The sequence below is a fragment of the Thamnophis elegans genome, chromosome 3 (genome assembly GCF_009769535.1).
Source record: "Thamnophis elegans isolate rThaEle1 chromosome 3, rThaEle1.pri, whole genome shotgun sequence".
In the NCBI taxonomy this organism is placed as follows: Eukaryota; Metazoa; Chordata; class Lepidosauria; order Squamata; family Colubridae; genus Thamnophis; species Thamnophis elegans.
In genome coordinates, this window is record NC_045543.1 from 145928241 (window position 1) to 146000329 (window position 72089).

A 72089-nucleotide genomic window follows, 5' to 3' on the forward strand; every position below is an offset into this window, starting at 1 on the left:
CAGCACCATAGTTCAAAGGCCTCAATTCCTTGGCGCTCAGCCTTTCTTATGGTCCAACTTTCACAGCCATACATTGCAACTGGGAAAACCATAGCACTTTTGTTGGCAGGGCAATGTCTCTCCTTTTCATTAAACTTGACATATCCAAATCCTGCAAACTTTCTTCTTATGTTTTAGTCTCCAGGCCTTTAGCTATTCTATAGAATAGAATAGAAACAAATAGAAATGAATAGAATAGAATAGAGTTCACTGACAAAAGGGCGAACGACAAAACCATGCCCGACTAAACTGCGGTGACAAAACCGCGTGTTCTAAAGCGCTCCGATGAATGAGTGCTGAATTGCGCCGACAACAGCGCGGCGACAGAAGCGCACTGTAAAACTAACTCTAACTCTAAACCCTAACCCTAAGCCTAACCCTAAATCTAACCCTAACCCTAACCTTAACCCTAAATCTAACCCTAACCCTAACCCTAACCCTAACCCTAACCCTAACCCTAACCCTAACCCTAACCCTAACCCTAACCCTAACCCTAACCCTAACCCTAACCCTAACCCTAACCCAACCCTAAACCTAACCCTAACCCTAACCCTAAACCTAAACCTAACCCTTACCTTAAGTTAAATCGGCTTTCTGTCGCCGCACTGTTGTAAAGCGCCCTTCTGTCTGCGCGCTGTTGTCGCCGCGCTGTTGTCGGCATGTTGATGACGTTGCGGTTTTAGCGACACGGTTTTGTCAGCACGCTTTTGTTGGGTCACGATAGAATAGTATAGTATATTATAGTATAGTGTAGTGTAGTGTAGTGTAGTGTAGCATAGCATAGAATAGAATAGAATAGAATAGAATAGAATTCTTTATTGGCCAAGTGTGATTGGACACACAAGGAATTTGTCCTTGGTGCAGATGCTCTTAGTGTACATAAAAAGACCAAATACATCCGTCAAGAATCATAAGGCACAACACTTAATGATAGTCATAGGGTACAAATAAGCAATCAAGAAACAATCAATATCAGTGTAAATCGTAAGGATACAAGCAACAAAGTTACAGTCCTGCAGTCATAAGTGGGAGGAGATGGGTGATAGGAACAATGATAAGATTAATAGTCATAGTAATGCAGTCTTAGTGAATGGTTTGACAGTGGTGAGGGAATTATTTGTTTAGCAGAGTGATGGCATTCCGGAAAAAAACTGTCCTTGTTTCTAGTTGTCTGGGTGTGCAGTGCTCTATAGCGTCGTTTTGAGGGTAGGAGTTATAACGATTTATGTCTAGGATGCTGTAAGTATTTTCACATCCCTCTTTTTGACTCCTGCAGTGTGCAGGTCCTCAATGGAAGGCAGGTTGGCAGCCATTGTTTTTTTCTGCAGCTCTGATTAAGCTCTGGAGTCCGTGTCTGTCTTGTGGGGTTGAAGAGCCAAACCAGACAGTTATGGAGGTGCAGATGACAGACTCCATCATTCCTCTGTAGAACAGAATCAGCAGCTCTTTGGGAAGTTTGAGTTTCCTGAGTTGGCTCAGAAAGAACATTCTTTGTTGTCCTTTTTTGATGGTGTTCTCTGCACCCAGAACCTCTGAAGCAGTGGGTGGGTGTACTGCAGCCACTTCAGCTGACTGACATCTGCAGTTCGTCGGTTCAAATCTCACCGGCTCAGGGTTGACTCAGCCTTCCATCCTTCCGAGGTGGGTGAAATGAGGACCCAGACTGTGGGGGCGATATGCTGACTCTGTAAACCGCTTAGAGAGGGCTGAAAGCCCTATGAAGCGGTATATAAGTCTAACTGCTATTGCTATCGGCATTACTGCTGGTTCGGCATGCAAAAAAAAAAGATTGTGCTCTGCGCCCGTGCACATTGGCACCTAAAACCCGTCTGTGCATGCACACAATGTTTAAAAAAAAGGGAAAAATAAAATTTTTGCAATAAAGATTGTACTGCGCATGCGCAGAACTGAAAATCAAGATTGGCCCCTCTGCTGCTAGAACCGATTCGGGGGCGTGGCAAGCCGAATTACTTCCTACTCAGCCAAACCTGTCCATACCGGTAGGGACCCACCTCTGCTCTGAAGGCAAGTTGTGCCAAAAAGAATGTAAGGACGTCTTCTGGGTTCTAGAACTGTAGCAGAGACAGGACTGGCGAGTTTTAGCTAGCCTCTTGATTTGTTCTCCCCCTCCCAAAAAGCCCCCGACACTAAATAGCGGTTAAGTCTTGTTTCCATCTCTTTATTTTCTCCCAATTATGGGATCCAGCCTATTATAGAAAATGGAACATGATGGTGCTGTTTAGCAAAGGCTTTTGATGTGCTAATAACATTCTTGTTTATTGCTCAGAACATGTTGCTCGGACTTCTGTTAGGCCTGGTGGTTGTTTTTTCCCCCCCAGTTAATCCCCCGTAATGCTTTGAGATCTGTCTCTGTTTCCGTTCTTTGCCCTCCCAGTAGAATACAATTTCAGGCAGTGGACTAAGTGAAGTTTTCTGGATTCTAAACACGTTAATAAGAAGCTGAGCAGGAGATTCTCCGTTAGGTGAAACAGCCAATTTATGTCTCCTTGATTTTCCTTATTGTGTACAGGAAGAAAGCAGTGGTGGGATACAATTTTTTTTTACTACTGGTTCTGTGGGTGTGGCCTTGTGGGCATGGTGTGGATTTGTGGCATGGCAGGAGAAGGATACTGCAAAATCCCCATTCCCTCCCCACTCCTAGGGGAAGGTTACTGCAAAATCCCCATTCCTTCCCCACCCCACTAACCTGCTTTCCAGCTCCGTTCTCCTGTTCAGGGCAACAAAAGAAGATCAGCTGGGAGGCAGCAAGGGCGGGGCCAGCCTATTTGCCAGTTCTCCAAACTACACAAAATTTCTGCTACCGGTTCTCTAGAACTTGTCAGAAATGGCTGAATGCCACCTCTGGAAGCAAAAGAACTAAACCGCTACATGCTGAAAGCTTCAGATATTCATCTTAATAGTATAACAGAATAACAGAGTGGGAAGGGACCTTGGAGGTCTTCTAGTCCACTCCACCCTACCCCTGTCAACCAGGAAACCCTATACCATTTCAGGCAAGTGTTGGCCCCCTTAAAGGTCTTCTTAAAGACCTCCAGTGTTAGAGCACCCACAATTTTGGAGGGTCACATGGTCACATCCGGTCACATGGGTGGCAAGCCACTCCCACAAAGGAAGCCACACCCACAGAGTAGGTTCGAACTATTTTTGAAACCCACAACTGTACCAGGCCTACCAGAAGTTTGGAAATGGAGCATTTCCAGCTTCCGGAGGGCCTCTGGGGGGGTCAGGGGAAGTCATTTTCATCCTTCCCAGGCTTCAGGTACGCAGGAGGTCATGCGCACATGCACAGGAGTTGAGGACGCCAGGGGTTGTGCACACATGTTCAGGGGGCATGCAAGGGGATTGAATTATGGGTGTGGGCACACGCACGCACACTATCGCGCATTTGTGCACACTTTCGGCACCCGAGCCAGAAAAGGTTACCCATCACTGGTCTAGGGTCTCCTGCTTGGGTGGGGTGGATTAGATGACCTAGAAGGTCCCTTCCAACTCTGTTATTCTGTTATAATCGCCATTTCCAGATTGATCAACCCACAGAGCCCAGGCGTTCTGGACAAAGCAATTCGAAACTTCTTCACCACATTGGATAAGGGCGTTATTATTAGCGATATTTTTTCCCCCAGCTCCCACTGAGGTTATTAAGAGATTTCTGTCGAGGAATGTTCTCTTTTTTTTTTGTCTCCAACTATCCTGGAGGAAGTAAACACTTAGCGAGTTTCTTTGCAAACCTTCCTCGCTGGAACTGCCTCTGACTCAGTTTTCCACTGTTTGCAAAGTACATGAATTTGAATGCAGGAGGATCTGATTCCAGCTGGTTTTGCATTTCAAAGAGCTGGAGCCTTTTAATTATTCAAGAAAGCTCTCTCATCTTCCCTTCCAGCTCCTACCACTCTTAATGCCGACTATATAAATCCTCAATCCCATCCTGGTGCGAGCAACAATTTGGGATTATTTAATTCAATTCATGTGTGATTTAATTCATTTTAAAAAGCACACATTTACGTTCTGGTAAATAAACTTAGCTATTCAGCACAGGAGCCGCACTGAATGTAACACGGGCCCTGATAACGAAGCTTATTTACCAAACTTGCCACCGAGCGCAGCGCCGTATTTGCAATTACTAATGTAACTCCATTTATCTGCGTAGTAATTCTCGCCTAGGCTCTAGGTTTTGTTGGCCGTTTGTAGGTTGATATAGTTCCGTGGTGTGCACAGATGTTAAATTAGCTTGGCGCAAGACCTAGAAACAATGGTCGAGGCAAATGGCTCGGAAGGAATAGGCACGTATCGTAACAATCCGATTACAACGATGGGTGCTCATTTTATGGGCCGACGCAAAGGCAAAGTAGAATAGAATACAATAGAAGCAAGGTAGAAAATGGATCACATTAAGATAATGCCTTAATAAATGCGCTCTGTGTTGTGTTAATAATGCAGGGGTTTTGCACTGCAAAGGGGACTCAAGATTCCTTAATACTCCGCATGCATAGCTTTGCAAGATTGTTCTCAATCAATCAATCAATCAATCAGAATAGAGCTTGGAGGTCTTCTACTCTCTGCTCAAGCAGGAGACCCGAGACAATTTCAATCAATCAATCAATCAGAAAAGAGCTGGAAGGGGACGTTGGAGGTCTTCTAGTCCAACTCTCTGCTCAAGCAGGAGACCCTATACCATATCAATTAATCAATCAATCAATCAATCTGAATAGAGCTGGAAGGGGACGTTGGAGGTCTTCTAGTCCAACTCTCTGCTCAAGCAGGAGACCCTATACCATATCAATCAATCAATCAATCAATCAATCAATCAGAAAAGAGCTGGAAGGGGACGTTGGAGGTCTTCTAGTCCAACTCTCTGCTCAAGCAGGAGAACCTATACCATATCAATCAATCAATCAATCAATCAATCAGAAAAGAGCTGGAAGGAGTTGTTGGAGGTCTTCTAGTCCAACTCTCTGCTCAAGCAGGAGACCCTATACCATATCAATCAATCAATCAATCAATCTGAATAGAGCTGGAAGGGGACGTTGGAGGTCTTCTAGTCCAACTCTCTGCTCAAGCAGGAGACCCTAGACAATTTCAATCAATCAATCAATCAATCAATCAGAAAAGAGCTGGAAGGGGACATTGGAGGTCTTCTAGTCCAACTCTCTGCTCAAGCAGGAGATCCTATACCATATCAATCAATCAATCAATCAATCAATCAATCTGAATAGAGCTGGAAGGGGACCTTGGAGATCTTCTAGTCCAACTCTCTGCTCAAGCAGGAGACCCTATACCATATCAATCAATCAATCAATCAATCAATCAATCAATCAATCTGAATAGAGCTGGAAGGGGACGTTGGAGATCTTCTAGTCCAACTCTCTGCTCAAGCAGGAGACCCTATACCATATCAATCAATCAATCAATCAATCAATCAATCAATCAATCTGAATAGAGCTGGAAGGGACGTTGGAGATCTTCTAGTCCAACTCTCTGCTCAAGCAGAGGACCCTATACCATTTCAATCCATCAATCCATCAATCAATCAATCAATCTGAATAGAGCTGGAAGGGAACCTTCCACCTTCAAAACCATTGATCATCTTCTCCTGTAACCTTGGAAAGGGGCCCTTACGAGGTGCTACCAGCCGGGCCAGCTGGACCAAGGTTTTTTAAGGAGGTGTTACTCCTCCATCACTCACCCTTTGTCCTGGCTTGTGACAGGCAGCGCCTGGCTTCCCAAACGTTGGGCCCATGATGGGGGCTTAAGTAGCTGTTTGTTAACTGAGCAAGTTTTTCTATGAACACCTGTATTCAGGGCACACAGCCGCTTTGGTTAAAATCATTTAATTTAATGTTTTATGGAATCACAAGGTTGATTCAGAGAATCATAGAGTTGGAAAGGACCTGTGAGATCTTCTAGTCCAGGCCACCGAAGAACATGGTGGATGGACACAATCAGAGCTGATACCAGCCAGAGCATAGATAAATGCAAAGAAGTAGTGGAAGATCATGAGCCATGGTGGCGCAGTGGTTAGAGTGCACTACTGCAGGCTACTTCTGCTGCCTGCTTGCAATTTTTACAGTTCAAATCTCACCAGGCTGAAGATTGACAGCCTTCCATTGTTCCGAGGTGGTTCAAACGAGGACCCAGATTGTTGGGAGCTATAGACTGGTTCTGTAAACTGCACTGTCAAACATTGTAAATTTGGTATATAAGTCTAAATGCTAAGTGCTAGTTCTATCAGAAGATGTGGAGAGTGTCAGGGTTCCAAATAGCATCCAAAAGTAAATCAGAGTCCAAGGCAAAGTATTGCTCAAAGTTCCAATTTATTAAGAGAGCCCTGTTGGCACATCTGGGAAAATCCGAATCTGAAAGCTTCCTGGTTTTCCCCACCTAGTTGAAAGTTCAACATCCTGCCCCCACAGCCACAAGCCCATCACATAGTCCAATCTCCCACTGCCATGCTGGCAATTCCACCCATCCAGTTCCGGTCAAGTGCAGAGGTTCAAAGACAAAGGATGACCTTGGCTTTCTAGAAAGAATGTTGTTATGGCTACATATCATCTAACTCCATACAATCCCCCCTCCCATTTTCCCACAATAGAAAATCCATAGTAGAATAATAGAAAGTGTGGCAGGCCAAAGATCCAAAAGAAAAGATGGCTGCGGGCCTAACGGAGAGACGTGTCCCATAGAATCGCCAAGAATTGGGCATGACTGAATGGATTACATCATCATCATCACTGGGCATGGTTGTTCAACCATCTAAAGAATCCATCTGATATTGGGACCGTCCTTTGAAGAGCCAAGGTGGCGCAGTGGTTAGGGTGCAGTACTGCAGCCACTTCAGCTGACTGCTAGTTCTGCAGTTCGGCGGTTCAAATCTCACTGGCTCAGGGTTGACTCAGCCTTCCATCCTTGCAAGGTGGGTAAAATGAGGACCCAGATTGTGGGGGCGATATGCTGACTCTGTAAACCGCTTAGAGAGGCCTGAAAGGCCTATGAAGCGGTATATAAGTCTACTGTTATTGCTATTATTGCTATTATAAAAGAATGATGTTAAGAGTACAGAATGCAAATAATCTTCAAGTTAAGACCACAGATGAGGCCAACTATATAAGTCTAACTGCTATTGCTATTGCTTTCCACATTGTCCCATTGTATCAAGAAAGGAAGTTACGGTCAACTTTTAAAAACTTTTTTTTTAAAAAAAGTTATTGAGAACAATCGCGTCCATCTCTCTCTGTTTAGCTCAGGAGCTTTGCAATTATAGTATCCCTTGGAGAGCATGTGCCTTCAGCTTAAATTACTGTAGTGAAGGGATGTCCACACCAGAAATAGTCTGTTGGACAATCAAAGGGGTTTTATCACCAGGCAGTGTCTTCTAATATGTCATTGAAAACTTCCTTGCAATTTCTAGCCCATTCATTCTTGGTCTGGGCTCGGCAGCAGAAGAGAACAATCTTCAATGATTTTTTTTTTCTTTTGGATCATAATCCTTCTGGCAGAGAAAATATCATGTTATACCAGACCAGTGATGAGTAATCAGCATGAAGCAGTTGGCGTTCCTGGATAGATTCTATAATATTAGGGCACACTGTCCTTCTGTAAGCAATGCAGCCAAACAATCTCAAATCGGAGATGTACGTTTTTTGCAATTTAGATTTAGATTTAGATATTCCGCCCTTTTCTGGGAGGGACTCAGGGCGTCGAACAACTCAAAAGGGGAAAAGGGGAACATAGAACACAATACAAGTAGTTAAAATAGCCAAGAATCACACAACCACACGGTCGAGAGTGGAGGGTAACTCATCAACCCCAGGCCTGCCGGCAAAGCCAGGTTTTGATGGCTTTTCGGAAGGCCTGGAGAGAGGTGAGGGTCCGAATCTCTGCGGGGAGTTCGTTCCAGAGGGCCGGAGCTGCCACAGAGAAGGCCCTCCCCCGGGTAGTAGCCAGATGGCATTGGCTGGTAGACGGAACCTGGAGGAGGCCGACCCAAATGCATGGAAACTGATGATTGCATTTTTATTTCTTTTATTTTTTATTTATTTAGTTTGTCAAAACATGTGCAGGTAACAGGTATAAGTATAATCATGGACATGAGCACATGGAAAGAGTGTAAATAGATGATTACAAATAAGTATATGCATGCACATGAGCACATAAAACGAATACAAATCAATGGGGACGGTAGGCACATTGATGCGCTTATGCAGACCCCCTTTGTTTAATTACCTCCCAAAGACCCATTAGATCACACAGGGTCGGCCTCCTCCGGGTTCCATCCAATGCCATCTGGCTACGACCCGGGGGAGGGCCTTCTCTGTTGCAGCTCTGGCCCTTTGGAACGAACTCCCCGTGGAGATTCGGACCCTCACCTCTCTCCTGGCTTTCCGAAAAGCCGTTAAAACCTGGCTGTGTCGGCAGGCCTGGGGTTGATGAGCTCCCTTCCCTTCTCGACAGGTGTGGTTGTTGGTTATTTTAAATGTTTATTTTGTATTTCCCTTCCCTTTGGAGTTGTTCACCGCCCTGAGTCCCTTTTAGGGAATAGGGCGGCATATAAATAAAATAAAACTTCAAACTTCAAACTTTATGGACCTCTTAGGAATGGGGAGAAGTCCACAATAGATAGTTTGAGGTTGAAGCTGTGGAGGTTTGAGGATGTAACAACGGAGTCAGGTAGATCATTCCAGGCATTGACCACGCTGTTGCTGAAGTCGTATTTTCTGCAATCGCGTTTGAAGCAGTTTACCTTGAGTTTGTATCGATTGTTTGCCTGTGTATTATTGTGGTTGAAGTTGAAGTAGTCGGTAGGACGTTGTAGCAGATAAGTTTGTGTACTACGCTTAGGTTGGATCGAACATGCTGAAGTTCTAAGTTGTTCAAGCCCAAAATTTCAAGACTGGTGGCCTAAGGGATTCTATTGCGAGCAGAGGAGCGGAGGACTCTTCTCGTAAAATATCTCTGGGTCCTCTCAATTGTATTAATAATTGTGTTGTTAATTTAGCAAAGAAAGACATCACTGTTTCAATGTGCAAGTTTATTGCCATTAGGTTTTGTATGCTTGCCCTCTTCCTCCTATTCTCTCTCCATTTTTTTTTCTCTCTCTCTCCTCCTGCTGCTTTCTCTTCTACCTCCTATCTCTTTTCTCCTCTTCTCTCTCTTTCTCTTCCTTCTTCTACCTTTCTCTCTTTCTCCTCCTCCTCCTCTTCTCTCTTTCTGTCTCTTCCTCCTCTTTCTCCTCCTCCATTTTTTTCTCTCTCTTTATCTCCTCCTCCCTCCCTCTCTTCCTCTTTTTCTCCTCCTGCTCTTTCTCCTACTCCCTCTCTCTTCTCCCCCTCTTCCTCCCTCTCTCTTCCCCTCCTTTTCTTTCTCTTCTCCTCCCTCTCTGCCTCCTCCTCCCCCCTCTCCCCCACTCTTTTTCTTCCACCACCTTTATCTCTCTTCTTCCTTTTCCTCCTCCTCCTCCTCTCACTCTCTGCCCTTCTCTCTGTCTTTCTCTTTCTCTGTCTGTCTGTCTGTCTCTCTATCTCTCTGTGTGTGTGTTTGTCTCTGTGTCTGTGTCTGTGTCTGTCTGTGTCTGTGTCTGTCTCTGTCTGTCTGTCTGTCTGTCTGTCTCTCTCTCTCTCTCACACACACACACACACACTCACACACACACACACACAGATTACACGTGTGTATGGACGAAGGCCCATGTGAGCCCCTATCCTGTCCTCCCCTTCCCCCATCTCCCCCTCTATCTGCACTAGATCAATGTGCTTGACGGAAATGTCAGAGACTCCATTGAAGGTAATAGGTTTTGATCACCATTACACTTTCTCTTCAATGAACTGAGACTGTCGGGGCGATTTCGGTTGGGAAATTCACCTGTTTGAAAAGATTCATTTTCTTCAGTGCAGCAGAACGTAACGGCGGAGCAACAGGGCTTGCAAGAGGCTGGGAGGCTGGCATTTCCCTGCCTCTCTTCCACGTTGTTGTTGTCCGCAATTCGGGAGCCCAGTTGAAAGATTAAATGAGTACACAGATTTAAAGAGCAAAGGCTGCACTTAGGATGAGGTCTAGAGGACGACCCTTTTCCTGCTTGCCATCCTTAATTATTGAGAGTATTTGAAACCATCAGCTGAAAGTCTCTATCTTTGATCCCTCCTCCCTCTCTCCCTTCCTTCTCCCCTCCCTTCTTCCTTCCTTCCTTCTATCCATCCTTCCTTCTTTCTTTCCACCCTCCCTCTTTCCCTCTGCTTTCTTCCTTCTTATCTTCCTCCCTCCCTCCCTTTTTCCCTCCCTCCCTTCTCTCCATCTCTCCTTCCTTCTTTCCTTCCTTCTTTTCTCCCCATCCTCTTTTCCTTCTCTCCTTCCTTTCTTCCTTCTTTCCTTCCTCCCTCCCTCATTCCCTCTCTCCCTTCCTTCTTTCCATCTCTACTCCCTTCCTTCCTTCCTTCCTTCCTTCTTATCTTCTTCCCTCCCTCCCTTGTTCCCTCCCCCTTCCTTTTCTCATCTCTCCTTCCTTCTCTCCTTCCTTCTTTCCTTCCTTCTTTTCTCCCCCCCTCTTTCCCTCCCTCTGCTTCCTTCTTTCTCTCCTTCCTTTCTCCCTTCTTTCCTTCCTCCCTCCCTCCCTTGCTCCCTCCCTTCCCTCTCTGCTTCCTTCCTTCTTTCCATCCATCCATCCTTCTTTCCTCCCTCCCTCTGCTTTCTTCCTTCTCTGCTTCCTTCCTTTCTTCCTTCTTTCCTCCTTCCCTCCCTTGCTCCCTCCCTTCCCTCTCTGCTTCCTTCCTTCTTTCCATCCATCTTTTTTCTCCCTCCCTCTGTTTCCTTCCTTCCTTCTTTCCTTCCTCCCTTCCTCCATCACTTCCTTCTCTCCTCCCTCCATTCCTTCCATCCATTCTTCCTTCTTTCCTTCATCCTTCCCTCTTTCCCCCATTCTGCTTCCTTCCTTCTTATATTCCTCCCTCCCTCCCTCCCTTGTTCCCTCACTCCCTTCTCTCCTTCGCTCCTTCCTTCTTTCCTCCCTCCTCCTCCCTCTTTTCCTCCCACTGCTTCCTTCCTTCCTTCCTTCCTTTTTTTCCTTCCTTGTTCCCTTCCTTCCTTCCTTCTGTCCTTTTCTTCCTCTCTTTCTTGATGTAAATGCTCACATTGGCTCATATACCTGCAATTATTCATTCCTGTGTCAGTGTTCATTAGGACGGCAAATCTCACCCCATTATATTGCCTAAAGGAAAATGTGAAGTTAACCGAGGTGAAATATCAGAGGTGTATCATGAGGGACAATTGAATTTTAAAAAAAAAAAAAAAAAGGGGGATCTCCACTCAACCTGCTATTGTGCCTGAAGATAATCTAACCTGACATTCAGTGTACATTTGAAAACCTCTGAAATGGCTAGCAGAGATTACCAAAGCTCTTCATCTATCCCTATGTGAGGAAGGAAGGAAAGAAAGAAGGGAGGGCGGAAGGAAGTTAATTCCGGAATAGGTTTCTGGGTGGCATACAGATTTGGGTTGACAATGTCGGCTTAAAAGAATCGCATTCACAAATTTACAAAGTCTCCCAAACTGAACCAAATTGTCAGCATGACATTCAAATTACTTTTCCTGATAAGCTTGGCTATTTACAAATCATCAGGCAATTACACCTTCCAAAAAACTATTTAACATCAATTCACTCTGCCTTTTCAGAGGTGCACTTGGCTAATTCCAAATAAATTGGGGAAAAAAATTACCTTTGCAGATTGCAAGAAGCTGACCAAGAAAAAAATAAAATAAAAACAAAATAGAACAATGAAAACGATGGAAAACATTTAAGCTTACACCACATAACAGATTCCTCATTTGCAATGCTCATTTCCCCCCTCCCCGTAACTCCGGAAAATATTTAACCCCTAGATCCATAATGGGGAACCTATGCCACATGTGCTGGAAGTGGTACACAGATTCATCTCTCCGGGCATGCCAGCTGTTGCCCGTTGCTCTTCCGGGTTACATCACATGCATGTTAGGTCAGGTTAGGTTTATTGGATTTATATGCCGCCCTTCTCCCAAGGACTCAGGGCGGTGTACAACATAAAAGAAAACATATAAGGAGGGAAGGAAGGAGGGAAGGAAGGAGGGAAGGAGAGAAGAAAGGAGGGAAGGAAGGAGGGAAGGAAGGAGGGAAGGAGAGAAGAAAGGAGGGAAGGAAGGAGGGAAGGAAGGAGAGAAGGAGAAAAGAAAGGAGGGAAGGAAGGAGGGAATGTAGGAGAGAAGGAAGGGGGGAAGGAAGGAGGGAAGGAAGGAGAGAAGGAGAAAAGAAAGGAGGGAAGGAAGGAAGGAGGGAAGGAGAGAAGGAGGGAAGGGGAAGGAGGGAGGGAAGGAAGGGGAGTAGGAGAGAAGAAACGAGGGAAGGAAAGAGGGAGGGAGGGAAGAAGAAGTAGGACCGTTGTAAGATAAGATGGATCTATGGGATGTTAAGAAAGCAATCTTCAAGTATATTGTCAACTGTAGGGAAAAATTGTTATAAAAACATATTATGAATAACAGTTATGAGATCATATAATTGTGAATGTATATATGAAATTGATAAAATTAAAAAAAAATGAAAAGAAAACATATATTACAAACATTAAAAGGGACTTTAAATAAAGTATCCAAAAAACCCAATTGATATTTACAATAAACATTTAAAAATTAAATTAAAATTAATCCTATATTTTATTCTATTCAAGCCAGGCTGGCTTGTGTGCCATCCAGCTGTTCTTGAAACCGGAAGCTCAGCTCCCTGGGGCGCATGCACACGCTGGGAAGCTGAGCTTCCGGTTTCTGGTGCATGCATGTGCACCGGCCAGCTGGTTTTCACATGTGCATGCTTGCCAGGGAGCTGCTCTTCCAATTTTCAGTGCTCCTGCGCTCACACTCCTCATTTGGGAACTCAGTGGCGAAAAGATTCACCAACGCTGCTCTAGATGAATGGCAAAAATCAGAAAGATGTACGGAGTTAGGATATTCTGTAGAAAGTTAGCACCTACCCACCTCTCTGCTGGAAGAATGAAATAGTCCAGGAAATGTTAAAAAGGCAGAATATTATATATTTTTGTTTATGCAGCCTAGAACTACATATGAGCCGAGGTGGCACAGTGGTTAAATGCAGCACTGCAGGCTACTTCAGCTGACTGCAGTTCTGCAGTTCGGCTGTTCAAATCTCACCGGCTCAGGGTTGACTCAGCCTTCCATCCTTCCGAGGTGGGTAAAATGAGGACCCGGATTGTTGTTGGGGGCGATATGCTGACTCTGTAAACCGTTTAGAGAGGGCTGAAAGCCCCATGAAGCGGTATATAAGTCTAACTGCTATTGCTATTGCTAACTGTGTTGGGTTTTTTGGCAGCTACCGGCTGGCCCATATTTAAGGGATTGTCCAGTAAGATTCCAAGTTCCCTTTCACAGTGACTAAATATTAAACCAGGTACATCAATCCTAGGGGTGAATAGGTGGGTAAGATGACCTAGTTTCATCTGTCAGAGCAATGGGTTTATGGGTATATATTTAGTGTTGTTAGCAACCACTCCTCTTCTAGAAAAATGGAATATTTTAGGAATATATTAAAAGGGCAGAATATTTCCTCTAAAAGGGAGACAGAAACTCAGACACCCCCAATCTTTGTCAATGGGCTATTAAGGCCTGAGCCAGCCTACTCTACATAACAAAGATCTGCCTCCTTCAGGCAGATAATAGGAATCCCAAAGCCTTTTCATTACAACATCACCCAGCAAGGCTCAACCAAGCCTGGGACTCAGGACAGCCTACAGAGTTGCCGCTGCATGACCCCATGGGAGTCTGACAACCAATCAGAACACAAGCTCAAATTCAAAAGTCCAGAGAAGGCATAAAACCAGGGCATTCTCAGCATCTCTTCCCTTTTCCCCCCTGGACTTCAAACCACGTGGTCCTGTCCATCAGCAATAAACCTTCTTTCCAAGCACTTCCATGAATCCAGTGTTCTTTTTCCTCACTTGGAACTGAACCCAGATGGACATTCCTTCCAACAGTGCCAGAGAAGGCAAGGATTAAGAGCCTTCAAGCTATGTTGCAATATTAAAGAAAGAGGTTTGCAAGCCATTTGGAATCTTCGAATAGCACTTCAAAATTACCAATCTGAGTCCTTGGGTTTTTTTTTTAAAGACATTCAGAGGTGAAATCCTCCCGGTTCGGACTGGTTCGGCTGATGTGGTAGGGACAATTGTCCTTGGTTCTGAGAACCGTAGTAAAAAAAAAAAAAAAAAAAAAAAAAAACAACCCAAACTTCTGAAGATAGCACGGCTCAGCTGTGAACCATGCGATTGTCAGAAGCTTCCCCCCACCCTCCCGCCCAGCTTTTTAAAGCATTTTTTTTCCTGCTAGTTCAGGCAGGTAGGTAGATTAAAAAATGCTTTACAAAGTGGTGGTGTGAAAGAAAGAAAGAAAGAAAGAAAGAAGAAGAAAGAAAGAAAGAAAGAAAGAAAGAAAGAAAGAAAGAAAGAAGAGGGAGGGAGGGAGGGAGGGAGGGAGGGAAGGAAGGAGAGAAGGAGAAAAGAAAGGAGGGAAGGGGAAGGAGGGAGGGAAGGAAGGGGAGTAGGAGAGAAGAAACGAGGGAAGGAAAGAGGGAGGGAGGGAAGAAGAAGTAGGAATGTTGTAAGATAAGATGGATCTATGGGATGTTAAGAAAGCAATCTTCAAGTATATTGTCAACTGTAGGGAAAAATTGTTATAAAAACATATTATGAATAACAGTTATGAGATCATATAATTGTGAATGTATATATGAAATTGATAAAATTAAAAAAAAATGAAAAGAAAACATATATTACAAACATTAAAAGGGACTTTAAATAAAGTATCCAAAAAAACCCAATTGATATTTACAATAAACATTTAAAAATTAAATTAAAATTAATCCTATATTTTATTCTATTCAAGCCAGGCTGGCTTGTGTGCCATCCAGCTGTTCTTGAAACCGGAAGCTCAGCTCCCTGGGGCGCATGCACACGCTGGGAAGCTGAGCTTCCGGTTTCTGGTGCATGCATGTGCACCGGCCAGCTGGTTTTCACATGTGCATGCTTGCCAGGGAGCTGCTCTTCCAATTTTCAGTGCTCCTGCGCTCACACTCCTCATTTGGGAACTCAGTGGCGAAAAGATTCACCAACGCTGCTCTAGATGAATGGCAAAAATCAGAAAGATGTACGGAGTTAGGATATTCTGTAGAAAGTTAGCACCTACCCACCTCTCTGCTGGAAGAATGAAATAGTCCAGGAAATGTTAAAAAGGCAGAATATTATATATTTTTTGTTTATGCAGCCTAGAACTACATATGAGCCGAGGTGGCACAGTGGTTAAATGCAGCACTGCAGGCTACTTCAGCTGACTGCAGTTCTGCAGTTCGGCTGTTCAAATCTCACCGGCTCAGGGTTGACTCAGCCTTCCATCCTTCCGAGGTGGGTAAAATGAGGACCCGGATTGTTGTTGGGGGCGATATGCTGACTCTGTAAACCGTTTAGAGAGGGCTGAAAGCCCATGAAGCGGTATATAAGTCTAACTGCTATTGCTATTGCTAACTGTGTTGGGTTTTTTTGGCAGCTACCGGCTGGCCCATATTTAAGGGATTGTCCAGTAAGATTCCAAGTTCCCTTTCACAGTGACTAAATATTAAACCAGGTACATCAATCCTAGGGGTGAATAGGTGGGTAAGATGACCTAGTTTCATCTGTCAGAGCAATGGGTTTATGGGTATATATTTAGTGTTGTTAGCAACCACTCCTCTTCTAGAAAAATGGAATATTTAGGAATATATTAAAGGGCAGAATATTTCCTCTAAAAGGGAGACAGAAACTCAGACACCCCCAATCTTTGTCAATGGGCTATTAAGGCCTGAGCCAGCCTACTCTACATAACAAAGATCTGCCTCCTTCAGGCAGATAATAGGAATCCCAAAGCCTTTTCATTACAACATCACCCAGCAAGGCTCAACCAAGCCTGGGACTCAGGACAGCCTACAGAGTTGCCGCTGCATGACCCCATGGGAGTCTGACAACCAATCAGAACACAAGCTCAAATTCAAAAGTCCAGAGAAGGCATAAAACCAGGGCATTCTCAGCATCTCTTCCCTTTCCCCCCTGGACTTCAAACCACGTTGGTCCTGTCCATCAGCAATAAACCTTCTTTCCAAGCAACTTCCATGAATCCAGTGTTCTTTTCCTCACTTGGAACTGAACCCAGATGGACATTCCTTCCAACAGTGCCAGAGAAGGCAAGGATTAAGAGCCTTCAAGCTATGTTGCAATATTAAAGAAAGAGGTTTGCAAGCCATTTGGAATCTTCGAATAGCACTTCAAAATTACCAATCTGAGTCCTTGGGTTTTTTTTTTAAAGACATTCAGAGGTGAAATCCTCCCGGTTCGGACTGTTCGGCTGATGTGGTAGGGACAATTGTCCTTGGTTCTGAGAACCGGTAGTAAAAAAAAAAAAAAAAAAAAAAAAAACAACCCAAACTTCTGAAGATAGCACGGCTCAGCTGTGAACCATGCGATTGTCAGAAGCTTCCCCCCACCTCCCGCCCAGCTTTTTAAAGCATTTTTTTTCCTGCTAGTTCAGGCAGGTAGGTAGATTAAAAAATGCTTTACAAAGTGGTGGTGTGAAAGAAAGAAAGAAAGAAAGAAAGAAGAAAGAAAGAAAGAAAGAAAGAAAGAAAAGAAAGAAAGAAAGAAAGAAAGAGGGAGGGAAGGAAGGAAGATGGAGAGGGAGGGAAGGAAGGAGAGAAGGAGAAAAGAAAGGAGGGAAGGGGAAGGAGGGAGGGAAGGAAGGGGAGTAGGAGAGAAGAAACGAGGGAAGGAAAGAGGGAGGGAGGGAAGAAGAAGTAGGAATGTTGTAAGATAAGATGGATCTATGGGATGTTAAGAAAGCAATCTTCAAGTATATTGTCAACTGTAGGGAAAAATTGTTATAAAAACATATTATGAATAACAGTTATGAGATCATATAATTGTGAATGTATATATGAAATTGATAAAATTAAAAAAAAAATGAAAAGAAAACATATATTACAAACATTAAAAGGGACTTTAAATAAAGTATCCAAAAAAACCCAATTGATATTTACAATAAACATTTAAAAATTAAATTAAAATTAATCCTATATTTTATTCTATTCAAGCCAGGCTGGCTTGTGTGCCATCCAGCTGTTCTTGAAACCGGAAGCTCAGCTCCCTGGGGCGCATGCACACGCTGGGAAGCTGAGCTTCCGGTTTCTGGTGCATGCATGTGCACCGGCCAGCTGGTTTTCACATGTGCATGCTTGCCAGGGAGCTGCTCTTCCAATTTTCAGTGCTCCTGCGCTCACACTCCTCATTTGGGAACTCAGTGGCGAAAAGATTCACCAACGCTGCTCTAGATGAATGGCAAAAATCAGAAAGATGTACGGAGTTAGGATATTCTGTAGAAAGTTAGCACCTACCCACCTCTCTGCTGGAAGAATGAAATAGTCCAGGAAATGTTAAAAAGGCAGAATATTATATATTTTTTGTTTATGCAGCCTAGAACTACATATGAGCCGAGGTGGCACAGTGGTTAAATGCAGCACTGCAGGCTACTTCAGCTGACTGCAGTTCTGCAGTTCGGCTGTTCAAATCTCACCGGCTCAGGGTTGACTCAGCCTTCCATCCTTCCGAGGTGGGTAAAATGAGGACCCGGATTGTTGTTGGGGGCGATATGCTGACTCTGTAAACCGTTTAGAGAGGGCTGAAAGCCCCATGAAGCGGTATATAAGTCTAACTGCTATTGCTATTGCTAACTGTGTTGGGTTTTTTTGGCAGCTACCGGCTGGCCCATATTTAAGGGATTGTCCAGTAAGATTCCAAGTTCCCTTTCACAGTGACTAAATATTAAACCAGGTACATCAATCCTAGGGGTGAATAGGTGGGTAAGATGACCTAGTTTCATCTGTCAGAGCAATGGGTTTATGGTATATATTTAGTGTTGTTAGCAACCACTCCTCTTCTAGAAAAATGGAATATTTTAGGAATATATTAAAAGGGCAGAATATTTCCTCTAAAAGGGAGACAGAAACTCAGACACCCCCAATCTTTGTCAATGGGCTATTAAGGCCTGAGCCAGCCTACTCTACATAACAAAGATCTGCCTCCTTCAGGCAGATAATAGGAATCCCAAAGCCTTTTCATTACAACATCACCCAGCAAGGCTCAACCAAGCCTGGGACTCAGGACAGCCTACAGAGTTGCCGCTGCATGACCCCATGGGAGTCTGACAACCAATCAGAACACAAGCTCAAATTCAAAAGTCCAGAGAAGGCATAAAACCAGGGCATTCTCAGCATCTCTTCCCTTTTCCCCCCTGGACTTCAAACCACGTGGTCCTGTCCATCAGCAATAAACCTTCTTTCCAAGCAACTTCCATGAATCCAGTGTTCTTTTTCCCCACTTGGAACTGAACCCAGATGGACATTCCTTCCAACAGTGCCAGAGAAGGCAAGGATTAAGAGCCTTCAAGCTATGTTGCAATATTAAAGAAAGAGGTTTGCAAGCCATTTGGAATCTTCGAATAGCACCTTCAAAATTACCAATCTGAGTCCTTGGGTTTTTTTTTTAAAGACATTCAGAGGTGAAATCCTCCCGGTTCGGACTGGTTCGGCTGATGTGGTAGGGACAATTGTCCTTGGTTCTGAGAACCGGTAGTAAAAAAAAAAAAAAAAAAAAAAACAACCCAAACTTCTGAAGATAGCACGGCTCAGCTGTGAACCATGCGATTGTCAGAAGCTTCCCCCCACCTCCCGCCCAGCTTTTAAAGCATTTTTTTCCCTGCTAGTTCAGGCAGGTAGTAGATTAAAAAATGCTTTACAAAGTGGTGGTGTGAAAGAAAGCAAGAAAGAAAGAAAGAGAAAAGAAAAGAAAGAAAGAAAGAGGGAGGGAGGGAGGGAGGGAAGGAGGGAAGGAAGGAGAGAAGGAGAAAAGAAAGGAGGGAAGGGGGAAGGAGGGAGGGAAGGAAGGGGAGTAGGAGAGAAGAAACGAGGGAAGGAAAGAGGGAGGGAGGGAAGAAGAAGTAGGAATGTTGTAAGATAAGATGGATCTATGGGATGTTAAGAAAGCAATCTTCAAGTATATTGTCAACTGTAGGGAAAAATTGTTATAAAAACATATTATGAATAACAGTTATGAGATCATATAATTGTGAATGTATATATGAAATTGATAAAATTAAAAAAACAATGAAAAGAAAACATATATTACAAACATTAAAAGGGACTTTAAATAAAGTATCCAAAAAAACCCAATTGATATTTACAATAAACATTTAAAAATTAATTAAATTAATCCTATATTTTATTCTATTCAAGCCAGGCTGGCTTGTGTGCCATCCAGCTGTTCTTGAAAACCGGAAGCTCAGCTCCCTGGGGCGCATGCACACGCTGGGAAGCTGAGCTTCCGGTTTCTGGTGCATGCATGTGCACCGGCCAGCTGGTTTCACATGTGCATGCTTGCCAGGGAGCTGCTCTTTCCATTTCAGTGCTCCTGCGCTCACACTCCTCATTTGGGAACTCAGTGGCGAAAAGATTCACCAACGCTGCTCTAGATGAATGGCAAAAATCAGAAAGATTACGGAGTTAGGATATTCTGTAGAAAGTTAGCACCTACCCACCTCTCTGCTGGAAGAATGAAATAGTTCCAGGAAATGTTAAAAAGGCAGAATATTATATATTTTTTGTTTATGCAGCCTAGAACTACATATGAGCCGAGGTGGCACAGTGGTTAAATGCAGCACTGCAGGCTACTTCAGCTGACTGCAGTTCTGCAGTTCGGCTGTTCAAATCTCACCGGCTCAGGGTTGACTCAGCCTTCCATCCTTCCGAGGTGGGTAAATGAGGACCCGGATTGTTGTTGGGGGCGATATGCTGACTCTGTAAACCGTTTAGAGAGGGCTGAAAGCCCCATGAAGCGGTATATAAGTCTAACTGCTATTGCTATTGCTAACTGTGTTGGTTTTTTTGGCAGCTACCGGCTGGCCCATATTTAAGGGATTGTCCAGTAAGATTCCAAGTTCCCTTTCACAGTGACTAAATATTAAACCAGGTACATCAATCCTAGGGTGATAGGTGGGTAGATGACCTAGTTTCATCTGTCAGAGCAATGGGTTTATGGGTATATATTTAGTGTTGTTAGCAACCACTCCTCTTCTAGAAAAATGGAATATTTTAGGAATATATTAAAGTGCAGAATATTTCCTCTAAAAAGGGAGACAGAAACTCAGACACCCCCAATCTTTGTCAATGGGCTATTAAGGCCTGAGCCAGCCTACTCTACATAACAAAGATCTGCCTCCTTCAGGCAGATAATAGGAATCCCAAAGCCTTTTCATTACACATCACCCAGCAAGGCTCAACCAAGCCTGGGACTCAGGACAGCCTACAGAGTTGCCGCTGCATGACCCCATGGGAGTCTGACAACCAATCAGAACACAAGCTCAAATTCAAAAGTCCAGAGAAGGCATAAAACCAGGGCATTCTCAGCATCTCTTCCCTTTTCCCCCCTGGACTTCAAACCACGTGGTCCTGTCCATCAGCAATAAACCTTCTTTCCAAGCAACTTCCATGAATCCAGTGTTCTTTTTCCCCACTTGGAACTGAACCCAGATGGACATTCCTTCCAACAGTGCCAGAGAAGGCAAGGATTAAGAGCCTTCAAGCTATGTTGCAATATTAAAGAAAGAGGTTTGCAAGCCATTTGGAATCTTCAAATAGCACTTCAAAATTACCAATCTGAGTCCTTGGGTTTTTTTTTTTAAAGACATTCAGAGGTGAAATCCTCCCGGTTCGGACTGGTTCGGCTGATGTGGTAGGGACAATTGTCCTTGGTTCTGAGAACCGGTAGTAAAAAAAAACAAAAAAAAAAAACCCAAACTTCTGAAGATAGCCACGGCTCAGCTGTGAACCATGCGATTGTCAGAAGCTTCCCCCACCTCCCGCCCAGCTTTTTAAAGCATTTTTTTTCCTGCTAGTTCAGGCAGGTAGGTAGATTAAAAAATGCTTTACAAAGTGGTGGTGTGAAAGAAAGAAAGAAAGAAAGAAGAAAGAAAGAAAGAAAGAAAGAAAGAAAGAAGAGGGAGGGAGGGAGGGAGGGAGGGAAGGAAGAAGGGAGGGAGGAGAGGGAGGAAGGACCACAAATCTGGCACTAGATGCAGCTTCAGAGGACAGCAATCCAGAACTGGAATGGACCTGGAGATCATCTAGTCCAACCCCTTGCTCCAGCAGGACATTGTTAAAGTGAGTTTGTCTTTTGACAACCCCCAGTCACATGACTACATAGCCACGCCCACCCAGTCACTGACCACCACCACCACCTAGCCACGCCCACAGAACCGGTAAGGGGGAAAAATATATTTCACCACTGAAAACATTGACCAAGCAATTTTGCTCTTCCTATTCCTCCATAAAGTCACGTTATTTCCATAGTATACATCCAGAGAAAGAGGGAAAGAGAAAGGGGAGGAGAGAGAAAGAGGAAACAAACACATTTCCAAAGGAGGAAAGCATTGCTGGTAGCTGTGAAAACCATATATCCTTTAGAGAGATGGCTGAGTTAATGGGATTACACTTTAATTTTGGAAAGGGAAAAAAAAAAGAAGGAAGAATAAAAACAAGGATCCCCACAGCAGAGAAAATGTGCGACAGGCCCCATGGCATTGTTGCAATAAATAAGAGATTGGGCCCTTATTGGCTTGCTTTGCCACAAACCAACTTTCTCTTCAGTGGTTTAATTAAAATAATCTTTTTAAAGGGGCAAGGAGGGCAGCCGGCCTGTTGAGAATGGAAGAAAGTATCTGGTGGCACGTCGGTACTCATAAGCATTAGGAAGCCTGTTCTTAAGTTAGGTTTACTTTAGTTTAATTTAGTTTACTTTATGAGAAGAGATTAAGTTAGGGTTAGGTTTAGGATTAGAGCTAGGGTGAGGGTAGGGTTGAGTAGAGTCAGGGTTAGGGTTAGGGTTAGGGTTAGGGTTAGGGTTAGGGTTAGGGTTAGGGTTAGGGTTAGCGTTAGCGTTAGTGTTAGCGTTAGTGTTAGCGTTAGTGTTAGCGTTAGTGTTAGCGTTAGCATTAGGGTTGACTTGCCTTAGGGTTAGGGTTGGGTTAGTATTAGGGTTAGGATTGGAGTGGGATTAGGGTTAGGATTAGAGCTAGGATGACGATTGGGTTAGGGTTGGGTAGGGTTAGTGTTAGGGTTAGTGTTAGGGTTAGTGTTAGGGTTAGTGTTAGGGTTAGTGTTAGCATTAGCATTAGGGTTGAGTTGGCTTAGGGTTAGGTTAAGGTTAGGGTTAGGATTGTAGGAGGGTTAGGGTTAGGATTAGAGCTAGGGTGAGGGTAGGGTTAGGGTTGAGTAGAGTTAGGGTTAGGGTTAGGGTTAGGGTTAGGGTTAAGGTTAGGGTTAGCGTTAGCATTAGGGTTAGCGTTAGTGTTAGGGTTGACTTGGTTTAGTGTTAGGGTTGACTTGGTTTAGGGTTAGGGTTGGGTTAGGGTTAGGATTGTAGGAGGGTTAGGGTTAGGATTAGAGCTAGGGTGAGGGCAGGGTTAGGGTTGGGTAGTGTTAGGGTTAGGTTTAGCGTTAGTGTTAGTGTTAGCATTAGGGTTGACTTGGCTTAGGGTTAGGTTAGGGTTAGGTTGGAGTAGGGTTAGGGGTAGGATTAGAGCTAAGGTGAGGGTATGGTTAGGGTTGGGTAGGGTTAGTGTTAGGGTTAGTGTTAGCATTAGCGTTAGCATTAGCACTGGGGTTGACTTGGCTTAGGGTTAGGGTTGGGTTAGGATTAGGGTTAGGATTGGAGTATGGGTTAGGATTAGAGCTAGGGTGAGGGTAGGGTTAGGGTTAGGGGTTGAGTAGAGTTAGGGTTCGGGTTAGGGTTAGCGTTAGCATTAGCATTAGCATTAGGGTTGACTTGGCTTAGGGTGAGGGTTAGGTTAGGGTTAGGGTTAGGATGGAGTAGGGTTAAGGTTAGGATTAGAGCTAGGGTGAGGGTAGGGTTGGGGTTGAGTAGAGTTAGGGTTAGGGTTAGGGTTAGGGTTAGGGTTAGGGTTAGGGTTAGGGTTAGGGTTAGGGTTAGGGTTAGGGTTAGGGTTAATGTTAGGGTTAGGGTTAGGGTTAGAGTTAATGTTAGGGTTAGCGTTAGGGTTAGCGTTAGCGTTAGCATTAGGGTTGACTTGGCTTAGGGTTAGGGTTAGGGTTGGGTTAGGGTTAGGATTGTAGGAGGGTTAGGGTTAGGATTAGAGCTAGGGTGAGGGCAGGGTTAGGGTTGGGTAATGTTAGGGTTAGGTTTAGCATTAGTGTTAGAGTTAGCATTAGCATTAGGGTTGACTTGGTTTAGGGTTAGAGTTGGGTTAGGGTTAGGATTGTAGGAGGGTTGGGGTTAGGATTAGAGCTAGGGTGAGGGCAGGGTTAGGGTTGGGTAGCGTTAGGGTTAGGTTTAGCGTTAGAGTTAGCATTAGCATTAGGGTTGACTTGGTTTAGGGTTAGGGTTGGGTTACGGTTAGGATTGTAGGAGGGTTAGGGTTAGGATTAGAGTTAGGGTGAGGGCAGGGTTAGGGTTGGGTAGGGTTAGGGTTACCATTAGCATTACCATTATGGTTGGCTTGGCTTAGGTTAGGGTTAGGGCTAGGGTTAAGGACCCTCATCAAGGGACCAACAACTCAGACAAACAATATAACAGCCTAATCATCAAGAAAACTCCCACTAACATTGACAGGGCAAGTCACTGTATATAAAAAGAGAGCAAACCCCGCTCCCTTCTAGCACTGGTGATGTTACTTTCGATGGGTAATAAAACATCTGCAAGAAAACAACCAAGCTCAGAAAGCACTAAGGACCCCAACATTCTCCTCCTCCTTCCCCTTCTAGCACTGATGATGTTAACTAGCTAGATAATAAAACATCTGCAAGAAAACAAGCAAGCTCAGGAAGCACTAAGGATCCTGCAATTTTCCTCTTCCTTTTCCCCCTCCCTCCCTCTTCTCTTCTCTATAAACCCCCTCCCTTCTAGCACTGATGATGTTACCTAGGTGGGTAATGAAACGTCTGCAGGAAAACACCAAGAAAGCACTAACGACCGTGCAATTCTCCCCCCGCTGAAAACTCCCTTCTAGACCTATATATTTATTCTAGAATAAATACACAGATAATCCACGACTACCAACAGTTCATTCAAAAATATCCAGATTTTTTGTCGTAAGCCGAGGACTACCAATAATAATTTTGAGAGGTTGGGTCTGTTTATAGCTTTTTTTTTCATGCAGAGGATTTTCCTCTTTCCTTGGCTCCCCAAAACCCGGCTCTCCTCTAAACCAGGCCTGGTATGTCACTCGCAGCCATCAAAGCTCCCCATCTCACACGAGGCATTTGATACACAACGTGGCAAATAACACTCCAGTTCCGTAACCGTCTCTTAGCTACGGGAGCTTACAAGGGAAACACGGAGTCATCTTTCAAGTTTTGAATGCACAAGTAAGCAAAGACACTAATTAAACTTCAATTGGTATTTTATTTTTAATTCGGCTGCAAAGAGCAGCAGCTCGTCTTCAGATTAATTAACAGCCTGTGCCCTGGCTTTCTCACAATCCCCCCTCCTTCCCTCTCCTCCTCCTCCCCTCCACCCAGAGATGCAATTACCCATATATTAAGGGGGGAACAAATCCTATTCCTGGTTTCAGGGGCGCCCCGCACGAAATCGGGGATCAAATTAGAGGGGAGGAGGGAGGATGGATTGAGTCTGCTTTCCTCTGGTGGCAGCGGCTGTTAAAAAAAACAAAAAACCTCATGTTCCAGAGGGAGCATTTTATTTATTCTTTCCTTCCTTCCTTCCTTCCTTCCTTCCTTCCTTCCTTCCTTCCTTCTTTCTTTCTTTCTTTCTTTCTTCTAATCTGCTTTTTTATTATTTTCATGAGTAGCCCAAGGTGGGAAAACACACGAGACACTCCTTCCTCCTCCTCTTTTCCCCCGACAGTGGTCCTCCAATGTGAGTTGGGCGGAGAGAGAGAGAGAATATGAGTGGCTCAAAGTCACCCAGTTGGCTTTCACACCTAAGGTGGGACTAGAACTCACAGTCTCCTGGTGATTGGCCCAAAAGTCACGTGGTCAGCTTTCATGCTCAAGGCAGGAGTAGAATCCATAATCTCAATAGATGTTGGTTAAAGTTTTTGTGCTGATCTCTGAATCTTTATTTTTGCAATCCTCTCCCTTCCTCTTTACTTTTGTCTCTCTCTCCTCTCCTTCGATTTCCTGCCTTCTCTCCTCTTTGCCCCTCTCCTCCCCTGTGACCCCTTCCTCCCCTCTATCTCCCCTCCCCAGTTCCTCTCCTGCTCTCCTTTCCTGCTCCTCTTCCCTGCCCTCCCCTCCCCTGTAGCTTCCTTCCTTTGACCCTCCACTGCTCTCCTCCCCCCTCCCGTCCTCACCTGCTCTTTCCCTCTCTTCCCCTGTCCTCCCCTTCCCTCTCTCATCTCCTCTCCTTCCCTCCACTGTCATCACCTACTCTATGCTTCTCTCCCCTGCCCTCTCTCCTCCCCTGTCTCCCCTTCCCCTCCCCTGTAGCTTCCTTCCTTTGTCCTCCACTGTCTACCCTCCCCTCCCCTTCCTCTATCCCAAACTGCTCTCCCCTTCCCTCCTCTCCCTTCTCCTCTCCTTTCCTCCCTTCCCCTGTAACTCCCCTCCCCTGTTTCTTCCCCTGCTCTCTGCTTCCCTTTCTATGGGGCCAGCCTGGAAACAGTGTGTGGCCCCCTGAGCCCTGTTTTCACTGGCAGAGGGCTGCAGGAGGTTGCCTGAGCCAAAAACAGGGCATAGAAGAGGTCTGCGTGTTTCCTCCCCATTGGGCTCAGTTTTCACTGGCAGAGCAAACTAAAAAGAAAACAAAAGGAGAAAATGTTTCCCCTTTTGCATTTAGGTATGCAAGAAGGGACAGGAAAGGAAGAAGGGAAAGAGGAAAGAGAAAGAAGGAAAGAGAGCAAGGAAGGAAGATTAAGGAAAGAGGGGAAGGAAGAAGAAAGGAGAATGAAGAGGAAATGAAAAAGAAGATGAAGGGAGGGAGGGAGGAAGAAGGAGAAATGAAAAGAGGAAGGAAGGAAGGTTATTGTCAGCGTTCCAAGTATCATGTAGAATTAAATCAGAGTCCAAGGCAAAACGATCCTTAAAGTTCCAATTTAATAAAGCAGACATCTTAGCACATCTGTGTTAATTTCCAATTCTGGAAATGACATCAGAATTCCACCCAGTTAAAAGTTCATGACCTGGTCCCCACACCACAATCCATCACATGGTCCAATCTTCTTCTTCCACGCAGGCATCCACACCCAGCTGCTTCCGATCAGGTGTAAAAGTGCGGAGACAAAATCTGACCTTGGCTTCTGGTAAAGAATGAAAACAACACATTCCACAATCCTACTCCTTTCTATTCCCCCCTCCCATCAACTATACTAATGAAACAGCATAATGGAATTAGAGAAAGTGTGGCAGGCCAAATTCTAAAAGGAATATAATTGCAGGCCCTGACAGTTATAATGAGAGTGAGGGAGGGTCTCAGAGAATTTGGCACTAGAGGTGCCCCCCAACATGAGTCCCATGTCACACCCACCATGGATATGCACCCTAGCCATTCCCCCCCGCCATGTCAAACACAACCCTGATGCAGCCCTCAATGAATTGAGTTTGACACCCCTAGGCTAGAAGAATCCCAAGGTCCCTTCCAATTCTGTTATTCTGTATTCTACTGGTTTTGCAATGCTGCCAACTAGTTGGTGTTTTGATGAAAAGAATAGTTTCTCTTCTCCCTTGAAGACCTCAGGAAATATATCCTTCTAACTTTATCTGACACAGTGGCTCAGTGGCTAAGATGCTGAGCTGGTCGATCAGAAAGGTCGTTGATGTTAGGGATGTAACCCTAGTCTTGGCTTGACAATGTATATGAGCCATAATTGTAGCAATGTATCTGTTACTTTAAACGTAAGAGAGAGGTAATTGGATGCTATTGCTTTAAGCAGCCATATAAGGAAGTAGTAACTAGTAAGGAACTCTCTGATGCTCTCTGTTGCTCCTGATTGTTCCTGATAGTTTACTGACTGTTACTGTATGAGCTTAGTATTTGGAGAGAAGACCGTGTATTGGATGGTGGCTAGTCTGTATGTTAGTTACCTGTCTACATGGTGAATTGTGAGTTGAGCAACTGTAACTTCAACATATTGTAAATACACTATGTATATACTTCAAGACTGTGTGGGAATTTATCATCCAGCCCTCTCCCAGAAAAATGAAATATCCTAGGAAATATTGAAAAGGCAGAATATTTCTCTGAAAAAGAGAAAAGAGACATGTTTTAAAAGACAGAATAGTTGCCTGTAGCTTCCTGCCCATCCCCACTGCTAATGGGCCATTAAGAAGGCCAAGCTAGTCCCTTTTACATAATAAAGACTTCTCCATTGCAGCCCCAGGGGGGATGGGAGTAAAGGCATGATAATATTGGCCCTTTACTCAACTGACCACATGGCATCTGAGAACTCAACTAAACCTGGATTCAAAACACAGCCTAGAGAGTTGCCCCTGCATGGCTCTATGGGAGTCTGACAACCAATCAGAATACATTTCTTACACAGGAACAGGAAACAGAGAGGTGGGACTGAACAGGTTATAAAAAGCCTAGCAAGCCCCTCCCTCGGCCCTTCTCTTCTTCTCCACCAACATGAAGCATGTGATCACCTTTTCTGTTCAGGGCTCAAGCCACGTGGTCCTGTCAACAATAAACCATCTTTCCAAGCAGCCTCCATGTCTCCAGTGTCTTTTTCCCCACTTGGAGCTGAACCCAGAAGGACATTTCTTTCATCAACTGCTTATAATCTGTTTGGAGACTATTTATCCTATTTTTGTAGGTAAAGCTATTATTTGTTTTTACCTTCAGTAGCTGTGAGTGACTATTCAGCAGCTTATTCATTACTAACTTATGCTGCTAGTCTCCTAACGGGGATAGCCTTAACAAGCAGTTCAGCAGGTTCAAATCCCTAGCGCCACATAGTGGAGTGAGCTCCTGTGACTTGTCCCAGCTTCTGCCACCTAGCAGTCTGAAAGCATGTAAAAATGCAAGTAGAAGAATAGGAACCACCTTTGGTGGGAAGGGAGCAGCATTTCGTGCGCTTTTGGCATTTAGTCATGCCGGCCACATGACCACAGAGACATCTTCGGACAGCGCTGGCTCTTTGGCTTTGAAACGGAGATGGGCACCGCCCCCTAGAGTTGGAACGACTAGCACTGGACAAAGCCGTACAAAGAAACATACTGGGCTCTGTCACGAACACCCACCAATAGTAGTAATCTTTCATGAAGATGCAAATAGAAACAGTGCTCCGAGTATGGTTTTCCGTTCAGCAGTCAAGAATGAATGAACTCTGAGTCAGACCCAGCCAAATCTTAAGTCAGGTAGGAAATAAATCATCCTCAGAGTTTCATAACATGGAATACAAATAACATCAAATAGAGTAACAAAAACTAGGACGAATGACAGCTGAAACCAATAAAAGGAAGCAATTGATGTTGAAGGAATTGATTGAACGGATAGATGGAGTATTCCTTTGTGGCTGCTTTATTCTCCTAGGTTCATGATTTAGGCAATCCTTTTTGTCTTTCTGTAAAACTTAAGTTCGTGATTTGTCCCCCCCCCCCCCTTTCTGTAATCTTCTCTGTCAAGGACAGGTCTCTGCGACCAAGTCATGTACATTTTGATAAGACAAAGACTCAAACAGACACCAAGAGTCAACTAGACACAAAGTTTCCCCCCCCTTGTGCCATCCTTTCCGGCAGCGTAATTACCAGTCCTCCCCTCCATCTCCCTTCGCACGAAACTACTATGTTTATTAGTATTGAGATCTTGTTCATCTTTCACAACTGCTGTACGAGGTTGGTGAGATATATGGATTTCCTAAGCAGCCTCCCTTCCTGGAATTAACCTGATCAAAATCAGTTTTAAAGTGATTATCGTAGGATTGGGTTGCCCTAGGCATTTCAGATGATCCATTTACCCATGAACCAGGCCTGGGACTCCAAAATGTGTGACTTCTTGTTTGCCAAGTTCCATTGTGGCAATTCTTCGTTCTCCTTCACAAAAGATGAGACAAACAAATTAAACAAAGGTGAAGCAAATTAAGGCAAATTATACAAACAGAAGCTCAGTGAAGGCAAGTTAAATTAATTAAGAGGAATTAATCTATTCCAAATCTGAGGAGAGATTGTCGCCAGATAGGAATACAAATTCAAACACTCATTAAAGGCACCGAATGTTGATATCTGATTCAAAATGGGACAACAGAATCACAGTCGTTTCCAGACGATTGATTGCTTTGCATGGTATTTGATGAGGAAATTTTGAGAGCCAGTTTGGTCTAGTGGTTAAGGCAACAGGCTACAAAGCAGGAGACCACAAGTTTCTAGTCCTGCCTTAGGCATGAAAGCCGGCTGGGTAACTTTGAGCCAATCACTAAGAGGCTGTGAGTTCTAGTCCTGCCTTAGGCATGAAAGCCGGCTGGGTGACTTTGAGCCAATCACCAGGAGACTCTGAGTTCTAGTCCTGTCTTAGGCATGAAAGATGGCTGGATGACTTTGAGCCAATCACCAGGAGACTGTGAGTTCTAGTCCTGCCTTAGGCATGAAAGCCGGCTGGGTGATTTCAAGCCAATCACCAGGAGATGGTGAGTTCTAGTCCTGCCTTAGGCGTGAAAGCCAGCTGGGTGACTTTGGGCCAATCACCAGGAGACTGTGAGTTCTAATCCTGCCTTAGGCATGAAAACTAGCTGGGTGACTTTGGGCCAATCACTAAGAGACTGTGAGTTCTAGTCCTGCCTTAGCCAAGAAAGCTGGCTGGGTGACTTTGGGCCAATCACCGGGAGACTGTGAGTTCTAGTCCCACTTTAGGCATGAAAACCGGCTGGGTGACTTTGGGCCAATCATTAGGAGACTGTGAGTTCTAGTCCTGCCTTAGGCATGAAAGCTGGCTGGGTGACTTTGGGCCACTTCACAGGACTGTTGTTTGGGGAAAAATAGGGGAAAGAAGGTGCAGGTTGAACATCTTTGCTGCCATGAGTTCTTTGTAAAAAATAATGAAGGTGGGATACGAATAAACAAAGGAGGATGACAACAGTTTTTCACCTGTCCATTTGATCTACTTTCTGTAGCCATGAAGCCAACATGGGAATCTCCAATTACTTTAACACACTGATCTGTCTTAACAGAAACAGAATACCAGAGTTGGAAGGGACCTTAGAGGGCTTCTAGTCCAATTGGGCATGTCTACTTTAATTAAAAGAAGGACTTTGGGAGACATGATAGCAGTCTTCCAATATCTCAGGGGTTGCCACAAATAAGAGGGAGTCAAACTATTCTCCAAGGCACCTGAGGGTAGAACAAGAAGCCATGGGTGGAAACTAATCAAGGAGAGAAGCAACCTAGAACTAAGGAGGAATTTCCTGACAATGAACAATTATTCAATGGAATAACTTGCCTTCAGAAGTTGTGAATGCTCCAATAATGCAAGTTTTTAAGAAGATGTTGGATAACCATTTGTCTGAAGTGGTATAGGGTTTCCTGCCTAGGCAGGGGGTTGGACTAGAAGACCTCCAAGGTCCCTTCCAGCTCTGTTATTCTATTCTATTCTATTCCCCTTCTCAGGTAGGAAACCCTATACCATTTCAGAGAACTATTTGTCCAATCTCTTCTTAAAAACTTCCATTGATGGAGCATCCACAATTTTTGGAGACAATTCGTTAATTGTTCTCACTGTTAGGAAATTTCTCCTTAGTTCTAGGTTGCTTGTCTCCTTGATTAGTTTCCAGCCATTGTTTTCTTGTCCAGGTGCTTTGCAGAATAGTCAACCCCCTCTTCTATATTACTGCTATCATGTCAAACTTAGTTCTTATTTTTTTTTCAAACTAGACATACCCACTTCCTGCCACCATTCTTCATGTGTTTTAGCCTTCAGTGACCTAATAATCCTTGTTGCCCCTTTCTGCACTTTTTCTAGCATCCAGAGAAGAGCAACAAGACAAAAAAGTGGATGTCAATTGGCATATTTATGTCACAGTTAAAATTAAATACATTTTGACCATAGATCCCATCCACCTGCTTAACGCAGGAGTCTAGTTTAAAGCATTTCTATCATAGGTGGAGTATAGGTGGTGCGATCTGTGTCTGGGAGAAAGTTCTCACCATCTTTTTGGATCATGAATGTTATTCAATTTTCCTGATTATAACTGCCATTAGTTAATGCACCCTAAATTACGGCGTCTTTCTGCAATCATATCCTGCTGTTGAGTCATACTTGGTGAGCCGTCAGTGACAATTCCAAATATTCACAAGTATGATTGCGAAGCCAAGTATTGGCACTCAAGTTAGGCCTTTGATTTCTAATTTCTAAAGGGAAGGGATTGCATTGTTGCCGCTAAATTTATTCCGCAATTTTCAGCCGTTTCTTTCGCTTGTTAAAAAAAAAAAATATCACAGCGATGAATTCTTTCTCTCTTCTAGAGTATTAGCTGTCCTATTCACCTTACAGCAACTCAAGGATCCTTCTGGGTTCCACTGTCAAGCAAACTTTATTTTTTAATTATTAGGTCATAATCATCAGCATACCTATAATTACAGGGACCCTTTGAGTTTCTATCATCTGTTTAGTGACTCTTTGAAGTTTTTATGGTACTCAAAAAGGGACCATTATGACCATTTTTCATAGCCGAGGTGGCGGGGTGGTTAGAGTGTCGGTACTGTAGGCTACTTCAAATGACTGCCAGCTGCAGTTTGGCAGTTCAAATCTCACCAGCTCAAGGTTGACTCAGCCTCCCATCCATCCGAGGTGGGTAAAATGAGGACCCAGATTCTTGGGGGCATGAGGCTAACTCTAAACCATTTAGAGAGGGCTGTAAAAACACTATGAACCGGTATATACCATATTGTTTGGACTATAAGATGCACTTATAGGATGCAATAGCAATAGCAATAGCAATAGCAATAGCAGTTAGACTTATATACTGCTTCATAGGGCTTTCAGCGGTTTACAGAGTCAGCATACGTCCACAACAATCTGGGTCCCTCATTTTACCCACCTCGGAAGGATGGAAGGCTGAGTCAACCTTGAGCCGGTAAGATTAGAACTGCTGAACTGCAGATAACAGTCAGCTGAAGTGGCCTGCAGTACTGCACCCTAACCACTGTGCCACCTCGGCTCAAGGATGCACCAAGATTTGAAGAGATATGTAAGAAAAAAAGTTTTTGTCCCCTCCAGCCCCTAGGAGCACTCTGCAGGCTTCAGCAGGCCTGAAGGGAAGGCAAAAATGTCCCTGTTTTTGCAAAAAAAGACCCATTTCCTGCCCATTCTTTGCAACAATGGGGGCATTTTGCCTTTTCCCAGCTCTGCTGAAGCTGCAGAGTGATTCTAGAGGCTGGGGGAAGGCGAAGTGCCTCTGTTTTTGCAAAAAACGGCTGGAAAATGAGCTTGTTCTTTGCCTGTTTTTCATAAAAATGGGATGTGGGGCGGGTTTCGGGAAGCCAAAAATCTCTGTATTCAGTTTATAAGACACACCAACATTTCCAGGCTCTTTTAGGGGGGGGGGGGATATTTCATCTTATACTACCAAAAAATACAGTAAGTCTAAGTGTTATTGCTATTTTCACATGTATGGCCATTGCAGCATTCCCATGGTCACATGATCAACATTCTGATGCTTAGAAAATATAAACCAAATTGTATTTATGAAGGGTGCAGTGAACCATCCTATCCATCCTATCCTATCCATCCTATCCTATCTATCCTATTGCAATAGCACTTAGTAATAGCTCTTAGACTTATATACTGCCTCACACTGCCTTACAGTCTCTGTAAGTGATTCACAGAGTGAAATCTTGCCACCCACAATCTGAGTCCTCATTTTACTGACCTCGGAAGGGAGTCAACCTGGAGCCAGTGAGATTTGAACTGCCAAACTGCCAGAAGCTGGCAGTCAGCAGAAGTAGCTTGCATTTTAACCACTCTGCCAACACCAAAACAATACTCCAGTCAAGGAGCTTTCAACAATAGCCTAATAAAGGAACCTAAAAAACACTCCTACCAACATAAATAGGTCAAGCCACGGTTTGGACTGGTTCACCCAAACCAGTAGTGGGAGTCGCAAAGAGGCATTTACTGAACAAGGTCCTGATGTCCTTCTGGTGGACTTGTTCTATCTGCCTAAGCTTGACTTCAGATGAGCTTTGAGTCTCTAGGTGAGATCTCTGGGCTGAAATATACCTTGTGTCAGGTCTGCAATTATATTCCTTTTAGAATTTTGGCCTGCCACACTTTCTCTTATTTCATTATGCTGTTTCATTAGTATAGTTGATGGGAGGGGGAATAGAAGGAGTAGGATTGTGGAATGTATTGTTTCATTCCTTTCTAGAAGCTCAAGGTCATCTTTTGTCTCCGTACTTTTGCACTTGACCGGAAGCAGCTGGGTGTGGATGCCAGCGTGGAAGAACAAGATTGGACCATGTGATGGATGGTTTGTGGAGGCAAGATCATGAACTTTTAACTGGGTGGAATTCTGATGTCATTTCCAGAATTGGGATTGTCACAGATGTGCTAAGATGTCTGCTTTATTAAATTGGAACTTAAGGATTGTTTTGCCTTGGACTCTGATTTAATTCTACATGATACTTGGAACGCTGACACCTCGGCAACCCTCTATTTTCTGAACTTGCCATGATTAACCTTCATTGATGTCCCAAATGTCCTTTTTTTTTCCAAAAGACAACTGGACTTCTTATTGCCCCCCCCCGAAAAGGTTTCACGTCTCAAGTTTTCAAAAGGAAAAAGAAAGGAAGAGAAAAAAAAGAAAGAAAGAAAGAAGAAGAAGGAAGGAAGGAAAAGAAGGAAAGAAGAAAGAAAGAAAGAAGAAAAGAAAGAAAAAGAAAAGAAGAAGAAGAAGAAAGAAAGAAAGAAAGAAAGAAAGAAAAAGAAAAAGAAAGAAAGAAAAAGACCAACCAATTGCCTTTGGGAGGAAAAAAGCACATTTGGGACAACCATGACCTGGATGATTGAGAATTCCATAGATGACCTTCACTGATGATTGCTATTCATAGGTGATTCTCTCACCCACTTTTTTTTTTTTTCTCTATAGCTCTACACCATGATATTTCACAATGAATAAATAGCATTTTGAAACGGCTACAGAAAACATCCAGTGATACAGCTATTGATTGCAACATGCTTACAGATGCCAAACACTGTAGTGTTTCCTGGTCCGCCTTAAAAAAAAATCCTTTGTAGAATAAAGATAAACATTTAAATGGATGTTTGACTAAGTAAATTAGAGGCTCGCGGCTGTTTTCCTTTTTAAGATTCTATGCAGCTACCTGAGTTGGCCCTTCTGTCTGAGAAGAGGAGCAGAATAAATACATAATAAAATTATCCAAAGCCTAGAGACACAAATGGACACTTCCACAATATTACAGAATGAGCACAGATGGACGTTCCATTTGTATCTGCTAAATGAATAGCAGATTCCCCAGAATTTTTAAAAAAGAGTTAAGAACAAAGGCATTAACATTCTCATTAATAAAGGAGAGCTAAAATGCACATAGACAGAATCCAAGTGTCAAATCCGAAGCAAACCTGGCTGAAGCCATCTTCTGCGGCCCATAATAGGTTCCACCACAAAACCGTGTTCGACTAAACTGCGCTCGACTAAACCACGTAGCTGACGTCATCAACAGGGTGACAACAGCGTGGAGACAGAAGCACGCTGTAAATGCTAAACCTAAAATTAACCCCTAACCTAAACCTAACTCCCCTAAACTAACCCTAACCCTAACCCTAAACCTAACCCTTAACCTAACCCTAACCCTAACCCTAACCCTAAACCTAACCCTTAACCTAACCCTAAACCTAACCCTAACCCTTAACCTAACCCTAAACCTAACCCTAACCCTTAACCTAACCCTAAACCTAACCCTAACCCTAACCCTTAACCTAACCTTAAACCTAACCCTAAACCTAACCCTAAACCTAACCCTTACCTTAAGTTGAATCGGCTTGCTTTCAAAGAGCTATTTAAAGCGCCCTTCTTTCTCCGCACTCGCTGTTGTCGCCCTGTTGATGACGTCAGCAACGCGGTTTAATCAGGCGCGGCTTAGTTGAGCGCGGTTTTGACGGGTCACGCCATAATAGACAAGGACTCTGAGAAGGGAAGGGAGGGACAATAACTAGGCTGGCTAAATAGTCAAAACATAAAGTTTTCTCGTGGGAACCAAGGTCATCCCAACAGGTGGCAGTTGGAGGAGGAGAGGAAAACCTAGCAGGCTGCCAACTACTTTCATTGAACAATGTGACCGGTGACATCTGGGGAGGGAAATATTTGCTCTTTTAATTAGGGGGGAAACCGTGGGAACCTTTAGAGTTGGTTTTCACTAGCTGTGTCGACAAGATGCATCCAGGGGTGGGATTCAGCTGGTTCGGACTGGTTCGGATGAACGGAGGCTAACTTTACATCTGGTTCACTGAAACGGTAATTGCACCCTGCCTGTCCCCTCCCAGGAGTCTCCACATGGCCCCTTTTTCAATGCCAGGTAAGTGCCAGGCATGTGAGGTTTCATGTGCACATATGCCCTCTCACACTTGGGCATTCTGCACCGAAAAGGTTAGCCATCACTGGTATAGGTTCTCCTGCTTGAGCCGGGGGTTGGACTAGAAGACCTCCAAGGTCCCCTCCAGCACTACTGCTCTACGTTCTAGTTTCCCGATACGAATCTAAAAAGCAGCCCTTTCTGCCAACTGCAGATGACAGTCAAATGTCCGATGTCTTGAACATCTGGTTCTCCACAAACACACACTTATTTTCTACCACAGAAGGTTTTCTCTCCATAATATAGTTATGAACTCATATTGAAATATAGGAGGTGTTTTAATTGCGAGCACTGTATCAATCATTGAATCTCATTTAAATAATGGCGATGAACGCAAGGTCTAAGTAGGCTGATGCAACTAGGCACAAATTGCGCATTTCTGTTGGGTATTTCTTGGAAGAAATACAAAAGAAAATAGGTAAAGGTTCCCCTCGCACATATGTGCTAGTCGTTCCCGACTCTAGGGGGCGGTGCTCATCTCCGTTTCAAAGCCGAAGAGCCAGCGCTGTCCGAAGACCGTGGTCATGTGGCCAACATGACTCAATGCCAAAGGCGCACGGAGCAATGTTCCCTTCCCACCAAAGGTGGTTCCTATTTTTCTACTTGCATTTCTTACGTGCTTTCGAACTGCTCGGTGGCAGAAGCTGGGACAAGTAGCAATAGCAATAGCAATAGCAGTTAGACTTATATACCGCTTCATAGGGCTTTCAGCCCTCTCTAAGCGGTTTACAGAGTCAGCATATTGCCCCCAACAATCCGGGTCCTCATTTTACCCACCTCGGAAGGATGGAAGGCTGAGTCAACCCTGAGCCGGTGAGATTTGAACCAACCGAACTGCAGAACTGCAGTCAGAAGTGGCCTGCAGTGCTGCATTTAACCACTGCGCCACCTCGGCTCACTCTGATTATGCAGCGTCGGGATTCGAACTGTCGAACTGCTGACCTCTTTAAGCTCAGTGTCTTAGCCACTGAGCCACCGTGTCCACTAAAAAGAAAATGCATGTCTTATTCTGTTCTTTCCATCCCATTTCAAGGCACGTTGAACTGCCCAGCTGTTAAGACACGGGATTGTTTAAAATCCCTCGATGGCATAGTAAGACTTAGAAGTGCCGAGGCTTAATCAGAAGACAAGATGACAGAGGATGCAAAGAAATAGCTTTCTAATACCTGCAAAAATGGGTGAATCCCATTAAAGGAGAAACAGTATCAGCTGCTGTTCCTTAATTGAGTAGTGAAAGTGAGTTAACAGGCGCATGATGTAGTATAAATTAAAATGCCATGAAATCCTGATTGTAGAAAAGTTCAGTCTAAATAAAAGGGAGCAGCGATCATCGTATCCTAGTCAAAGTTGTCTTTTAGATAATTCCATTTTGCCCATCAATGGAGCAGGGAAGATAGATAGATAGATAGATAGATAGATAGATAGATAGATAGATAGATAGATAGATAGATAGATAGATAGATAGATGATGAGATAGATAGACAGACAGACAGACAGACAGACACACACAATCTTTCCATCTCTCTCTCTCTTTCTGTCTCTTGTCTCTCTCTTTCTTTCTCTCTCTCTCTCTCTGTTTTCTCTGTCTCTCTGTTTCTGTGTGTCTCTCTGTGTGTCTCTCTGTCTCTCTCTTTCTGTCTCTCTATCTCTCTGTCTTTCTCTGCATTTCTCTCTTTCTCTGTGCATGTGTGTTTCTCTCTCTTCTCTCTCTCTCTCTCTCCCTCTCTCCCTCCCTCCCTCCCTCCAAACCTGTCAAACCTGACCATCGCCAACTGGAATTCACTTTGAGGAAAAGATGCGAACCTGCCCAATGGAACAATAACTGAATACCCGAGTTGGAATGGACCTTGGAAGTCTTCTAGAGCAACCCTCTGCTCAAGCATTATTCTGGACAAATGGCCGTCCAATCTCTTCTTGAAAACTTCCAGTGTTGGAGCACCTACAATTTCTGGAGGCAACGTCTGTTCCACTGCTTAATTGTTCTCACTTCAGAAAATTTCTCTCCGGTTCTAGGTTGGATCTCTCATTGATAAACTTCCATCCGTGGATTCCTGTTCTGCTTTCAGGTGCTTCGGAGAATAGTTTGACTCCCTCTTCTTTGTGGCAACCCCTGAGATATTGGAAGACTGCTATCATGTCCCTCTCAGTTCTTCTTTTCATTAGACTAGACACACCCAGTTCCTGCAGCCGTTCTTCATATGTTTTAGCCTTCAAGCCCTAATTATCTTTGCTACTTTTCACTCTTTCCAAAGTCTCAATCAGTATACCTACAAAGAACAATGTAATATAAACGTAAGAGACCAACTGGAGAAGGTAGTGAAAAAGATGAGAAGGATAATAATAATGCCATAGCTCTATGTGGGTAAATGTCCTTAGACATAAGACAATACTGTGGAGATTAGGTGTTCAGCAGAGTGATCGTTGTTGTTGTTGTTAGTTGCGAAGTCGTTTTCTGACCCATCACGACTGCATGGACTATGTTCCTCCAGGCCTTCAAATGAATGCTGGGGGTAGATTGCAGTCATGCACTACACCTCATGTAAGCTTACAGAGACGGAGAAGAGATGGGCTATATGGGAAAAGGAAGCTTTTGCTGTCAGATGGGCTCTGATGACCTGGTGACATTCCTTGAGGGGGCAAAACACCCCTTTGAAGGTCTACCATCCTCTGAAGTCCATTTACTGCTTCGGTGACTCCCTCCAGCCACCTCCTTCTCTGTCATCCCTTCTTCCTTTGCCCCCCATCTTTCCCAGCATGAGGCTCTTCTCTAGAGAGTCCTTCCTTCTCATTATGGGGTCAAAGTCTTTGAGTTTCATCTTCAGGATCTGGCCTTCTAAACAGCAGTCCAGGTTGATCTCCTCCAGGACTGACCGGTTGGATCACCTTGCAGTCCAAGGGACTCACAGGAGTCTTCTCGGCACCAGAGTTCAAAGGCCTCCATTCTTTGGCGCTCAGCCTTTCTTATGGTCCAACCTTCACAGCCATACATTGCAACTGGGAAAACCATAGCCTTGACTATATGCAGTTTTGTTGCCAGGGTGATGTCTCATCTTTTTAGTATGCTGTCTAGATTTGTCATAGCTTTCCTACCCAGGAGCTGGACTTCAGGTGCTTTGGAAAATAGGTTGTCCCCTTTATCTTTGTAGGAACTCCTCAATATTGGAAGATGCTATCATGTCACCCTAGTCTTTCTTTTCATTAAACTTTTGTTGTTAGTTGTGAAGACGTGTCTGACCCATCATGACCCCATGGACAACTTTCCTCCGGCTCTTTCTGTCCTTACCATCCTCTGAAGTCCATTTACTGCTTCGGTGACTCCATCCAGCCACTCATTCTCTGTTGTCCCCTTCTTCTTTTTGCCCTCCATCTTTCCCAGCATGAGGCTCTTCTCCAGTGAGTCCTTCCTTCTCATTAGGTAGCCAAAGTCTTTGAGTTCCTCTTTAGGATCTGACCTTCTAAAGAGCAGTCAGGGTTGATCTCCTCTAGGACTGACCGGTTTGATCGCCTTGCAGTCCAAGGGACTCACAGGGGTCTTCTCCGGTACCAGAGTTCAAAGGCCTTCATTCTTTGGCGCTCAGCCTTTCTTATGGTCCAACCTTCACAGCCATTGCAACTGGGAAAACCATAGCCTTGAGTATATGCACTTTTGTTGACAGGGTGATTAAATTATACCTACCCAATTCCTGCAACCAGTCTTCTTATACTTTAGGCTACAATCCCTTCTTTCTGCACTTTTTCTAGAGTGTCAACCTCTTTTCATATATGGAGAAACAAGTTAACAACAACAACAAAAAACCCTAATGAGAACAGTTTAGTTCCTCGTTGCAATTTTGCAGGATGCAAAATATTAAAGGGCTCTGGAGCTTGTGTTTTGGTGCCAGTAAAAGGTCTTAAATGCAACTTCATGACCTTTAAAATACTACTACTAATAAAGTTCCTCCCTCAGATACCCACCGCCTGCTAAGTGTTTCTCTCTGAAGCTAGCTAATTCCAGGCCATTAAAATAGATTCTGTTAAAGCAGAATTCCTTCAAACACCCCAAATGTAAAACCGGGAGGGAAAAGAAGGAAAGAAAAGAGATTTATTAGTGATGCTATATCTTCAAATGTGAATGTTTCTCTGTGTAATAATAGCCCAACTTTGCCTTCAAAAGGCCATTTTAATAGTGTTAATATGAGTAAATATGCTCACTTTACTCCTGATGTACCATTATACTACTGCTCACAGTTCTTAAAAGTAATTATATGGTATACTGTAGGAACAATCTCGCTTTAATTATGACATAATTGTTTGCAAGCTATAGAATCTTAATTAATGCAAGTTGCTTCAAGGCACATCTTTGATGCTGATATTTATCTCCTTGTCACTTTCTGATGGACATACACACACCACACACAAACACAAACACACACAGCTGCAACTTACTCCCCCATTAGAAGAGAATATTTGTAGGTTGGGGTTGAGCGGCGTGGTGAGGAAGGCACTCACCTCCCACTCAAAAGGTTGAGAGTTCAGTCCTAGGTAGCAGCAGATGTTTCTCGGGGCGTAATGAGAATGTATCTGCTGCGAACTCTGCATAGGAATCGGGAAGGGCATCCAGCCAGTAAATGCTCAGTTCCATCTAGTTGCCACAACTCTACCCTGAATTACAGGGCCATAAAATGGAGCTTTTTATTTGTAGGTCAGGATTGAAGGTGCTCTTTCATGCTCTTGGGTTTAGCTCTTTTCTTCCAGATGTTATTACCGAACTAGATAACATCATCAGTACTAAAAGTCTGCAGTGATTCTCAGTCATCCAGGTCACAGTTGTCCCAAAGGTGCTTTTTCAGGAAGCAACTGGACTGTCTTGTGGGTTGTTGTTTTTTTTTGAAGATGTGCCGTTGCCTCCTGGAAAAAAGCATCCTTGGGACAACCATGACCTGGATGACTGAGAATCTCTGCTGACTTTTAACTATACAATTTTGGACGAAAACCCTTGGAATGGTGCGGGAATAGGAATGGATTTCCAGAGGAAACAATTGCAGACTACAGGAACCATTTGCACCACTCAAGAGACCTTGAGGACACAGACAAACCTCCAAGTGGCCTCAAGGACTCTCTAAAAGGATGCAAATGACCAGCTGTCTGCAAGGCATATAAATCCATCCATTCCCCACCATCCAGTCAGAGCTGGAGAAGCTTCTTGGATGAGAAGTGAAACGTCTTCAAAAGAAGAAAAACAGAAAGTCCAGTTACCTCTTGTAAAAAAAAAGCCCCTTTAGCAATAGCAATAGCAGTTAAGACTTACATACGCTTCATAGGGCTTTCAGCCCTCTCTAAGCGGTTTACAGAGTCAGCATTTTGCCCCCACAGTCTGGGTCCTCATTACACCCACCTCGGAAGGATGGAAGGCTGAGTCAACCTTGAGCCGGTGAGATTAGAACCGCTGAACTGCAGATAACAGTCAGCTGAAGTGGCCTGCAGTACTGCACTCTAACCACTGCGCCACCTCGGCTCTGGGCCTGTATGGCTTTGGGACAAGCATGACCTGGATGACTGAATAAACGTCTCAATTCTCTACAGAATTTCAAACTTGACCAGTTTCCTTTCCAGTCAGATCTTCGCTCACATGTTCTGCTGATTTCAGATTGAACTTGGCTATGAAACTGAGAATCCCACAGACTTTTTAGCTATACAGTTTGGGATGAAGACCCTTGGAATGGTGTGGGAGTAGGAATGGATTTCCAGAGGAAATAAATTGCAGACTACAGGAATTATTTGCACCACTCAGGTGACTCTGAGGACACAGAGAAACCTCCAAGTGGCCTCAACCACCCTCTTAAAGAATGCAAATTACCAGCTATCTGCGAGGAGCATAAATCCTTCCCTTCCCCACCATCCAGTCAGAGCTGAAGAAGCTTCTCGGATGAGAAGCAAAATACCTTCAAAGATAAAACAAGAAAGTATGGTTGCCTCCTGAAAAAGCACCTTTTGGAATGATTATCGGTGCTAATAGTAAACTGTCTTTCCCTGTCAGTGTTGGTGAGAGTGACCTTGGTGGTTTTTTGATTGAATGGTTGTTTACTGTTAGTGTTTGTCTGAGTTCCTTGATCGGAATATTATTTACTTCTTGATTTTTGGTCTAATGTTAGTCTTGGTACTCATTTGGGTGTTGATTGCTGGTGAGGGGGTGTTCTGGTTTGGTTTCCTTTTGGTTCTCTCTTCTCTCTCTCTCTCTCTCTCTCTCTCTCTATATATATATATATATATATATTATAGATATATATAATATATATATATATATATACACATCATACATACATACATACATATACATATACATATAATATACAGATACATATACATATACAATACAATACAATACATATACATATACATATACATATACATATACATATACATATACATATACATCTGTCTCTGTCTCTATCTCTATACTATCTATCTATCTATCTATCTATCTATCTATCTCTATCTCTATCTCTTCTTATCTCTCTATCTCTCTATCTCTCTATCTCTCTATCTCTCTACTCCATCTCTCATCTCTCATCTCTCTCTCTCTCTCTCTCTCTTCTATCTATCACTATCTATCTATCTATCTATCTATCTATCTATTCGCCATCTTCAGGCTGGTGCCTTCAGCTTTGTGCTTGTGCGAGCGAAGCACGGCAGCTCCAAACACGCTTTGCGCGCACAAGCCCGAAGCCAAAAGCACCAGCCTGAAGATGGCGAATGGGACCTCGTCAAAACGTCGCTAAGATACCCTCAATCTTACATGAGAAAGACCCGATAGCCTATGAATACACACATTTATATATGTCTGTGTTTGTGTGTGTGGTGTGTGTGGTGTGTGCGTGTACACAAGAAGAGGGGGAGATTTATTCACTTAACAATTGTGTTAACTTAAAACTGTCTCACTTAGCACAGTAGTTTTGGGCTCTATTGTGGTAGAAAGTCAGAATTACCTGTGGTATATGATGGAAGGAGGCCTAAGACGCTAAGCTTGTCGATCAGAAAGGTCGGCAGTTTGGCAGTCCGAATTCCTAGCATCATGTAATGGAGTGAGCTCCTGTTACTTGTCCCAGCTTCTGCCAACCTAGCGTTCTAAAGCATGTAGACATGCAAGGTGGTGGGAAGGTAACAGCACTCCGTGTGCCTTCAGCATTTAGTCATGCTGGCTACATGACCACGGAGACGTCTTCAGACAGCGCTGGCTCTTCAACTTTGAAATGGAGATGAGCCACCCCCTAGAGTCAGGAAACAACTAACATATGTGTGAGGGGAACCTTATATGATGGAAATTTACAGATGCATGAAGCAAATCTTACTATATTGATGAAATATCTTGTAAAAGTGTTTATGAAATACACCTAAGACTTCACATCTTTTGCACAAATGTGTAAAAAATGCAGATTTTCATGAAAATTTTTAAAAAGTGAAAACTGGTGAAGAAATGGACAGAAACAAAACCACAGATATTCACTCTTTTTTAATATTTACATACACTGAGAAAATGCTTCAATCCCACGAATTCCCATTTCTTCTCTTTTCTTACGGAATGCATTTTTCCACTATGTTATTTTAATTTTTATACTGGCTTAGTTCATTTATTAAAATTGCCCTGGTTTTATAAATGCATTTATGTTGATTGTATTATCAGTATTTCTCATTCCTTTACTTTTGGGTACCCACTATTGAAATTTATTTCCCTAGTCATTCTCTTGCAACAATTTTGTTTTATTGGGAGATCCCAAGTATTTACGGTTCTGGGACATTGTAAGGAAAAAGAAAATGTTATTTTCAACGAATGGAAAGTAGTGCTTACTTAGTGGAATACTGTCAGGCCCAAAATGAAGAGTGACACGTGGTGATTCATTCTTCCAAGTTCTTTATCGTTCACACCAGCAGACAGAATCTTGCCAGATTGAACACTCTAATATCTGCATCCACAACATACTAGTGAATTATAGCAATAGCAATTAGACTTATATACGCTTCATAGGGCTTTCAGCCCTCTCTAAGCGGTTTACAGAGTCAGCATATTGCCCCCAACAACAATCCGGGTCCTCATTTTACCCACCTCGGAAGGATGGAAGCTGAGTCAAACCCTGAGCCGGTGAGATTTGAACAGCCGAACTACAGAACTGCAGTCCGCTGAAGTAGCCTGCAGTGCTGCTTAACCACTGCGCCACCTTGGCTCCATTATTAGGGAGGAGTGACTTCACCAGTGGTGGGATTCAAAAATGTTTACTGCTGGTTCTGTGGGCATGGCTTGGTGGCAGGGGGGGTTCCTGCCAGTTCTAACCTCTTCTATAGAAGATGTTCCACAATCTACAGTGCCGTTTAGAACCGGTTCCAGCTCCCTCCCCTTGCCCATCCATCCCCACATCATCAAGATGAAGAGTGACAGGGGAATTCTGGGAGTTGAAGTCCACAAATCTTAAAGCTGTCAAGTTTGAACACCCCTGGGTTTTTTCTAAAGAGTTAGGGGTGCAAGGGTCTTGTAACTTGACAGATTTAAGACTTGCGTGCTTCAAATGCCAGAGTTTCTGAGCCAACATTTTGGTTGCTAAGGGCCAAGCCACTCCCATCCGGTCACTGGCTGGCAAGCCACTCCCACCCAGTCACATGGCCGGCAAGCCACTCCCACAAAGCAGGCCACACCTACAGAAAAGGTTCTAATTTTTTTTAAACCCTCCACTGCTTGGTGGGCATGGCATGGCTTGGTGGGCATGACATGGGAAGGATACTGCAAAGTCCCCATTCCTTCTCAATCAGCTGAGATTGGGAAGCAGAGAATAGATGGGTGGGCTAGTCAGAGGTGGTATTTACTGGTTCTGCAAACTACTCAAAATTTCCACTCCTCGTTCTCCAGAACTCATCAGAACCTGCTGAATACACTTGGTCTTCACCCTCTTTCTCTCACACATGATATCTGAGCTGAGTTGTCTCTTCCACCTCTGGAATGCAGCCCTCTCTTCTGGGAAACCACCTCTTTCCTATATCCTCACCTCTTTTTCACACAATGCTTCTCTAAGTAGTAACATCAGGTTAAGACAACAATCAAATGCACGAAAGGAACAAAGTGAAAAAGACAGTGGGATTGAGGCTACTCATCTCTCTTACCACTTAACTCTGGAATACATCCCCTTCTTCCTTCCCTATAGTCCATCACATCATAAGGGGGGACTTTAAGTCCCAGATTCTTCAGACACCATGTGTGGACTTCAATCCTAGAATTCACCAGTCACTATGTGTTAGATCGGTTAAATGGATGAGACAGACTTAGGCTTCACTGACAAACAACAGCTCTTTATTAAGACAACTATGTACAATCCAGCCCTGCTCCATTTGACAGCTAGCCCTTTTATAGGGAGCTGTCAAACAGCTCGGCCAATCGGCTTCAAGTATTTTCCTGCCGTATCAGAGGACCTTGGTGGAACCTACCATACTGGCTGTCAGTATGTAATAGCAATAGCAGTTAGACTTATATACCGCTTCATAGGCTTTCAGCCCTCTCTAAGCGGTTTATAGAGTTGGCATATTGCCCCCACAATCTGGGTCCTCATTTTACCCACCTCAGAAGGATGGAAGGCTGAGTCAACCCTGAGCCGGTACGATTTGAACCGCCGAGCTGCAGAACTAGCAGTCAGCTGAAGTGGCTGCAGTACTGCACCCTAACCACTATGCCACCTCGGCTCTTATCTTATATACTATATATACTTATATACTATATACGACCTAAAACCAAGAATGACACATTTGTGATATTCCCATGTTGAGTTCTTTATTGCTTCACACCTATAGACACAATCTTGCCAAAGTGAAGGACACTACTATAATATAGTCGAGGAACTATTAATGCAGGGCTGTCTGCACTTCTTCTCTCACACATAATAATAGCTATTTATTTCCTTGCATGCAGCATGCTTTAACTGCTAGGTTGGCAGAAGCTGAGGCAAGTCGTGGCACGACAAAACCCCGCTCGTCAAAATAGCGGTGATAAAACCGTGTAGCTAAACCGCGACGTCATCACCCCGCGTCATTACCGCTGCGACAACAGCGCGCGCGCAGCAGAAGGGCGCTTTAAAACAGCGCGGCGGCAGAAAGCCGATTTACATTAAGGTAAGGGTTAGGATTAGGTTTAGGGGTTTGCTTTAGGGTTAGGTTTAGGTTTAGGTTTAGGTTTAGGTTTAGGTTTAGGTTTAGGGTTAGGGTTAGGGTTAGGGTTAGGGTTAGGGTTAGGGTTAGGTTTAGGGTGCTGAGTGCTTCAAACGGCGCGATTTGCCCTCCGCACTTATGTCGGCGCGGATAAGGCTTCGCGGTTTTGTGGTGGAACCAAGGCAAGTGACAGGAGCTCACCCTACCATGCAATGCAGGGACTTAAACAGTTGGAAAAGACCATCACTGATGCCTTTAAACCACTGCGCCTCTCTGTAAGTAAATATGTGTGTCATTAGGTTCCTTGCAGCTGACATTACTGGTCTTGAAGGCTCAACATTGTTTCTGTGCCGGTACCATGTCTGCAAATAGCATTTGAAAACAAACAACACGGGGGAGGAGAGCATGTCTCTACTACCTGTTGCAAGAACTCCAGAGCATCTATTTAGCATGAATACAATGCTGGATTTCACCCGATTCATATGGCTGGTTTTTTTTATGCTTGCAGTGTCATTAGTACAATACAACTGCAATAAAAATACAGAAATATTTCCAGGCCGGGGATAAAAATTTGGGGGTGCAATCTTTAGAAACTATTACAATTACCCAACGAAGTGTAACAAGACCTATTAAACATGTGGAATAATTATATGAATTTTATTTCATTCTTAATCAATCTTAAGTTAAAGGATATCCAATTTCTGGATGGGAATCTGTTTGCTGGCCTCCGGAATGCCTGAAAAATGGGTAGATAACCTAGCCTGGGGCATTCTGGGTAAATAAAATAGCAGGCAGCCAGAAGAGTCACAAAAACCAGGCTTCGCAGTTGCTCAGAAAAATAATCTTGTTATATTTCTATACGGTTGCAATTGAGATGAATGGATACCAGGGATTATACTTATGTGAAACTAAAAGACTCTGCACACTGGTGGATTTTTCTTTCACTGTTAAAAGGAATGCATAACCATGCAACATGACTCGGTTATAACTGAACTGCATGTGATGTAACTTAAAACAAGGGATTTTTTTAAAAGAAAATCCAAGGGGACTTCTATGTTCTCCTGGCCTATCCATATATAAATATGCTTATATGTTTAGGTTGTCTTCTGGACAGATTTAATACAATGAAGACATTAATGAAGGTCTTGTATATATGAATGGGAAGTCTGATTTTCTTTCTTTTTTCTTTTCTTTCTTTTCTTTTGTTCCTTCCTTCCCTTTTTTCTTTCCTCCTCTTCTTCTCTTTTCTCTTCCTTCCTTCCTTTTCTTTTCTCCATTTTTCTTCTCTCTTTTTCTTTTCTTTCTTCCTTCTTTCTTTTTGCCCTTCTCTCTCCTTCTGCCTTCTCTGCCTTCCTTCCTTCTTTCTTTTCTTCCTTTCCTTCTTTCTTTCTCCATTTTTTCTCTTTCTCTTTTCTTTCTCCTTCTTTCTTTTTTTCCTTTCCTCTCCTTCTGCCTTTCATTCCTTCCTTTCTTTTTTCCTAACTTGATTGTTCTTTCTACCCTCAAACATTCACACAAGCAACAAATACACAGCCAATCCCAAGAGAAAAATGCATGGATTCACAGCAAACGTGCAGCAAAAATCCTGCTTATTTTTCTATGCATTTCCACTTGCCAGAGACATGGCAAGCCATGCCAATGGTAACATAAGAATGGTTGGAAATTGAGACTCATAAACTACACAGTCTTAGATTTAAGTAGAAGAAATGAAAAAGGATTAATGGTGATAATCCTGTTGAGATCCTCCATGTAGATCCTCTCGCTTCTCTGGTCTATCTGTCCCTCTCTGTCTCTCTCTCTTCCTCTCTCTGTGTGTCTGACTCTGTCTCTGTCTCTCTTTCTGTCTCTGTCTCTGTCTCTCTCTGTCTCTTTCTTTCTAGTCTCTGGTCTGTCTCTCTTCCTTCTCCTGTCTCTCTCTTCCTCTCTCTCTGTCTCTGTCTCTATTTCTTCTCTCTCTCTCTGTCTGTCTCTCTTCTTCCTATCTCTCTGTATCTGTCTCTATTCTTTCTCTCTCTGTTCTATGTCCTCTCTCTCTCGGACCAGGGGAGGACTTGGGGTGTGGGGGCAAGATCTGAACTTTCAATGGTGGAGGAAACCAGGAAACTTTCAGATTCGGGGTTTACTAGATGTGTCAACAGGCTCTTAATAAATTGGAACTTTGTGGAATCTTTTGCCTCCGACTCTGATTTAATTTTGGACGCTATTTGGAACCCTGACATTAGAGCAGGCAGTCACCCCCTATATGAATTGGTGACAAGGCACAATTGTGATGGTAGTTTACGAATCTCCAAAGCTAGTGGTACTTTACCGAGGACTTGCCGAGAAAGTCTTTAGCGGCTTGAAGAAGTATGAATGAATTTCATTTCCTTCTCATTTGCCTTCCATTTTGAAAGGTTTCATGCAAGATATGTGAACCAATTATTTTAGCAACCTTCCTCATGACAAAGCTCAATTTCCCGGAGATTCACTTCTGAATGGACTGTTTTTTTTTTAAAAAAAAAAATCTTAAAGTTCAAAATTAAACGTACACCGAATAGGCAAGCCGTGAGATGGGGGGTGGGGGGGAACTGTGTGTCAAGAAGGAGAAAAAAACCCAGTTGGAACAAAAACATAAACAGAAGGATTTGTTTAATAGGAAAGAGAATCTGAAGGGGGACTCACACTTGGTTAAGTTGTGCGGTTTTCCAGTTGTGAAACAAGGAGAAGAAGATCTAAAGATCTAATTTTCCCAAAAGGCAACTGGACTTTTTTCACGTTCGAAAATGTTTTTCTATCCAAGAGCTTTCAGTTCCATCTGAATGGAGAGGAATGGAAGAATAGATTAGAATAATTAGATTACCTCCTTCCATCGGGGAAGAAGAGATAGAAGCATAGAAAGTTTTATCTGTAGGCTGTCAGACTCCGAATAGAAATAAACATAACTACGTAGTAACGTACAATTGCATGGCCGGTGTTTACACTGGGTAATAAGACTGGGGTTTATAATATTATTATGGGTTAGGGACTTTTTTGTCTTCAGTGTGAGTTGTATTGTGTTGGGGTGTGGTGTGTGGTGTTTGTGTGTTGTGTGTGTGCACTGAAGGGGCTGAACCAATCTCTTTTACATATGTTGTGCACTGACAATAAAGTGTTATTATTAATCATAAGAACCCCCCACAGTGGTGGGTTCCCCCCCAAAAATTGAACCTACTCTATGGATGTGGGCCTTTGTGGGAGTGGCTTGCCGGCCATGTGAACTGGGGAGTGGCTTGCCGGCCATGTGTTTGTTTTCTTTCTTTCTTTCTTTCTTTCTTTTTTCTTCTTTCTTTCTTTCTTTCTTCTTTCTTTCTCTCTCTCTCTCTCTTTTCCTTCCTTTTGTCTCTCTGTCCCCTTTTCTTTTTTTCTTCATCTTCTCTCACTCTTCTTTCTTTTTTCTTTTTTTATTTCTTCTTTTCTTTCTCTCTCTCTCAGTGTGAGTCTGTGTGTGTGTGTGTGTGTGTGTGTGTTTGTGTGTGTGTGTCAGTGGTGGGTTTCAAACTTTTTGGAACCTCTTCTGGTAGGTGTGGCCTGTTTTCCGGGTCCACTGGTGGAACTCTTCTAACCGGTTCGGTAGATTTGATGAACCGGTTCTACCGAATAGGTGCAAACTGGTAGGAACCCACCTCTGCCCCCACCTCAGAGTTGGGTTCCTACCAGTTCAGACCAGTTCGGCCAAACTAGTAATAACTTGGCAACCTAGGTCACTGGAACCAGCAGTGACCAGGCCTGCCACACCCCAGAACTGGTAGGCCCTGCTATCGTTTTTGCCTTGTTTTTACCCACCTCAGAAGGATGGAAGACGGAGTCAACCTTGAGCTTGGTGGGATTTGATCTGCCAAATTGCAGGCAGCCGATCACCAGAAGTAGCCTGCAGTACAGCATTCTAACCACTGCGCCACCGAGGCTCTTGATATTTGTCTCTCTGACCACTAGATGGGGGTACAGAGCAACAACAGTATATTAAAGTTATATGCTGGGACATGACACATTTCAACATAAGAATCTTTTGACCAATTGTCAGAATTATCAGGATCCTGATCAATGGGAGCTTCTTGGATGAGAAGCAAAATGCTTTCAAGGAAAACTAAGAAAGTCCAGTTGCCTTTTTTTGGGGGGGGGGACACATCTTTGGAGCAATCACGATCTGGATGATTGAGACCCCCTAACTAGGACAAGAAGTATATTCCAGTTTGTAAGGAATTTACTTGAGGGGTGATTTGCCAGACGTGATGTTGTAAGATCTGCTGTAGGGAAGACCCTTTTTTGGAGGGGGAAATGCTCCCTTTTTAGACTCATTCCAAATCCCTAGAATATCAGCCCTCTGCAGAAACAGCTAGATTCACCTCCAACTTTGCTAAAATGGCATTGTCCGGGTATTTAAGGCCAATATCTATGCAAGAGATGCAGGAGTGAATAGAAATCAGAATCGATACAAAAAAGTAAATAAATGGGAAGGTTATCTTATCAGTTTTCAAGCGACCTATTCGGGGGGAATGAATGTCCTGATCAACGGAGCAAAATAGGTCACTGAAATTATTCAGTTGACTTGAAAGACTGCAGTATAGTGATGCCAGAAGAGATGTGAGATTTCCAATATTTGGGGAAGTAGGATAGGATAGGATAGGATAGGATAGAAAGAATAGCATAGCATGGCATGGCATGACATGGCATAGAATAGAATAGAATAGAATAGATAGAATAGAATAGAATAGAATAGAATAGAATAGAATAACAGAGTTGGAAGGGACCTTGAGGTCTTCTAGTCCAACCCCCTGCTAAGGCAGGAAACACTTTGGCACGAAGTATAAGCCTCCTAGTAGCCTCAATGACTCTCTAAAAGAATGCAAATGACCAGCTGCCTGCAAGAAATAGAAATCTATTTTCCACCATTCAGTCAGAGCTGAAGAAGCTTAGAACATAGAATAGTGGAGTTTGGAGGGACTTTGGAGATTTCTAGTCCAACCCCCTGCTTAGGCAGGAAACCCCTTCAGACAAATTGTTGTCCAACATCTTTTAAAAAACTACTGGGACACAAACAAGAGTGCAGAGGGTTCACATGTGCATGCACAGAGGTGGGAGACCACGGTGTGTGTGTGTATTCATGTGTGCATGTGCAGGGGGAGGAGGTAAGGATGTGTGTCACACACGCAATGCATTATGGGTTTGGGTGGCTTGCAGCGCGTGGCGCGCGGCGACAAAAAGGTTAGCTATCCCTGGCTTAGGCCAACGTTTTCAACTTTGGCAACTTCAAAATGTATGGACTTCAACTCCCAGAATTCCCCCACAAAGGATGTGGCTGGGCAATTCTGGGAGTTGAAATCTACGTGTGTTAAAGTTGCAAAAAAAACCTGATTTAGGTCAGAGGTTTAGAGAGCTTCAGAGTAAAGGCAATTAAGTTTTTTTTAAGAAAAAAAAATGGGTCAAATTGAGTTGAAACTTGGTGTCATTTTATTAGCAACAATAAAAAGGTGTCACTAGTTTTTGTGATTACATATAACAGCAACCTTGATATCAAAACACTGAAAATACCTCTATTCAGTGTAATGATACAATCATCTCTAGCTTTTTTCCTTACATTTGAACCAGAGGGGGTTCCTACCAGTTCGCACCTATTCAGTAGAACCGGTTTGTCAAATCTACCGAACCGGTTAGAAGAGGTTCCACCAGTGGACCCGGAAAGCAGGCCACACCTACAGAAGAGGTTCCAAATTTTTTGAAACCCACCACTGTTTTGAACATAGATTATGGCTCCAAAGCTGAAGGACAATTTAGAAATCTGGAACGAGATTAGAAACTGTCCCCCCCCCCTCCATATTTGATACTTAAGTACTAAATCTTCATAACTGAATTGTATACCATTTGTGACTGCAAATAACACAACCTTGATATCAAAGTGCCAAAAAACATTTATTCTATGTGATGATACAATGATTTTAACTCTTTCCTTGCATTCAACACACCATTTACTTCCAAAGCTGAAGGACAATTAGAACATAGCTCTTGTTTTTCATATGTGATGCAATTTAATTAAATATTAAACATGAAGCCGACCTGCTGGAAGTGTAAAAAAGTACAATGGACTTATTATCACATATGGTGGACCTGCCTGGAAACACAAAAATATTGGACACGCTCGTCAAAATCGCTGTGATAAAATCGCAGCGCTAAAGCCGCGACATCATCACTGCGTGTCATCACCGCCACGACAACAGTGCAGCAACAGATGGGCACTTTAAAATGGTGCCGCGGCAGAAAGCCGACTTCAATTAAGTTAAGGGTTAGGATTAGGTTTAGGGGTTTGTTTTAGGGTTAGGTTTAGGGTACTGAGTGCTTGGGAATGCGCGAATTTGCCCTCCGCGATTATGTCATCGCGGTAGGGTCACGTTTCTCCTTAGCTCTTAGAACGGCGCGAATTAGTCTTCACGCTAATATCTCCGCGGATAAGGGCTTCGCGGATTTGTGGTGGAACCGCAAGAAATTACAGGGGAACAGATAAAATACAAACCCGAAATCTTTCTACTGGGAATAATCAAAGGGAAATATACAAAGAAAATTAAGTACATATTAACACATCTGCTAACTACAGCTAGAATAGCATTTGCCCAATGCTGGAAACAAAATAATACCCCCTCGGATGAATTAATGATTAAAAAAACTTTGGATTGTGCAGAGATGGACAAATTAACACTGAAATTAAAAGATAAAGAAGAGTCGGAATATTATGAAATTTGGAACAACTGGTACAAATGGCTGCAAAAGAAGAATAAAATTAATTAAGCCAAATTAAGCGAATGCTGGCTGGGGAATTCTGGGACTTGAAGTCCAGACATCTTCAAGTTGCCAAGGTTGAGAAACACTGGACTAGACAGCCACTTATCTGAAATAGTATAGATTCTCCTGATAGACTGAACTAGAAGACCTCAAAGGTCCCTTCCAGCTTTATTCCATTCTAAATTCTAAATTCATTTCCAGTCTACAACACAGTCCTTTCAGCAGTTCGAAGAAGGCTCACACCATTTTTGCACCACTCAGGTGACCCTGAGATCACAGATAAATCTCCAGGTGGCCTTAATGAGTCTCTAAAAGGATGCAAACGACCAGCATGTCTGCAAGGAATATAGATCCTTCCGTTCCCCACCATCCAGTCAGAACAGAAGAAACTTCTTGGAGGAGAAGTGAAACGTCTTCAAAGAAAAAACAGAAAAGTCCAGCGGCCTCTTGAAAAGCTCCTTTGCATTTACTTGCATTTGAACCAGGGGTGGATTTCAACCGGTTCGCGGCGGTCCCCGCGAACCGGTTGGTCAGCGAACCCGGAAGTAAGTAACTTCTGGGAACGGCGAAGGGCCTACCCGCCCACCCGCACTCCTTACCCGGTTTTGATGAGTTCTGCGCTTCCATGCATGCGCAGGACGCATACAGCGCCTGCGCGATCCTCCAGGAGCAGCTGGAGCATCGCACAGACGCTAGAACGCATGCGTGCATTGTGCGCGTGTACAAGGATGCCGCTGGCCCTGTTCCAACCGAACCGGTTGGAACGGGCGAGAAACCCACCCCTGATTTGAACACACATTTTGCCTCCAAAACTGAAGGACAGCTTAGAAACCTGGCATTTTCCCCAACTTGATAATTTAATTAAATACTGAATCGTGTGTGTGGTGTGTGTGTGTGTGTGTGTGTGTGCTTTGTACATTTATATATGAGATTTTTTTTCCTTCCCTACCTTTCAGATATATATTACTAACTGGGTACCTGTGCTTCACGATGAAACTATGTGATTGGGCAATGCAGGAGAAATCCAGTTTATTCCAGTTCAATCTGTTGGCTCAGTGGTGGTCGGTGATTGAAACACATAAGGGAACATCGCTCTTGCCGCCTTGAGTCCAGAAGCAATTCCATAGGTGGAAGGCGTAGAAATTTTGATGAGGTACTGATGTTTAGTACTGTAAGGAGCCCCAGACAGTCCTGAGTGAAGAAGTGGAACGTCTGCCAGTTTGAACTGAGGTAACAGAATATGAGGCAACTGGCAGTTGGAACAGAGTTCTTTTCAGGTGGGGAGGGGGAGCAGAATGTCTAACTCCTTAGCATCAGAGCGTGTTAATTACTGTATAAGAAATACTAATGATCTGATGGTCATTTTGAAAAACATTTTCTTAGCGAGCACCTAGAAGCCAAGAGGAACTTATGTGCCAAATTTCAAGTTTGTAGGCTTTAGAGTTCTGGAGATTTTGTGATGTGGCGTGAGTGGTTTTATAGATATAGATATATGTATTCTTTATAAAAAAAAACTATAGTGAGCAGAAAAAGAGATTCCTTTGTGAAATAGGGAAAAGAGATTAGTGGAATATAACTGTATCAGATTTGGTCTGAGAGACTTGGGTCAAAACCTTTGAGCTTAAGAGCCTTCTTATGGATTTTATAAAGATTTAATGAACATGAGAGGAAACGAAGAAGAGAACATCACTGTGGATTAAACATGGTCTGTCTGTTCACATGACTTCTCTACAGGCATAAGGGTCTATGCGCACACATTGCAACTTCAGCAGTTAGCAAAATACAGACTTGAAAATACATCATAGTGAATATAGCTAGAATTTCTCAAAAAGCCCCTGATACTGCCTCTTTCTTACCATTGCATCACTTGTCCTACAGACAAAAGAAATGTGTGTGTGTGTGTATGTATAGTGTGTGTGTGTGTGAGTGTGTGTGTGTATGTACAGTATGTATGTATATATATTGTGTTGTATGTATGTATGTATGTATGTATATATATGTATATATGTATGTATGTATATGGCTAGCTGATGAGAGCTAAATAGCTTGAAATTGATCTATACTAATCTCCCTTTATTTATTATCAGCACAAATGCAACACAAATGTAACAAAGGCAACATAAAAAATGGCTTTCTGCCTGGTTGGCTCCTAGGGTGATCCGAAAGCCAGAAAAGGGAAGCAGTATGCTCCCTCCCATATTTGGGCATACCAGGGGTTGTGGCACAATACATATCTATTTCCCTGGCTTAGCTGATAAAGGAGGAGAGCCTGTGGCTTAGTGGCTAATACAACTGCCTAATATGTGATACAGCCCAGGTTCGATTCCCAGTAAGGGTATGGTTAGCTGATGAGAGCTAGATAGCTTGAAATAGATCTATACTAGTCTCCCTTTATTTATTTTCAGCAGAAATGCAATATTGGGTTTCTGTCTGGATGGTCTCTTGTGATGAGCCGATGGACAGAGAATGGAAGCAGTGGACTTCCTCCCATATTTGGGCATACCAGGGGTTGTAACTTTAAATACATACATACACATACATACATACATACATACAACATACATACATACAACACCCACACACCACACACACAAACTACCAATACACCATACACACACACACACACACAAACACACAACACACACACAAACACAAGCTGGATACCAGTGCTTCGTGATGAAACTATGTGATCGGGCTATGCAGGAGAAATTTGGTTTCACAATATTGGCTCAGGGGGTGGTCGGTGATTGAAACACGTAAGAGAATATCGCTCACACTTCCTTGAGTCTGAAAGCAGTTCCATAGGTGGAAGGCGTAGACATTTGGCTGAGCTAGTGACGATATTACTGTAAGGACCCCAGGCCCTCCTGAGTGAAGGAGTGGAACATCTGCCAGTTTGAACTGAGGCGAATGTGAGGCAACTGGCAGTTGGACAGAATTCTTTTCAGGTGGGGAAGGGGAGTGTGTCTAACTCCTTAGCATCGAGTGTGTTAATCTACATATATAAATACTGTATAAGAAATACTAATGATGATCATCATTTCAAAAAATCCTTTCTTAGCGAGCACCTAGGACCCAAAAGGAACATACGTGCCAAATTTAAAGTTTGTAAGCTTTATGGTTGTGGAGATTTCATGATGAGTGAGTGGTAGTTGTCTTTTATATATATAGATTTTGGGGAAGAAGGAGAAAATGATATACGTCTACATGGGAGATAGAAGATGTAAGCACAAATGTTTATGAGCAAACCTCAACTTCCTTCCCCTCTACTGTTACTATCCTTAAGAAAGAGTAATTGCAAGAAGAGACACATCAGCTGTGTTGTCATAGGAGTTTTGATAAAGCAAACTGACAATTAAAAGCCTACCAAGAACTGAGGGCTTGAAGGTTGTCCCAACTGGCACACATTCCTTCTGCACTTCCCTCTTGCTAACAGGATCCCATTCCTTCAATACATTGTTTTCCACATGGCACATAGAACAACAGAGTTGAAGGGACCATGGAAGTCTTCTAACCCAACCCCTTCCTCCAGCATGAGACCCTATACCTTTTTAGACAAATGGCTGTCCAGACTCTTTTTGAAAGCCTCCAATGATGGAGCACTCACAACCTCTGGAGGCAAGTCATTCCCTTGGACTGCAAAGCGATCAAACCGGTCAGTCTTACAGGAGATCAACCCTGACTGCTCTTTAGAAGGCCAGATCCTGAAAGTGAAACTCAAATACTTTGGTCACCTAATGAGAAGGAAGGACTCCCTGGAGAAGAGCCTCATGCTGGGAATGATGGAGGACAAAAGAAGAAGGGGACGACAGAGAATGAGGTGGCTGGATGGAGTCACTGAAACAGTCGGCGTGAGCTTCAACGGACTCCAGAGGATGGTAGAGGACAGGAAGGCCTGGAGGAACATTGTCCATGGGGTCGTGATGGTTCAGACACAACTTTGCAACTAACAACAACAAAATAGGATTCTGCTTTAAACTTTGGTAGAGTGTGAAACAATTCACAGCGGAGTGTAAAACCATTTTATGATTCTGATAAAAAAAGCAAACAGCGGGAGTCACATTCTTATTCACTCACTTCCTCATTTTCCCTTCATGTCTTGCACCCAAAGGTCATTTTTTTAACCTTCTCAGTTGGACCATTTCATCTACTCTTACCCATCCTTTCAATGACTGTAAAATCAGCTAATTGTTCTCCTAATTCACCGCTCTTTTGCGCTGAAGATCTTCGTTTTAATTGCATTATTAATGGAAATAATTCATCCATCTTTACCTCCCCATGGCAATGCAGAGCCTCAGATCACTTCAGATGGATGGACTACTCCCCAAACTCTCGATGCATGCAATCAGGAAGAGGAATAATGAGAACATATCCTCTCTATCTTCACTTCAAGCTCAAGCAAAGGTGTTAGGGGGAAAGATTGTCAGAAAAAAGATGGTTGAGAGGGGAATGTGGTAGCTGATTTCATATACCTGAAGGATGTCAATTTGTAAAGGATTTGCACTTAGAATATAAAAGAGAGAATATAGGATGGGAAGGACCTTGGAGGTCTTCTGATCCAACCCCTTGGACTAGGTAAGTCTTGGAGGCAAGCTGTTCTATTGATTAATTGTTCTCACTGTCAGGAAACTTCTCCATAGTTTTTTTCTTTAATGAACTTCCATCCATTAGTTCTTGACCTGGTGCTCTGTTGACACCCTCTACTCTGAGAAAGTCCCTCAAGTATTGGAAGACAGTTATCATATCACCCCAGTCCTTCTCTTCATTAGGTTAGTTTGAGTTTGAGTTTGAGTTTCATTTTATTTATATGCCGCCCTATTCCCTACGGACTCAGGGCAACGCACAAACCCAAAGGAGGGGAAGGGAAAACACAAAACTACAAGACATACCTAGTTCTCATTTGCTACAGAGACTAAGTCAGAAGGAAGGTGGGGTAGTAGGTAGGTAGGTAGTAAGAAGGAAGGAAGGAAGGAAGGAGGAAGGAAGGGAAGGAAGGAAGGAAGGAAGGTGTTGTTCTGACTGAGGTTTCCCAAGAGCATGAAACACTCCTTGTCCCAACAAAAACCCCTTTTATTAATTGACCGTGAATTCTGCTCCTTCACATCCAGCAAAGTCTTTCAAGGGAGGATTTACAGTCACAGACCTTATCTGGCTTGGAGCGCTGCCAGGCCGATATCTGCAAACTTGCCAAGGTGTCTCGGAGAGTCACAAACCAATTAAGTGAACTAATAGTCTCCTGCAAACTCCACTCCTCTTTCACTCCTCTTTTATTCCCTCTGAGGGGCCATTCATTGTCCACCTGTAGCCTTCCTCCCAAGTCGACCCTTGTTCTTTAGCTGTTCCCTTCATTTGGCAACTCTGTGCATGCGCACACTGGAAACAGGAGCCAGCTGTTTGTCTGTCTCACTGATGTCTGACTCTGAAGGCATCTGATAACTGGCATATGGCCCTTGCCCGCTCTCTGCCTCCTACACAGAGCCTTCCTCGGACTCCAGGACTGGCCCATGTTCCTCCCCAATCGCTTCATTGTTGTGTCTGGCTGGCCACAATAGTGTCAATCCTGAAGTGAACCTGGCTGAGATCATCTCAGAGGCTTCAGGGTTGCCACAAAGCAAAGAAGGGGCAGGATCGGGGGAAATCAGCTAGATGGGTTTTTGTAGCCAAACAATAAAGTTTTCCAGTGGGAATCAAGGACATTTCGACAGGTGGCTGGCCAGGAGAGGAGTAAACCAAGCAACCAGCCACCACCTTGATTGGACAGCATGACCAATGACTTGTGGGAAAGGGGAAAAACTTTTGTCTTTTAATTAGGTGAAAGTTGTGGGAATTTTCAGAGTCGGCTTTCACCACTTGTGCAAATATGATAAGATAATAAGATACTTTATTTGTATGCCGCCCTTTTCCCTGGGGGACTCAGGGCGGCTCACAGTTCAGGGGAGGGGAGGACAAACCAAGTTACATATAAGACAATACATCATTAAAAGCACAACATTCATACAATTCGGGCAGGGTTAAGGTCTTTAGCCCCAGGCCTGTCGGGACAGCCAGGTTTAAGGGCTATGCGGAAGGTCTGGAGGGTGGTGAGTATGATGTATCCAATAATTGTTCTTTGAGGAATTTCCCTGCCTCAGCATTCTGCTTTCTGTAGGTGCATTTATTGGAACACTGATGGATGGATGGATGGAAGGAAGGAAGGAAGGAAAGAAAGAAAGAAAGAAAGAAAGAAGAAAGAAAGAAGAAAGAAAGAAAGAAAGAAAGCTTATTCCCGGTCACCCAATGGTATTGAAGTGGCCCACCAGTGCCCAGCGGAACTAGCAGTAGATTCAGATAGTGAGAAGGTTGGGGAGGAACATGGCCCACTCTTGGCATCTGGGAAAGGTTCTGATGAAGGATCTGTGTCGGAGGCAAAGAGAGAGCCAGAACCGTATGCCAGTTATCACCTGTCACACACCCTTGTGCAGGGAGTCGCGTGCATGTGGGGCTGGGGTGCATGCGGGTGGTGGGTTTCACACACATTGCATTATTTTGCTTTTGGCACCCAAAAGAAAAAGGTTAGCCATCACTGCTTAGGCCAATCCCATAGGCGATGGTGAATTCTAGTCCCGCTTTAGGAATGAAAGCTGGCTGGGTGACTTTGGGCCAATCACCAGGAGATTGTGAGTTCTAGTACCACCTTAGGCATGAAAGCTGGCTGGTGACTTTGGGACAATCGCCAGGAGACTGGGAGTTCTAGTTCCACTTTAGGCCTGAAAGCCGGCTGGGTGACCAATCACCAGGAGATGATAAGTTCTAGTCTTGCCTTAATATGAAAGCTGGTTGGGTGACTTTGGGCCAATCACCAGGAGATTGTGAGTTCTAGTACCACCTTAGGCATGAAAGCTGGCTGGGTGACTTTGGGACAATCACCAGGACTGGGAGTTCTAGTTCCACTTTAGGCATGAAAGCTGGCTGCGTGACTTTGGGCCAATCACCAGAGATGATAAGTTCTAGTCTTGCCTTAATATGAAAGCTGGCTGGGTGACTTTGGGCCAATCACCAGGAGATGGTGAGTTCTAATCTCACTTCAGACATGAAACTCCTCAGTTGCATGACATTGGTTTAATAACCAGAGATGGTGATTCTAGTCCTGCCTTAGACATGAAAGCCAGCTGAGTGATTTTGGTAAGACAGTGGAAAACCAACTTTCCAAGATTTCTCCAAGCAGCCACCAGGACTGACTTGAAGGCACTGAGCGACAGCAATGAACTTAAGAAATCTGGAATTAAGAAGTCTGTTAATTTGAGGTGACTTGAGCTGAAATTATCCGTTTCTAAACTGAACGGTTAGTGCATGTTCTCAACATCAAATGTTGAATATCAGATGTGCATATTGAATATTTAAGTATGCATTTTATCTCTGTTTATTAAAAAAAGTTTATTTCTTTTTCTCCTAATGCATACTTGCATGTAAACTGCTGAGAAATTCACTGCAGTGGGCAGATTTGTGCAAAACATGGTCTTAAACAAACATGATACTTCAGGAGTTACGAGTCCCTTCATGTAAGAACTTGCAGATATCTAAATCCAAATGCTCATTGTCTCAAGATTTAGATATTTGGAAGCATTTTGTTGTGGCCCACCAGCGGCCAGTGCAGCTGGCAGCAGATTCGGAGAGTGAAGAGGTTGGCGAGGAACATGGGCCACTCCTGGAGTCTGGAGAAGGCTCGGATGAGGACTCGTATCAGAGGCAGAGAGGGGCAAGAGCCATATGCCAGTTATCAGCTGCCTTCAGAGTCAACATCAGTGAAGCAGAAGAGCTGGAGCCTGTTCCCAGTGTGTGCATGTGCATAGTTGCCAGATGAAGGGAACATCTAAAGAACAGGGGTCGGCTTGGAGTAAGCCACAGTGGATGATGAATGGCCTCTCCCAGAGGAAATAAAAGAGGGAGCAAAAGGGGAGTGGAGTTTGCAGGAGACCATTAGTTTGCTTAATTGGTTCGTGACTCTCCGAGACTCCTTGCCAAGTTTCGCAGATAACGGCCTGGCAGCTCTCCAAGCCAGATGAGGTCTGTGACTGTAAATCCTCCCTAGAAAGACTTTGCTGGATGTGAATGAGGAGATTCACAGCAGCAATTAATAAAGGTTTTTTTGGTCGGGAAAAGGAGTTTGCTTCCTGCTCTTGGGAATCCTAGGTCAAACAGGTAACTCCTGGAATAATCCTTTTGGTTAAAGTTTCAGAGAGGTGTTAAATTAGAACTTCCTCAAGATAGAGTCCCATCTCCAGGACTACTCCAATCACTTCCTCCAGTATTACAGATAGATTAAATCTGAATATCGTTGAGAGAGCTCTGTGACATCCAAAGCAGTGTTGATTTTTTTCCCCTGCTTGCTTCTATCAAAACAACCTTCTGGGATAAATTCAGAGGTGTGTTCCTACCAGTTCGCACCTATTTGGTAGAACCGGTTCATCAAATCTACCGAACCGGTTAGAAGAGGTTCCACCAGTGGACCCGGAAAGCAGGCCACACCTACAGAAGAGGTTCCAAAAAAATTTGAAACCCACCACTGCCACACACACACACACACACAGACATACAGACTGACACAGAGAGAGAAAGAGAAAGAAAGGAAGAAATAATAAAGAAAAAGAAAGAAAAAGAGTGAGAGAGATGAAAGAAAAAAGAAAAAAGGGACAGAGAGACAAAGGAAGGAAGAGAGAGAGAGAAAGAAAACACATGGCGGCAAGCCACTCCCACCAGGTCACATGGCCGGCAAGCCACTCCCACAAAGGAGGCCACACCCACAGAGTAGATTCCAAAATTTTTTGAAACCCACCACTGGATAAATTATACAGGGAAACTCAGTCAAAAGTTGTCCAGGGTTTAAACAACCTACAGGCTGACGATTCCATGGCTGAATTAACCAGGTTGGGTAAAACAAAAGGAAACTTAAAAGTAGCAGATGGCTGTATTTGCATAAAAAATGATTGGTTAGTTTTATATTTGCTTTATATTTTTCCCAGCTTAGCATGGTGTGGAACTCTAGCACATCTGGGCTGTTTATGATTCAATGTGTGGCCCAACCTAAGGAACCAAATAAAGTGGGATTTGCATTCGTGGCCTCTGTGTTTTGTTGTTCTCATAATTTATATATTTATTTATATCCCACCACTGTTACAGTATATTTTATAAATAACTCAAGGCAAGGGACATACTTCATACTTCTTTCTCTCTCCTATTCTTCCCATGTCAACAACAACTGTTGTTGCTTAGAGCCGAGGTGGCGCAGTGGTTAAATGCAGCATTGCAGGCTACTTCAGCGGACTGCAGTTCTGCAGTTCGGCTGTTCAAATCTCACCGGCTCAAAGGTTGACTCAGCCTTCCATCCTTCCGAGGTGGGTAAAATGAGGACCAGGATTGTTGTTGGGGGCGATATGCTGACTCTGTAAACCGCTTAGAGAGGGCTGAAAGCCCCATGAAGCGGTATATAAGTCTAACTGCTATTGCTATTGCAATAGGTGGGTGGGGCAGAGAGAAAAGGACTGTTGCCAAATCATCCAGTTGGTTTTCATGCCTAATTTTTGAGTAGAACTCACCATCTCCAGGTGATTGGCCCAAAGTCATTCAACCAGCTTTCTAGAGGTGAGATTCAGCCAGTTCTGACTGGTTCTGGAGAACTGGTAGTGAAAATTTTGAGTACTTCAGAGAACCGGCAAATACCACCTCTGGCTGGCCATGCCCCTGATCTATTCACTGCCTCCCAAGTCCCAGCTGATCGGCTTGATCTTCTTTTGTTGCCCTGCACAGGAAAAGAGAGCTGGAAAGCAGGTTAGTGGGGTGGGGAGGGAATAGTGATTTTGCAGTAGCCTTCCCCAGGAGTGAGGAGGGAATGGGGATTTTGCAGCATCCTCCCCAAGGAATGAGGATTTTGCAGCATCCTTCCCCCAGGAGTGGGGGGAATGGAGATTTTACAATCCTTCCCCGGGAGTGGGGAGGGAATAGTGATTTTGCAGTAACCTTTCCCAGGAGTAGGGAGAGAATGGGGATTTTGCAGCATCCTTCCCCAAGGAATGGGGATTTTGCAGCATCCTTCCCCCAGGAGTGGGGTGGGAATGGAGATTTTACAATATCCTAGCCCAGGAGTGGGGAGGGAATAGTGATTTTGCAGTAATCTTCCCCAGGAGTGAGGAGGGAATGGGGATTTTGCAGCATCCTTCCCCAAGGAATGAGGATTTTGCAGCATCCTTCCCCCAGGAGTGGGTGGGAATGGAGATTTTACAATATCCTTCCCCGGGAGTGGGGAGGGAATAGTGATTTTGCAGTAACCTTTCCCAGGAGTAGGGAGAGAATGGGGATTTTGCAGCATCCTTCCCCAAGGAATGGGGATTTTGCAGCATCCTTCCCCCAGGAGTGGGGTGGGAATGGAGATTTTACAATATCCTAGCCCAGGAGTGGGGAGGGAATAGTGATTTTGCAGTAATCTTCCCCAGGAGTGAGGAGGGAATGGGGATTTTGCAGCATCCTTCCCCAAGGAATGGGTTTTTTGCAGCATCCTTCCCCCAGGAGTGGGGTGGGAATGAAGATTTTACAATATCCTAGCCCAGGAGTGGGGAGGGAATAGTGATTTTGTAGTAATCTTCCCCAGGAGTGGGGAAGGAATGGGGATTTTGCAGCATCCTTCCACAAGGAATGGGGATTTTGCAGCATCCTTCGCCGAGGAGTGGGTGGGAATGGAGATTTTACAATATCCTTCCCCGGGAGTGGGGAGGGAATAGTGATTTTGCAGTAACCTTCCCCATGAGTGGGGGACGAATGGGGGATTTTGCAGTATATGCCATGCCCACCAAACCGCATCTACCAAGCCACACCCCAAAACTGGCAGTAAAATATTTTGAATCCCACCACTGGCAGCTTTCATGCATAAGATGGCCTAGGACTAACCTCTCCCGTGCGTTGGCTGAAGTACCCCAGCTAGCTTTCATGTGGAGAGTCTAGAAAGAGTGCAGAGAAGAGCATAATGATGATAGGGGGCGGGAGACTAAAACATATAAGAACATTGCAGGAATTGGGTTTGAGCTTGTCTAGTGAAAAGAAGGACCAGAGGGATACATGATAACACTGTTCCAAATATTTGATGGCTGTCCACGAAAGGAATGCCAATAATTTGAAATATCCTATAAATGCGGTGTGATGTCGGAGGTATGACAGGCATGAAATCAAGCTGAAACTTTAATCTGCTCTATATTGGTGTTATCAATGAAATGAAATAGCAATAGCATAGCAGTTAGACTTACATACCGCTTCATAGGGCTTTCAGCCCTCTCTAAGCGGTTTACAGAGTCAGCATATTGCCCCCAACAACAATCCGGGTCCTCATTTTACCCACCTCGGAAGGATGGAAGGCTGAGTCAACCTTGAGCCGGTGAGATTTGAACAGCCGAACTGCAGAACTGATCTCTAGTGGGTGGGCCATGGGTTTGCGTGAAGCTGTTCTGTATTTGTCTTCAACTCCTTCTGTTTTTTCCCGTTGAGAAAGGAATTTGGGATATTAATCGTATTGGGGTATTGATCATCGATCCATCTGAGACAGGATGGTGCTTAATTGCTGGTTTCACCACTACTAAGGGATAAATTCAGTGAAATCCTCCAACCTTCCTCGTTGCAGCAGATGTGCCTAAATATTCTCAAAAGACATATTGGCTCAGGACTGAGCTATGGCATCCTTGGTATTTCTGTATTCCTGACTATCTTATATATTGTTTTGATTTACCTCATGATATTCCCATATTCCTGACTACCTGTATACTGTTTAATTTACCTCATGATGCTCCTGTATTCCTATCTTGTTTTCTTTCTTTTTTTTTCTTTCTGGATGATGACAAAGACTGCTGTAAATTTGAGTGTTAATTATATTTATATTATATAACAGATTACAAGTTTGTGTCAGTGCCTCCAACTTCATCACGAAAGCTGCTGCGTAATTCCTTGACAGTTTCCCATTAAATTAACTTCTTTAATAGATTCTTCTAGACCAGTCATCGTGCTTTCCCCCCCCCCCCCACCCCCTGAGTAGCATATTAGTTTCTTGGTTCAGAGAACTTTGCTAAAAAGAAAAGTTGGCCATTTCCCTGATGTGCTTTGCCATTTTAGATCTTGTTGTTTGATTTTGTCTCTTTTCTTGTTTTCTCTTTTTTCTTTTGTTTTTTTTTAATTGTTATCATGCTTAAAAGTTTTATGTTCCATTTTATCATTTTCATACACTCACATACCACATTAAACAATATAAACAATAATCGCAGCAATTCCTCTTGTCATCAATACCCCCAAAAATACAAACCCAATATACCTCTTCCCCTCTCCATACACCTCTTTCTTCCACTCCCCTCCAACTTTCTATCTCCCTCCATCATCATCCTCTACCCTACTTCCCCTCCCCCTCTACCACTCCCCTCTCCCAATCCACTCCCTCCCTTCCTTCTCACCCTCCCTCCCATCCTCTCTCCCGTCCCTCTCTACCCGTCTTTCTTCTATCCCACTCCTCCTCTTTTCTTGTTTTATAGACATGCCTTCTTCTATGTTCTCCATTTCCAGTGCCTGTTTAATTTTCTGGCTCTCAGTTCTATCCATGTGTTGCCATGGCTCTATAACAATGAATATTGATTCAATAGGCCACTCTCCTGCAATGATGTAACATAGACTGGAAGACTTGAAGAAGTCCATTAATAAAGACAAAGGTTCCTCTGCACATGCATGCTAGTCGTTCCTGACTCTAGGGGGCGATGCTCATCTCCGTTTCTAAGCTGAAGAGCCAGCGCTGTCTGAGGATGTCTCCATGGTCATGTGGCCGGCATGACTAAATGCCGAAGGTGCATGGAATGCTGTTAACTTCCCACCAAAGTGGTTCCTATTTTTCTACTTGCACTTTTATGTGCTTTTGAACTGCTAGGTTGGCAGAAGCTGGGACAAGTAATGGGAGCTCACTCCATTCTTCTATGTTCTCCATTTCTAGTGTCTGTTTAATTTTCTGGCTCTCAGTTCTATCTTCATGTTGTTGCCCATGGCTCTATAACAATGGAATATTGATTCAATAGGGCCCTCTCCTGCAATGATGTAACATAGACTGGAAGACTTGAAGAAGTCCATTAATAAGACAAAGGTTCCTCTGCACATGCATGCTAGTCATTCCTGACTCTAGGGGGCAGTGCACATCTCCCTTTCTAAGCCAAAGAGCCAGCGCTGTCCGAGGATGTCTCCGTGGTCATGTGGCCGGCATGACTAATGCCAAAGTGCATGGAACCTCTTACCTTCCACCAAAGGTGGTCCCTATTTTTCTACTTGCATTTTATGTGCTTTCGAACTGCTAGGTTGGCAGAAGCTGGGACAAGTAATGGGAGCTCACTCCATTCTTCTATGTTCTCCATTGTCTAGTGTCTGTTTAATTTTCTGGCTCTCAGTTCTATCTTCATGTTGTTGCCCATGGCTCTATAACAATGGAATATTGATTCAATAGGGCCCTCTCCTGCAATGATGTAACATAGACTGGAAGACTTGAGAAGTCCATTAATAAAGACAAAGGTCCTCTGCACATGCATGCTAGTCGTTCCCGACTCTAGGGGGCAGTGCACATCTCCATTTCTAAGCCAAAGAGCCAGCGCTGTCCGAGGATGTCTCCGTGGTCATATGGCTGGCAGGACTAAATGCCAAAGGTGCACGGAATGCTGTTTCCTTCCCACCAAGGTGCTCCCTATTTTTGTTGCATTTTTATGTGCTTTCGAACTGCTAGGTTGGCAGAAGCTGGGACAAGAAACAGGCGCTCACTCCATTATATGGCACTAGGAATTCGAACCACCAAACTACCGGCCTTTCTGATCGACAAGCTCAGCGTCTTAGCCGTTGAGCCACCGGATTCCTAGTCCATTAATATGAAGTTGGAATTCTCCTTCTTACTTCATTATAAAGATTATGACATCCAAACTCCAGCCTGTTGATAAACTAGTTTCATTTTCTTTTTGACGGTAATGGGCTTGTGTGGAAAATGCAAGGCTTTTTTTTCTGAGAAACCGAGAGTGTATGATCTCTCATGCAAATTGCAGGAATCCTCCCCCCTCCCCAGATTAAAATATTCTTCATTCTTAATATTAAAAAGAGGAAAGATAGACTGTTTTCCCCTAAAGAGGAAGAGGAGAGAAAATCTTAACAAAGGGATAAAGCAACCTCAGTCTTCCTGCCATAGGAAAACAGCTTCAACCCAAAAGGCACGAAGAGGTTAGTCTTTAGGAACGGCTTCCGGGGCGGGACTTTGCCGTTGGCGGCGGCTTAATGGAGCTGCCCCCCAGATCTCTGGCTCGTTATCTGCTTAAACACCTAGCGGAATGCAGAATGTATCCATTCAAAAAAAACCTGTGCCAATGTATTCATAAACCAAACACCTTCAGCCACAGCTCCCACCAAAGGCTGGAGTTGATGGGATTAAGAATTTACATTTCCCCACCCAAATTATAAGAACCGGACAGGACCTTTAGGACGTAAAAGGATTAACCCACCACCATTAAAATAGCAAAAGAGAAAAGGCTCACTACATTGCACAACCTCCTGGAGCATCTCAAACACAAAACCCCGGAACCCTATAAAGATCCATCCATTCACTCACTCAGGCATTTTGTCAGCCACCCCAGAAACATTCTGCTGTCACTGAAGTTTCTGGAAAACCAAATGAATCACTTCTCTCCTTGTAGCCAACCTCCATTGTTTAGAAGAACATCTGATGGCCGTGACCAAGGGGGGGCTTTTACCAGGTTCATCTGGTATGTCAGTTGCGCCCCTTCCTGGATCGGGATGCTCTGTGCACAGTCACTCATGCCCTCGTCCTTTCTCTCCTGGACTACTGTAACCCTTTCTACATGGGGCTGCCCTTGAAGAGCACCCGGAGGCTTCAACTGGTCCAGAATGCAGCTGCGCGGGTTATCATGGGGGCATCTAGGTTCTCCCATGTTATCCCCCTTTTAGGTGGCCTGCACTGGTTGCCGGTTGTCTTCCGGGTGCGATTCAAGCAGACGTGGGTTCCTACCAGTTCGCACCTATTCAGTTGAACCGGTTCGTCAAATCTACCGAACCGGTTAGAAGAGGTTCCACCAGTGGACCCGGAAAGCAGGCCACACCTACAGAAGAGGTTCCCAAAATTTTTGAAACCCATCACTGGTCCTTGGATATGATTATTCTACACTATCATGCTCATATTTATAATACTCAGTGCCTCTGTGAAAGGTAAGGATGACGACTGCGTTTGTGGTGCAATCAGAACATTGCGTGTGTTGAAGTTGTTTTAACGCAAACCAAAGATGCCTTTTAAAAAACAAGTTTACATCATATTCTTATGCATGCCAGTGCTGTGTGTGAGGTAATTTAAGGTGGTTCTGACAAGTGTCGTCGGCATCTTCATATCCGGTCACATGGGTGGCAAGCCACTCCCATCTGGTCACATGGGCAACAGGCCACTCCCACAAAGGAGGCCACACCCACAGAGTAGGTTCGAACAATTTTTGAAACCCACCACTGGATTCAAGGTACTAATTATGACCTATAAAGCGCTCCATGGCTTAGGCCCAGGATACCTGCAAGACCACCTACTGCCACCAGTAGCCTCCCACCGTCCAGTGCGATCCCACAGAGTTGGCCTCTTCAGGGTGTCGTTGGCCAGACAGTGTTGGCTAGCGACCCCCAGGGAGAGAGCCTTCTCTGTGGGAGCCCCTTCCCTCTGGAATGAGCTGCCCCGGAGCTTCTTATAATCCCCAACCTCCGGTCCTTTCGACCCGCCCTAAAAAGTTGGCTTTTCCAGCAAGCCAGCCTGGCCTGAACAAAACAAAATAAACTATTGATCATTGTTAATTTTAATTCAATTTTTTTAAAAAATGTTATTGTTAATTTTAATTGGGTTTGTTTGGATATTTACTTTTTTTTAACTTTTGTATTATGTGTTTCTTTTAATGTTGTACGCCGCCCTGAGTCCTTGGGAGAAGGGCGGCATATAAATCCAATAAATCCAATCCAAACCAATCCATTGATTGTTTCCCCACTCCAGGCTCAGAACCGGACTGGATTTTTCTTCCAATAAACTCAACTGCAGTTTAGAAGAACCAGAACAAAAAAACCAGCTCTGATGATTGTCCAAAGGAAGCTGAGATGGTGAACCAAGGTCTACTTAATACTATTTCTCAAGATCTTAAGTTTTAGAGAAGAAGATTCCCTGTAGAATATTTGTAGCTGAGAGTAGAAATGAGCACTGATGATATCACATAGTTTGGGTAATGAAACATCTCCAAGAAAACAACAGAGCTCAGAGAATACCAAGAACCCCTGAGAAGATTCCCTCTCCAAACCTCCCACTTCTAAAATCATGAAATGAAGGACTAATGTGTCAAGTAAAAATTCCTTGTAAGATCAATGTGATAACCATGTGAAGCAGTGGTGGGTTTCAAAAATTGTTCGAACCTACTCTGTGGGTGTGGCCTCCTTTGTGGGAGTGGCTTGCCGCCCATGTGACCGGATGGGAGTGGCTTGCCGCCCATGTGACCGGAGATGAACTCCCGACGACACTTGTCAGAACCACCTTAAATTACCTCTCACACAGCACTGGCATGCATAAGAATAGGATGTAAACTTGTTTTTTAAAAGGCATCTTTGGTTTGCGTTAAACAAACACACGCAATGTTCTGATTGCACCACAAACGCAGTAGTCATCCTTACCTTTCACAGAGGCACTGAGTTTTATAAATATGAGCATGATAGTGTAGAATAATCATATCCAAGGACCAGGGGTGGGTTTCAAAAAATTTTGGAGCCTCTTCTGTAGGTGTGGCCTGCTTTCCGGGTCCACTGGTGGAACCTCTTATAACCGGTTCGGTAGATTTGATGAACCGGTTCTACCGAATAGGTGCGAACTGGTAGGAACTCACCTCTGGTGTGAAGCATAAATTAAAGCAACAAGGGTTCTATGATCCAACAATTCATCAAGAGTACCTGAAATATTGCATAAATTTTGCATAAAAGACCAGAGGTCCAGCCACACTAAGTTACATTTGGTGTAGAATTATAGGTTTTGAAAGAAAGTTCTAACAATAACAATGATTGTTGTTCAGCACAATGTCCTGTTGTTTTATTACTTTGCAGGAACTGGGTCTCTCTAGTTTAATGAGAAGAAGGACTAGGGGAGACATGATATCAGTGTTCTGATATCCCAGGGACTGCCCCAAAGAAGAGAAAGTCAAGTTATTCTCCAAAGCACCTGAAGGCAGGACAAGAAGCAATGGGTGGAAATTAATCAAGGAGAGAAGCAACTTAGAACTAAGGAGAAATTTCTTGACAGTTAGAACAATTAACCAGTGGAACAGCTTACCTCCAGAATTTGTGAATGCTAAAACACTGGAAGTTTTTAAGAAGATGTTGGATATTCATTTGTCTGAAGTGTTGTAAGGTTTCCTGCCTGAGCAGGGGGTTGGACTAGAAGACCTTCAAGGTCCTTCCAACTCTGTTATTCTAACAAGAAGCTACATTGCTTTGTATTGAATTGGGTAGGGCTAGTCTAGTAAAAAGAAGGACTGAGGGAGACATGATAGCAGTGTTCCCATATCTCAGGGGTTGCCACAAAGAAGAGGGGGTCAAGCTATTCTCCAAAGCACCTGAGGGCAGGACAAGAAGCAATGGGTGGAAACCAATCAAGGAAAGAAGCAACTTAGAATTAAGGAGAATTTATTGACAGTGAGAACAATTAATCAGCAAAATGACTTGTCTCCAGAGGTTGTGGTTGCTTCATCATTGGATATTTTTAAGAAGACAACAGGGTAGTCACATGTCTGAAATGTTTAGGGTCTCCTGCTTGACCAGAGATCAGACTAGAAGACCTCCGAGGTCCCTTCCAACTCTGTTATTCTGTAATCCAATAAGAAGCATTTTCACTTTTGCTTTTAACTTTTGTTTTACATTTGATATCTCTTGCCAACTCATCCCTGGATTCCTTCTTATTTAGAGAAGATTCAGAATGAAATATGCTATATATTTATGTAGAAGTCCCTTGGACATTGTGTCTCAGTAGTGTGTTTAAGAGAGTTGCTTTAATGGTTGCCACTGGTTGCCCATGATAGGTCCTTGGTGGATGGAATACTAATGAAATCATTAATTCCATGTGCATCCTTTCCTTCCTACAAAAATGAGAGAAATAGGATAATAAGAGTGGTGGCGAACAATGTTAATACAAACAAAAGAATATGAATGAGAACAACAAAATCTAAGTTTATGAAAATAAAAAATAGATAAATAACAGGTGTCAGAAGGTACAGAAACAGAAACAATTTTAGGAAGCATCAATGGTCCAACCAAAGAAAGAAACTTTCAAGAGAATTTAGTCCAGAATACTAAAACTATATTGGATACACCATCTCGAAACTGAAGAAACAAAATCAGCTCAGATTTTCCTGCATGAAAGCTTGCTTAGTTAAACAATAGGTTTCATTTCTCCCCACCAGTGGGGGTTTCAATTTTTTTTAGAACCTCTTCTGTAGGTGTGTCCTGTTTTGTGGGAGTGGCTTGCTGGCCATGTGACTGGGAGGGAGTGGCTTGCTGGTCATGTGACTGGGAGGGAGTGGCTTGCCAGCCATGTGACTGGGTGGGCGTGGCCAACTTGTAAAATGTGGTGAAACTCACTTAACAATGCTCTTGCTTAGCAACCACAATGTTGGCTCAGAAACTCTGGCATTTGAAGCACACAAGTCTTAAAGCTGTCAAGTTACAAGACCCTCGCACCCCTAACTCTTTAGAAAACCCCCAGGGGTGTTCAAACTTGGCAGCTTTAAGACTTGTGGACTTCAACTCCCAGAATTCCTCCTCTCGCTCTTCATCTTGATGATGTGCGGACGGGAGGGGGGGAGGAAGCTGGAACCGGTTCTAAACGGCACTGTAGATTTGTGGAACCTCTTCTAAAGAACAGGTTAGAACTGGCAGGGACCCACCCCTGCTCCCCACCCCTCAGGTGTTCACATTGTCCAACTATGGAAGAATAATAGCAATAGCACTTAGGCTTATCTACCACTTTACAGTGTTTTGTTTTGTTTTTTTTTGTATTTTATTGGACATTTATAGGCCGCCCTTTTCCCTGAGGGGACTCAGGGCGGCTTACAATCAAAAAGGAAAGGGAGTGTAGGACAGTACAAAAAGAAATGTGAACAAAAGTAAATTAAACAATAAAACTCAACATTCACTCAACATTCGGGAGGGGCGAAAATAGACTTATCCCCAGGCCTGACGGGCTAGCCAGTTCTTTTTTTTTTTTTTTTATTAAATGTTTTTTTAGTTTTAGTTTGAAACGGGTACAGCATCTTTCTTAATATATCAATCAATTACAGATAAGTTTTGGTACATCTCCTCCACAGTCAACCAACATAACTCATATTAACTCAAG